The 71,779-nt window shown below is 36.5% G+C and overlaps 2 protein-coding genes across 2 annotated transcripts; both read right to left on the bottom strand.

The window, feature by feature from the left end:
• Positions 1 to 33,531: 33,531 nt before the first annotated feature.
• LOC127555785 (phospholipase A2, membrane associated-like) lies at positions 33,532 to 35,846 on the bottom strand. The gene is given in 6 exon segments (XM_051988392.1): positions 33,532 to 34,041; positions 34,300 to 34,406; positions 34,585 to 34,708; positions 34,711 to 34,728; positions 35,026 to 35,075; positions 35,737 to 35,846. Coding segments are annotated over 5 exon segments (525 nt in total). The 5' UTR covers positions 35,066 to 35,075; positions 35,737 to 35,846; the 3' UTR covers positions 33,532 to 33,805.
• A 4,686-nt stretch (positions 35,847 to 40,532) lies between these two features.
• LOC127555787 (phospholipase A2, membrane associated-like) lies at positions 40,533 to 44,008 on the bottom strand. Its single transcript, XM_051988397.1, has 5 exons — positions 43,955 to 44,008; positions 43,247 to 43,296; positions 42,805 to 42,949; positions 41,393 to 41,499; positions 40,533 to 41,133 (listed from the first exon to the last, which is right to left on the bottom strand). Exons 2-5 carry the CDS (start codon positions 43,284 to 43,286, stop codon positions 40,991 to 40,993), a joined length of 435 nt encoding a protein of 144 aa, XP_051844357.1. The 5' UTR covers positions 43,287 to 43,296; positions 43,955 to 44,008; the 3' UTR covers positions 40,533 to 40,990.
• Positions 44,009 to 71,779: the final 27,771 nt, after the last annotated feature.

Below are 71,779 nucleotides of genomic sequence, written 5' to 3'. Positions count from 1 at the left end.
GAACAGAGAAATTCAGTTCCATTGCTTGTGCCTCAGGAGTCTTAGGTTGTCATCTATCTTAAGCCATAATTCCTCCTATTTTTTTTAAAATAATTCTTGTTGGATGCTCACATTCCCTTGGGGGACAAAAAAATCTGAGGTTGAGAAGTCCACTATCTACTTTTTTATTCCAACTGGTCTCTCTTTCTGAATAAATTTACTTATCTGGGAATACCCTGGACCTCAGACTCTTGTATACATTATGCAATAAAGAAATGAATACTTGACCAGCAGACTTGAGATTTAAGATCTAGTTCTTCCTTTTTTTTAAATAGCATTTTATTTTTTCCAATTACATGCAGAGATAGTTTTCAGTATTTGCATTTATAAGATTTTGAGCCCCATATCTTTTTTTTCCTCTTCCCAAAGATGGCAAGCTATCTGATAGAGATTATACATGTACAATCATATTCAGCATATTTCTATATAAGTCATGTTGTGAAAGAATTGGAACAAAAGGGAAAAATCACAAGAAAGAAAAAACAACAAAAAAGGGAAAAATAGTATGCATTCAGATATATAGTTCTCTCTCTGGATATGTGTTCTTTCTCTTATCATGGGTCTTTTGGAATTGTCTTTTATCATTGCATTGCTGAAGAAAGCTAAATCTGTCAATGTTGATATCACACACTGTTGCTGTTACTGTGGACAATGTTATCCTGGTTCTGCTCAGTTCACTTAGTATTTGTTCATGTATATCTTTCCAGGTTTTGCCTGTTCATCATTTCTTATAGCACAGTAGTGTTTCATTATATTCATTACCACAACTTGTTCAGCCATTCTCCAATTGATGAGCATCCCCTCGATTTCTGATTCTTTGCCAGACGTAGGTTCTGGTTTTAATTGAAACTAACTAGCTCTGTGAACTTAGAAAAATTACATTAACCTTTCAGAGCTTCTGTTTCTTCATGTGTATTATATTAGAGAGTAGTTGACAACTTCTCCAGGATTTTAGGGGTAGCACTGAGGCTTGGAGTCTCTGGTATTATTATTCATGAGCCCCTACCAGTGTGCTTCTCATTGATTATTAGTCAGATTTAAGCTTTCAGAAAGGGTATCTAATAAGCAGGTATAGCAAGAACAGTTGTCATAAAAGCACTGCTCCCCCTTAACCTCCACTCTACCCCAGTCTAGGTAGCACAGGAGCAAGGGCTCATACTTATAAAAATGGTTCTATGATACAGATATAGAGAACACATATGGCAAAAAAAGTTCATAGTTTCTGATTACCGGAAGTCCTTTTTATTGAATGCTAATAAAATTCTCCTTAGATGAAACTATAGAGGGTTTTGAGGTCCTGAAGATGGACCTTCTTCAGTCAGCCTAGTTTGCCTTCATTTTGTTTCTGCTGGAGCCAACTGCTGTCATTAACCACTGCTTCTCCAGTCATGTTGCTGCTAATGAGGGGGGATACTGATATTGAAACTGATGCAGTTAGTAGCAGTGCAGAAAGTTGTGGGGAAATCCCCTTTTGCTCAGAATGTGAAAGAATTCGTGAACCTGAAATATCAGTGGCAAAAAAGGAAGTTTTATTGGCACTGCAGAAGTCAGCTTTGCTAGGAAGACTGACTTCCTCAGTGGCAAAGTCCTGGCAGAGAAATAACAAGAAGTTTTCACTAAGAAGAAGGTCTCTTCAGAGTGGGCAGGAGTCCTGATAGGCAGCTATGCCAAGAGGCAAAGCATACTAATTTTGACTGTTGCAAAAATAGGGAGTTTAGAATGTCCTTTGTAGAGTCTGAGGCTAAAACTTCCAGTTGAAAAGAAAGTCAACGCCCAGGCCTAGATACTTGGCGTTTCAAGCCACTGAGTATCAGACCCAGATCTCCCAATTGAATGAAAATCACTTCCTGAATGGGAATCTAGCTTCCCAAAAGATCAGGGTAGGGGGTGGGGAGGGTGGATTTGCTTTAGAAAAGCCCAGTCTGGGAAATATGCATTCTAGACTTTCTGGAGTCTGGGAGGCCAGAAATCAAAGGGGACACAATTTCAGAGTTATTATTTTACAGATTAAAAGGGACACAGTTTCACCCCTGTCAAAACCAAAGGGATCTCCAGATCTTCTGAGATTCTGAAGTTCACAAAGTCATAATTTGACAGTTCTATGTCTGTATAGTCTATTGTCTTTTTCCAGGTGACCTTCTGTTTGACTATAGCTTGTTTCTCTCCATTCCCAGCTAGAGCATTGCCACCTACTAGCTCAATTCCTCTGGTCAGTGAAGAGGGAAAGGATAAAGGAGATACTCTCTCATCACTTGTCCCTACCAAGGGCCTGAAATCTTTAACTTCCAAATCTGAAGTCTTCTTCCACTTGATTGACAGATTCTGAACTAGCTTACTATTTTTATATGTATCCTAAGAGGAGTGATTTTGTCTTCTCAATCAGTCACAGAATTTTTCTTTATACAATGATCCAAAGTCTTTTGATCTTTTCAGATTGATTAAGGATTTATTCTCATTTAGTTAATACTTTTGATTAACTGATTCAAACAAGGTGTCTACATCTAATATGATTTACATTAATTATAAAATATTAAATGCAAATGATAAAATTAATTAAAAAGCTCTAAGATGGAAAGGCTAGTCTAGGTGGAATGATGGTTTTCTATTTTGCTAATATGAATTGTGGAGTTAGCTATTTATCTCTTTTTCCATAGTATCTGCTTCAAATCATTTGGTCTTCACTTACTACAGGCAAATTCACCATGCTTAGGCAAAGTGTCACTCACCTCCACTTGCTCCTGGAAATGCTATCTTAGCATGAAAATAGAAGTTGGGAACAATTAAGGAAGATCAGACCCAGGGGACTTCTGGGAGAACAATTGAACTACCATATGGACAGTACTCAGGTGCTGAAATTATATGTACAAAGAAATGCCTTCCTCTTTTCAACAATGAAGTGATTCAAGGCAATTGTGATAGAAAGTGTTATCTCTATTTAGAGAGAGAACTAAGGAAACTATGGAGGGGGATAGAACATATACATAAAATAAGTGTGAATACTTTATCCACAACTATGACACAGAAGTGTCATCTTGGTAGGGAGAATGTGACTCTGAATCTGAGTATCTAAGTTTGAGCCCAATCTCCCCAAGGACTAAGTTGAAAGAACTCATCTCTAACTCTTGAAATCCTCTCAGCTGTTGTCACTCTTTATTGATCCCTTTAATTATTAGTGACTGATTTTCCCTTACTTTTCATTGTACTATCTTATCTGTATATATGTTGTACCCCTTCAGTGCAAGTATTATTTCAATGTGTTTGTTTTGCCAGATTCTTGATAAGTTTTTATTGAATCCAGTTTATTGAATTGAAAAGAATACCAGGGCATGGTTTTAACCTCGGTTGTTCTTGTTGGTAAGGAGAGTACTTGGGAAGCAAACTTGCACCTGGGCTAGAATTCATTCCAGTAATTATGGTAATTAGGTTTCTAGCCAATGAGGGGAAAGGGTGAAAACACCCACTAATAATAAAGGAAGTGCCTCTAAGTCCTGGTCTATCCTGTCCCACCTGGCACCACCCTGGGTTAGGTCAGGGCAACTGGCTCCTCTTCATGGTGGGGTCTGCCTCAGGATGGATGATGGGAGGAACAGGAGCAGAGGTGCAAGGACAGAAGATGTAGGAAGTAGAGCTGAAACAGTCCTGGTTATGGAGCCAGAAAAGCACTGTTCAGAGCCTGGCTCTTGTCACCTATCTCTTCCCCTTTATTATTAGTTAGCCCCTTGAGGGCTCAGTTTACTCATTTATGCTATGAAGCAATTGATGATTGACTTCCATGTTCCCTTCCAGATCCAAATCCATGAGGTTATTATTTGTCTTTATCCAATGCTAGGGTCAAAACCCACCAAAAAATCAACCAACATCCTAAGGACTTACCTACTGGATCTGAGGTAGCAGACAAATCTACTTTGCTTGGGCTAAAATAAAAGCCAAATCCAAGTGTCAGGCACTTTGAACTCAATACCACTGTCACATAGACATGGAACCTTTCCTGATCTAGCTGCTAGTGTTTCTCCCATCTCCTCCTTCCATTACTTTGTATTTATTTTCTATATAATGCTACCAGTTTTCTCCAGCTAGACTGTGAGTTCCTTGAGGACAGAAGCTATTTCTTGTTTTTGCATTCCCAGTACCTAATTTAGTGTCTGGCTTATGGATATTTTATAAACATTTGTTGATTTGTCAAGATCCCAGGTAAGGATGATTGATTTCCTTGGCCATTGCTACTTATCTCTTTGGCTGATCTTGTTGCTTTTTTTTTTTTTTTTTTTGAGTTAAAAGCGTGGCACTAACTATGTATGGTTCCCCACTCAAGTTGGAGCCATACTTGCTATTTCTGAGAGTGTCAAACAAGGCATCCCAGATAAAAGAGCCTTGAGATGAGGGGTAATGTAATAGCCTACTCAGTGTTTTATCCCTGCTCCAACAGTATAATATGTGAATGAAAATGCATACATATTAATGAAAAAATGCAAACAGAAGAGGTGAACTTGGAAAAAAGGAAAGCCAAGGTAATAAAATGGCAGAGTTTATGACTTTGACCTTGTCATAAAGTCAAGAGACAGTAAGTATCTTGAGGCAAGAGTTGAACTCAGATCATATTGGAAGATTTGGTTTCTTGAGGTCAAATTTAGCCTCAAATCCTTGCTAGCTATGTGACGCTGGGCAAGTCCACTTCACCTTCTTTGCCCCAGTTTCCTCATCTGTCAAGTGAACTGGAGCAGGATATTGCAGATCATTATCTTTGCCAAGAAAATCCTTGAAGAATTGGACATTACTGAAAGAACTGAACAACTTCCTGACTCAAGGACTGGCACTCTATCCACTGTGCCCCCTAGCTGCCCTTACTGCCCTTACTATTACTTACTGTTAGGTTATATATCAGACTCATATTGAGACAGGATTCAATCTTATCCCCTATTGGCTAGAAGGGTCTTCAGTGCATCAAACAGAAACAGTAGATAAGCAGCAGAGTTTCATGTTCTTAAAACCATACTAAGGACTCTGGCTTATACTTTGGCTAAAAATAAGGGAATACTGGCAGCAATTTGGTAATATATAAGTTTTTTCAAAACCAAAGTAAGTTGAGTTTGGAGCCCTTGACATTGTCTTGAAAAGGTGATCCTGAGTGGTAAATGAAACTATACCAAAAACTGACATGAAGGACTCAAATCACCGAGTCCTCCTAGATGTTACAATGGAGAAGGAGTGAGAGGAAGGCAATAAGTGTTAGGTATTGTTTAAGTAGTGACCACATCTCAGTGAAACTTTTGGCAGAGGGGAGGTCATTGTTAAGGTCAACCAACAGGCCACAGACCTATTGGGGAATTAGGGAGATGGCTGCACCAAGCATGTGAAGCCTTCCCCTGGCAGAATGGGCAGTGAAAACAGTTTGTTGCAATGACCGTGAAGGCGGCTGAAGCTGGCACTGTGGAGTACTCATAGCTTGGTCAGACACTGAAGATCCCAAGTTCATCCCCTGCATCTCAGACCATCACAAGTCCTGCCATTGGACTTCCAAGACTGGAAGAGAGTGAGACTGACAACTTTGTGCAACTCTGCCTCACTTCAGTTCACTTGCAAGTGATCACCTGTGATGTCTGGTCCTTTTGTAAATGAAGGATGAACAGTAATATTAAGTGCCATCTATTATCAAGTTCTAGAAATGAAAAAATAACAAATTCCCTTCTTTCAAAGACCTTTTTTTTTAATCAGGGGAGACAACATGAACATATTTAAACATATATCAAATATATCTATTAACAAACCATTTAATCCCTCTATGCTTAAAACTCTTCATCTGTAAAAGGAAAGGAATAGATGATCTCTAATGTGTTTTCTAAATCTATGATTCTATGAATCACCATTGTTCTAGAAAGAGAGTCCTCTGACTGACTGACAAGAATATTCCAGTCTAGTTGGCAGGGCTATCCTGGTCATGGAGATGGATGTATTAGTTGTTGTGGCCTGATTGCCCTACTCGTAAAGATTATCCACCTTGCTTTACTCTGACTTTCATTAAACTTCATGGAGACCTGGAGAGGTAATGATGGTTGGAGAAAGGTAAATATCTGGTTTTTAAAAAAGAAAAGAAAATGGGAGTTGCTAAGCCTCAGCAAAAACTGTAGGCTAGTGGATTTGACTTTTGTTGCTTGCAAAGCTCTAGAATGTATTATTGAAGGTATGGTTAGCAAACAAATAGAAAACAAAGCAGTGATCATAAGGAGGCAGCATGGCTTGGTTAGATTTGAATTACAACCAGGCAAACTTTATTTGATAGGGATCTATCTGTCAGTCTATCAAATCTGTCTACATCTATCTACATATATATATGGAGATGCATCTACACACACACAGACACACATACACACACATACACACACACACACACACACACACACACACACACACACACACACACACCCCTGGTAACTCAGTGTTCATTGTTAATTGGTTCCAGAAGGCATGAATAGTGAAAACAAGTACCAAACTAATTTTTCCCATAAGGAGTACATCTCCTGTCTGCAGCCTTACCACTTTCCCTCTCTCTAGTTCCCCAAAGGGGTAAGTTGGGTTTCCAGCTGTGGAGAAATAAGCCAGCCCTATTGGGTTCTTCCTTTCTTGACCCAATTCACTTTCTTAGAGAAACCCCGGCCTTTATGCTCTTTCTCCCAACCCACACTGTCCATGCTTCCCTGGGAGGGTTGGAGGGATAGTGCCTGATGTGGAGGCAGAACCTATGGTCTGTAGTCCTAGTTCCTCTGTGGCCACTGCCAACTCTGCATGGGTTCTCGCTTGTGACACTGCCACTGCTTGTGCTGATTTTCTGCTGAGCAGACCAGCCTCTCGTGCCCCTTCCAATACTACCTTTTTGGAAACCAGGAGACTGTCTGCAGCCACAGCATCCTGCAGGAACTGCCCTGAGAACTACCTGCTTGTCGATGCAAACGACCTCAGTATTGTGGATTCCAGACTGACAGTCCTGCACACCTGCAACCTTCTCTGGGAAGGAGCTGTCCACAGCTCGGGTCAGTAGCAGTGGGGCCTGGGGCTGGGTAGTATACCTGGCCAATCCCAGATTCCTACTGTGCAATCAAGACAACAACAAAGTACAACAAATGTTGAGCAACGATATAGTGCTGAAACATTTTATTTCCTGTTGAAATGCATTGAATACTGAGTTTGACAAGTTTTGAAACAGTTGAGTGCTGAGATATATACATATATATAGATAGATAGCTATAGATATAGATTTATAGAGAAGTGCTGTAGATACATTTTGCCTAGCCGTGAGCAAAGTATTTAACAAAATTTTTCATGCTCTTCTTTTGGAAATTATGAAAAGATGTGAGCTTCATTTTGGAAGGCCATATCCAGAATATTATCTTATTAATCTGAAGCATCTCTTAGATCCTGGGTAATGAGGAGCAAAGGACTAGCCATCAAGGAGCTTACATTCTGTTGGGGTGATGTACATGTATGTATATGTATAAGTAAATACAAAATGTATTTTAAATTGTCTTAAGGTAATTATTGAGGGTGGAGGCACTAGTAAATGAGGAAACAGGAAATCAATCCCTCCTATAGGAGGTGGCTCATGTACTGGGCTTTGAAGGAAACTAGGGATTCTAAGAGGTAGAGAAGAATAAGGGCATTTGGAAAATGGTAATGGCAGACAGTCATGGAAAAGGTATGGAGATTAAAGGTTATATAAGAGGAATGTAGAGTTCATGAAAAGGGGTCACTTGTAATAAACCTAGAAAAGGAGTGTGGAGCCACGTTATGAAGGATTTTAGAGTTGTAGGTTATCCTAGAGGCAATAGGAAGTTTCTGGAGTAGGGATATAACAGGATAGGACAGCTAGGTGGTGCAGTGGACCAGGTAGAGCACTAGACGTGGGATCAGCAAGACTTTTCATGAATTCAAATCAGATATTTACTATAAGGAAATGGTAAACTACTACAACATTTTTTTTTTTTTTTTGCCAATGAAACTTCAAAAGGGATTGTAAAGAGTTGGAAACAACTGATGACTCATCAACTATAAGGAGAGACTTGAGGCAGAGAGATCAGTTTGGGGGGCATTGTTGCAGTAGTCCTGGTGAAAGCTGATAGCCTGACCTAGGGTGATGTCTGGGAGTAGAGAGAGAATGACATAAGAGAGAAACAGCAAGGGTTACTAAAACATTGGATATATGGGATAAGTATGAGTGAAGAGACAAGGATGGCACTGAGGTGGTGAACATAAGTGTGGTGGAACCATTGGTAATAGGGAAGTTTTTTTGTAAAAGTGATTTTTGAGGAAAACATAGTAAATTCTATCTTGGGCATGATGAGTTTGAGTTGCCTATGGGACATCCAGTTTGAAATGTCCAATAGGTAGTTTGAGATGCAGATCTAAAGGTTGGAAGGTAATAGTGGTGGATAATTAGATCTGACAATCATCTGCCTAGAAATGATAACTGAACTGGTTAGAAGCTGATCACTCAGATGAGAGTGTAAAGAGAAAGGAGAAGACGGCTCAAGACAGTTTTAAGGGACACTCATGGGGGCATGAGATGTATGACACAAAAGCAAAAGAACTAGGAGTCGTCAAGCAGATAGAAGGAGAACAAGAGACAGCAGTGGTATGAAAACCTAATGAAGAGATATAAGAAGAGAGTGGTCAAGTGCTGATAGAACAGAGAAGCTAAAGCAGTTGAGTACTGTGGGAAAAAATACTATGAGATCTGGCATTTAAGAAATCAATGGTAACTTTGAAGAGAGTGGGTTCTTTTGAATGATGAAATCAAAAGATAAGTTGTCTCAGGTCAGAAGAGAATGAGAATAAAGAAGTAGAGATGCTGAGCTAAAGAGTTGTCGAGCAGTTTGATTTGGTGCAGAATGATGTCAGAGGGGTGTGAGAACTGGGGATGGGGAAAAAGAGGGAGCTTGAGATAAGTGACTTAGATTTACTTGGTAAAGTATAAATTTAGATCCTCATCAGAGAAAAAAGTGAAGGAAAGGGGTGCTGTGGGAGGATTGAGAAAAGAAAAAAAGGTTTGTAACGGCTTAAGTTTGGGAGCACTAGAAAGATTACCCTGATATAGTAAGGGCCTAGTTACCTCTTCTAGGTAGATAGTCCTACTGGGAAGAACATGTACTGGCCAATACGAATTCTGGTCTTGTCAGAACTTTTGTTACTCAGTATAACTCAATCCTTTAGGTTTATCAGTGAAGCAGGGTATCCTGACATGTGACTAAATCATAAAAAGATGTGCACGGGGACAGCTTCGCCAACCTCATTGTATCCTTACCTTGGAGATGGTAAGCTATAGGCAGAAATTTCTTGATGCTGGCCAAAACTGACAACTCTTGAGTAACTTACTTTCCAAGCCTCTACCTCAGCCAAAATGGACCCTGGTAGGGAATAAGAAATACTTTCCCTCTACTACTTTAGTGATTATGGAAGCTTTCTGTTTTCTTTTTGGGTAATCTGTGGGTATTAGGTAAAATGATTGGTCACCACTTATGTTTACCAGCTTATGTGCTTACTGTCTCCTCCCAGAGGTAAGAATCAGTGCCAACACATTCCAAGTGTTTCCTAGTACTTATATTCTCCTGAAGACAGCATGACTAGTACTTTTTTTTGCTACTTTTTCTGGCCTTATTAGCTATGGATAAAGTCATATAACCTCTGTCTGCTTCAGTTTCTTTGCCTGTAAAATGGACAAAATAACAGCACTCATCTTCCAGGATTGTTGTGAGGATCAAATGAGACATTTGTAAAGCACTTAGCACACTGCCTAGCTCTAGTGTCTTCTTGTCTAAAATTGCTTTGTATATGTTAAAAGTGCTGGAAATGTGGGGTGGTGGATGTAGGTAGTGCCTCAGTGAGATTTCAGCAAAATATGAAAGTCTTCAGAGGAAGGACAGAGACATCATAAGGTAAAGATACAAAAATAGACATTTCCAACCCTAAGAAGGATGATTGCTTAAATACTTTAATTCAGAGGCTCCCTACTGTGCTCTGTTGACACCTCAAGACACTACCACAGAGAAGTAGTTCAGTTTTACTATCAGCTCCCTTTCCATTAGATTCCTTTTCATGATACTTTTGAATAGATGAGATAAATTGTACTTTCTGCAGTTACTTGAACTTTCTCATCTTCAAGGTTACATCTTTGCAAAACAGTGTTTTTGGCAGTTATGATAAAACCACACTGATGAAATCAATGTAGAACAAGAAATGAGGTTGTCCAAGGGTTGAGAAGTTGTACAGTGTCCAATAGATGCTCACATTTCCATTAGCAAGTAGTTACTTAAAAATGAAATAAAATTTTTTTCTTTGTCAATTTGTGTGTATTTTTTCAAATGATCACTAAGTTATTAGGTCACAGATATTTATCTAATTATTTGGACTTAACTATAGTGCTTGATAAGCAGAAGAGTATTTCTTTTAATATAGGGTGCTATGAACAAATAAACGACTCTGAAACTACCAGCAAAATTAAGGAATCTCTGTCTTATTTGAATATGAAGAGACCAGAAGAACAATTAATTAGAATTTACAGGATTTAGACTGCATTCACATCTTTGTCCTTAGCCTTTCTATAGAGAAATTCCCAGAGGCTGGGAAATGAAAGAGAACTGAAATGCATTACCCTTGTAAGTGACAGGCAGTATAGAGTGGCTTACTGAGGGAAGGGGCTTTTGAGTAAAGAAAAATCGACAAGGGAGAGGCAAGATTACTACATCTCTTGACTGGAGGGTCATACAATTTCAGAGCTATTGCTTTGAGGGAGGCAAAGGGGAGAACCTCTCAAAAATTCTGATAGTTTCTAAACTTAGGGATATTACCCTAACTGAAAGAGCCATTTTAACATTTTAACTTATATGACATAGCCACCACTGTAGAACTGGGTGTATCCTCCACAACAGTACTTTATTACCATTTTTCTTTGAAGTTTATGTCCAGTCTTCCCCCTGTAATCAACTTTAGGTGTATTTATTATAGAGTGCCCTGGTATTGGGGGAAATGATTGTAATTATTGTTTTTGCTTTGAATATTTGATTAAATGTTGAGATTTAAGTAAATACCTTTGCTGAAGAGCTGAGTTTATTGATTAAAGGGAAGCCTACTTGTGGGGGGGCTTGTGAGCTAGTGTTTGGAGGATATCTACTCATAACGAGCCACAGAAGCTTGGCCCAAGACTTTAAAATAACTTACAACATATAAGTGATCAAAAATTATATTCCTGTGGACAGAGCATCCATAGTATGATCCTTTTTTTAGATCAAAGGACAACAGCAACAGCAACAACCTACCCACAGAATTCACCCTAGAATCCTGGTATCAATACTAGGGGATCCAACCTGCTGGAGTGAGTGATTTTGAGTGAGTCTCAGTGAAATATTACATAGAGATCTTGTATGTACCAGTATATGTACATGTTTTCTCCCTCATTAGAATATGAAGACAAGGATTATTTAATTATTGTCTTGTATCCCCAGTACTTAGTATAATGCCTGGCACATGGTAGACATTTCATAAATGTCTATTGATTGGTTTATGCATGTATGATGCATTAGATCAGGTCCCTGGAGTCTTTTCACATTTGTCTACAGAGTGATTTTCAAAGATTTTATGATATTTAGAACAAATTAGACCTTTTCTTCTCCTGTTGTTGTTCAATCATTCAGTCGTGTCCAATTCTTCATGACCCCATGAACACACCAGGCTCTTCTATCTTCCACCATATCTCAAAATCTGTACAGATTAATGTTCATTGTTTCCATGGTGCACTCTATTCACCTCATCCTCTACCATCCCTTTTCCTTTTGCTTTTAATATTTACCACCCGTAGAGTCTTTTCCAATGAGTCCCATCTTCTCATTATGTGACCAAAGTATTTAAACTTCCACTTCAGTATTTCACCTTCCAGTGAATAGCCCAAGTTAATTTCTTTAAATATTGACTGATTTGATCTCCTTCTTCCAAGGGATTTTCAAATGTCTTCTCCATCACTACAATTCAAAAACATTGCTTCTGAAATACTTGGCTTTTTTTGTAGCCCATTTTCATAACCATACATTGGCTACTGGAAAAACCATAATTTTTAACTATGTGAACTTTTATTGGCTCTGCTTTTTGGTTATTTACCATAGTTTTCTTCCCAAAGGAATGAGTATCTTAATTTCATAGCTGCAGTAGTTGTCTACAGTGACCTTTGGGCCCAAGAATATAAAATCTGAAACTGTTTCTATTTCTTTTCTCTCTATTTTCCAGGAAGTGATGAATTGAGGTCCAAGCATCCTGTAGTAATAAAACAATGCAGCAATGGTTGCCTTGATGAAAATAGAACAAATAGAACAGTAAGGCTGGAAAATTAGTTTCATAACAAACTGACATGTACAGAAGGATGCCATGACTATACATACATACTAACAATTAATTTTTGAATAAGCAAATAATAGCCATTAACTCAGTATCACAGAAATACGAATGATCTTTTACCAATCATGTAACCTTCTACCAGGCATTCTTTTATAATCCTGTAGAGCAGAGTGGACCAATTACAAAGGAGGAAATACCTATGGGGAAAGCAAAAAATAAAGCAAAATAAGAAAGCAGAATTTAAAAATTTCTGAATTGCTGTTATAAAAACATCTGTCTTGTGGAACACAGGGTAGTTTTGTTTTCAAAGGTAGGAAAGCTGTACTAAAGACTTGATGGGTTTGGGGTTCTAGGACAGAAGCTATTGGCATGGCTTCAGATAACCAGCTCCAGGAATTGAGGGTACCTCAGGCCCATGTACTGCTATGGCCAATGCAGAAGTCGAAATTTGTCCCTTTGTAAAATAACTTTTTCATGTCATGGTAAATAGATAGGTCTTTCTTAACCTCTAGATTGTCCATTTAACTTGAATCACTGGACCAGCTTTTTTTCAGTCTGGCCTGGAACAAATAGAAAAAAAAATCTAGTGAACAAAAAAGAAATGTTTCAGAAATAAGCACTTAGAAGAAATAAAAAGGGAAAGGAGAAAAATACTTCTTTCAGAAAATAGTAACAAAAACTAACCTAGCTCAAAACTCAAAATCATCAAGAAAAAATTTTCCAAGTGATTGTTTTTAGTTACTTATTATTGAGTATCTTGCATGCTATATTTTAAAAGGGACTGGAGATATACTGGAGAGTATTGAGAGGAAGGTAGTGAAGATGATAATAAAGAGCTTTGGAACCATGTCATGTCATAAGAGGTTAGACTGAAAGAACTTGGGATATTTAGTTTGAAGAAGAGAAGTGTTTGAAGGAAATTGGAGGGAAAATTAGGCTTATTCTGCCTTAGAAAGCAGAACCAGGAAATATGCTTAAAGATCATTTGGATTTAATGTCCAACTTCAACTATCTTAACATGGAAGGATCTTCCTGAGGAAGTGCTGACCTTTCTTCTCTTTCCCCCAGAATCTTGAAGGAGAGACTGGATGGACATTTGAATATGTAATAGGGGCATTCCTTTGGTGTATGGGTTGGGCAAAATAGCCTCTGTGTCAGATCCTATTGATTGGTCAGCAGTTGAAGATGAGGGTCCTGAGGGATCTCTATCCTTGGTCCTCCCTTTTTTTTCTGGATGCATGGTCCTTGAAATTCAGTCTCTCCTATATCAATTGTACATTCTCCTTTTGGTTACAGGCATCATTCTTGTGCCATCCAGGCCACAGTTATCGAAGGTAATAGCTCTGAATCAATCTGAAAAAAAAAAAAAAAAGAAAAACTAGAAAAAGAAAAAAAGGAAAAAAATCAGAAAATCCAGAATAATCGCAAGTAGCACCTCCCACATAAAGTGGAGTTTGTGTTTTTGTATGTAGCCATGCTGATTGATACTGATCTAGAAGTAATTACAAAAGGTGTACATCCCCTTTAGGCTTAGTTCCATAATTTTTTTTTAAGATTCAAATGCAACCAGTCAGTTGATTAGAAAGCAGTCCTGTAGGGAATGTTAACTGAACTTTTTACCCATCTTTAACTTGTGGATAGCTGGAACTGAACAGACTAAGGTAGAGAGAGGAGAGTCAGGGATCAAGCAAAAGCTTTAACTGCAAAGTTAGTAAAATGCAAGCAGAAGTCCTTTTGAAGGGGAGGGTTTAATATGCTGGGCAATGGCAGTACTTTATATTCATCAGTGAGACATGATCATTCTTAGGTCCTGAGTAGCATTTGCCATGGCAGGCTTGTGTCTCCTGGTGGGATATAGAATCTGTGTTAGTGTGGTGGGAACAGGACTGCAGTACTTAATTCAGTTTACTTGGCTGTTACAAGAGATAGAGATTGTGAGCAAGAAATAGAGATTGCCCCATCACAGTAGGGGCATAAATCCTAAAGGGAACACCTGATATTGGTCAATAAAAACAATTCACTTTGCCAGAGGGTGAAATCGTCCAGAGCACCAAGAATTTTTGTTAAGCCAAGCTCAGGACACGGCTTGCTTCCTAGGTCTAAGCTCTAAGAAATGGAGCGTCTCCAAATATCTTGACAGTATACTCAAAAATTATCAGAAACCTCAGACCTCAAATCTTTGTAAATTTGCTCATGGGCTAAATCCCCAACCTGTCCCCCTTCCTCCCCCCAACTCATAGAATTAGACCTTTCTTTACTTTATATTGATTCTAATACCTTTTAACATTAAGGATTAATGTTCTGTCCGAGAGAGAAAGAAATGAAAAGAACCAAACTTTCTGAAGTCCTTGTGTAGGTTCATTATCCCATACTCTACTCCACTATGTGTGTGGATAAACCTCAATGCTGCTTCCTCCTCCTCCTCCTCTTCTTCCTCCTCTTCCTCTTCTTTTTGCTCCTCCTCCTCCTCTTCCTCCTTCTTCCTCTTTTTCTTCTTCTTTCTTTTCTTCTCCCTCTCTTTCTCTTTCTCTGTCTCTTTCTGTCTCTGTCCATCTGTCTCTCTCTCTTTTGTCATAGAATTAATTGTCATCTCTATGCTTATGACTTGCATCTCCAATTCTTATTTCGCTCTTGAGTTCTCCACTTTATTTTCATCTATTGACCATACTTTTTTACCTTGGTGACCCATAGATAACTCAATTTCAACATGTTTAAAACATGTTCTTTCCCAATAAACCAGCCATTCTTCTTGACTTCTGTCAAGGACACAACCTCTATATTATGACACTGTTCATTCTCCCCCTACCCCACTCTGAGCTGCTTCATTTTCACACTGAAGTCCCCTGGGAACTATAATTTGCTCTAACTCATTCTTCAATAGTTAGCATACTCTACCCCTTCAGACGCATCATTCCAGTGATTCTCAATACCTGGCTCTCCTTCACTGTTCAGTGTCCACCATACTCTTAGGAAAGTCTGTTCCATAATGATGAGACTTGTTTTCACTTTAAATTTTTTCTTTTCTCCTTCCACCTTTTTTTATACTCAATAAGACCTGGCTCTCAACCTTGTTACCTCCTCCTCCTGCCTTCCACCTTACTAGTTGTGGTAGCGATATGTTGCTTGCTTCCCATTGCTGCTTCCAGACTTTACCACCACTATTGAGTAGCCTTTTCTTCTTTGAAGCTCAGTCATATATATTAATGTCAGATATTATATTCTTTCAAGTACTTGGCTCACGGTCTTTTTCCTCAACTCCTTTTATATTAGGGGACATCAGTATTACGATTGACACTTCCTTAAACACCCTAACTAATCAGTTCCTCAATTTGCTCATTTCCCCCCTCTACCTCACCTTGTCTACAGAGATTGTTATTAACCTTTATCTTGCTAACATCTACTGGTGTTCCATTTCCTTGCTCATGAACTTTGAAATTTCTTTATCTGATCATAATCTTATTATTTCTGCTTTCCTTTTGCCTTACCATCTTCAATCCTATTGTTTGTCCCCATCTTGAATTTCAGAGCCCTCATCCCTCAATTTTTTCTCAGGCCATAACTTCTGAATTTAGTTATTCTTTCCTCATTTTGGTCCCTTCCTTAGTGAACCAGTTCAACTCTACCCTGTCCTCTCCATTCAATTTATTATTCTCTCAAGTCATTCCTTTGTCTCTTTATCCTATTACTAATCTTGTCCTACCAGGTCCCAACCTTTTATTTATTCTTACCACCTTTTCCCTTCCCTTATATATTTATGCTAGTGAGTGAAATTTGAGAAAATCCAACTATCATTCAATTGAGATTGTTCTCTCCAAAGTTACCTGTCATTTCTTAATTGCCAAATCCGATAGCCATTTCTTAAACCTTACCCTTCTTGACTTCTTGATCTCTGACACATCAATGCTATTAATGTCTAGTATTTGGGTAGTAGTATTCAACTAATTCCTAATCCTTCTAACTGTACTATCATCTATTTGACATCTTTCCATCTTATCCATAAGTATAGCGTGAACAATTTTGTCAAGTGCTTTGCTGAAATATAAGTGAACTTTGTGTACAACATTCTCCAGATCAACCAGTCTAGTAACTCTGTCAAAAATAGGAAATGAAGTTATTCTGCTTTGACCTGTTTTCTTGCTCTTAAATCATCTCTTTAATAATATGTTGTAGAATTTTGCTGATAATTAAAGGCATTCTCATTGACCGTAGTTGATAAACTACATCCTCTTCTTTTTTTTAAAAACTGATATTTGGTTTTCTCCATTCTTATAAGACTTCTCTGTTCTTTAAAATTTTTTTAAACTAGTAATTTTGAACATGACAAACATCCACGAACTTAAGACATTTCAATGTACAAAAAAGAACATGGAAAGTATTGTATATGAAAATACAAATAAAATTCCATTACAGTTTTTTTTAAAGTACATACTAAATTTGGCAATTAGTTGTAAAAGCTGATCTACTTTGTTTCCTTATAAACCATCTTCTGTTCTGTGCAGTTTAAAAATATTTCAGTTATGGTCTTTCTCTCTCTCTCTCTTTCTCTCTCTCTCTCTCTCTTTCTTTGCTTCTTTCTCTCTCCTTCACTTCCTCCCTCAGTTCCCGCCCCCCCTTCAGTTAAAAAAGCAAATAAACCAAAAATCTCCCTCTTTTGTCAAGTTGGCATACTTATCATACATATTGGAACCACATATTGTCGGACCATGCTTGTGTATATACATATACATGTATATACATACATGTGTATGTCCCATTCTGCATTTCTACTTCACTTTGCTTTGTCAAGAAATAAGGAAGCATATTTATCTTCATATGATTATGATCATATGATTAGATCATATTGATCAGAATTCTTAAGTCTTTCAAAGTTGCTTCTCTTTACAAAATTGTAGTCATTATAAAAATATCCTTCCAGTTCTGTTCACTTCAACCTGCATTAGTTCATATAAGTCTTCTCAGGTTTCTTGGAATCCATCCCTTTCATTATTTCTTAATTGTAGTAACATTCTACTACACTCATTTATCATGGTATGTTTAGCCATTACCCAATTGGACCCTCCCTTAGTTTCCAGTTTTTTCCTACAATAAAGAATGCCATGTATATATTTTTTTACAAATGTATTCTTTCTCTTTTTCTTGACATCTTTGGAAAATATATGGCTATACAGATATAATTATAGTTAGGGCATTGATAAATTGAAGGATATTCAAAATTAAGTGACTTTTGGGGTATTAATTCCAAATTGCTTTTGATAATGGCAATGTAAATTCCAATTTAAGCTCTACCAACAGAATATTAGTGGGCCTGTCCCAGCACTTTTCCTCCAACCATTCTAGTTTTTCTTTTATTGACTTTGTAGATCTGATGGGTATGAAATGAAATGTCAGCTTTGTTTAAATTTATATTTCTTTATCAGTGATTCATAGCATGTTTTCATATGGTTATTGATATTTTGCTTTCCTTCTGTTGAAAACTACCTATTTATATCTGTTGACCATTTATCTAATAGAGGATGACTCTTGTTATTTTCTATTTGAATCAGTTTCTTGTATATATTAGATTTCAGACTCTTTTCAGAGAAACTGATAAAAAATTTTTCCAGTATAGCTAATTTTCTTCTCTTTAACTACATTGATTTTATTTTTTAAAAATTAATTTTATGTAATCAACATTGTCCATTTTATTTCCTGTGGCTCTCTTTGTCCCTTGTTTGGTCAAGATATATCCTCCTATCCATAGTTATGAAAGTTATCTTCTTTCATGATCTTCTAATTTATGATATGACATTTCACTTCTGGTCATGTATCCATGTAGAGCTTATTGTGGTATATAGTGTTAGATACTGGTCTAAAACTAATTTCTTTCAGATTGTTTTTTATTAGCTGTTCATAAATTTTCAAAGATCTCTGATATTGGATCAATAATCACATCTATGAGCTCTTTTAGTTCTCTAGGTTATAGTTCATCCAAGCATGGTATCAAACCCCTTTGAGAGCACTTAGATGCCCCTCACTATCTCATCTTGGGTTCCAACTCTCTTTTAACAATCTTTCCAATTATTCTGGAGAGCAATTTGGAATTATGCTCAAAAAGTTATCAAACTGTGCATATCCTTTGACCCAGTGGTGTTTTTATTGGGCTTATATCCCAAAGAGATCTTAAAGGAGGGAAAGGGACCCATATGTGCCAAAATGTTTGTGGCAGATCTCTTTGCAGCAGTCAGAAACTGGAAACTGAGTGGATGTGCCTTAGCTGGGAAATGGCTAAATAAGTTACGGTATATGAATGTTATGGAATATTATTGTTCTGTAAGAAGTGATCAGCAGGATGATTTTAGAGAGGCCTGGGAAGACTTACATGAACTGATGCTGAGTGAAATGAGCAGAACCAAGAGAACATTATTCATGGCAACCACAAGATTATACAATGATCAATTCTATTGGATGTGGTTCTTTCCAACAATGAGATGATTCAGATTGGTTCAGATCAGATTGCGAAGAAGAAACCATCTATATCCAGAGAGGGGACTGTGGGAATTGAGTGTGGACCACAATATAACATTTCCATTCTTTCTGTTGGTGTTTGCTTGCATTTTGTTTCGTTCTCATTTTTTTCCCCCTTCTTGACCCGATTTTTCTTGTGCAGCAAGATAATTGTATAAATATGTATACATATATTAGATTTAACCTATTTAACATGTATTGTATTGCCTGACATCTAGGGGAGGAGGTGAGGGGAAGGAGGGGAAAATTTGTAACACAAGGTTTTGCAAGGGTTGGTGTTGAAAAATTACCTATGCATATGTTTTGTAAATAAAAAGCTTTAATAAAAAATTAAAAAAAAATCTTTCTTATCGCCTTCCCAGTACAAAAATTATACTTCATATCAAGAAAGCAGAAATAAAAGTCAAATAGGCATTTCTGCATTGTTCATTGTTGTCCTATAAGTATCAAGCAGTACTTCTACCTATTTTGATTTTTATACCTCTTGCCTCCAGCATTTTTTTTTAAAGCTCTTTTTGCTGTGCTTAGCATTTAAGGACATCTAATCAATCCTAGATCCTTGCTACTCCAAACTAATCTCCTGCAGAAGTCATACCAGTTTAAGCCAACCAACTTTTCTAATACTTCTGTGTCCCTCATTCTAGCATCTTGTATATAAATGGGTTTTGCTTCAGACAGTATGTATGAAACTGAAAAAGTATACATTAAAAATTTTTGTTAATCAAATAATAGTTTCCATATAAAGTAGAGTTCTTTCTGCATAGAATTATTTGTAAAATCAAGAATCTTTGTCAAAATTTTTTTTATTTATTTTGTAATTTCCAACTTTTAAAAAGAGCCCTTTTTCTTCAATGAGGACCCACGTGTATGAAAGACCCTTTCCACCTGTGACTTATAAGATGTTTTGAGTATGGAATTTTAAAATTCTGATTTCATGTGTGGAATATATTTTCCCCATCAGATTGAGGACTTCCCTAAGATGGGGAGAGTGTTGGTTTTCCTTTAGCTACCGTATCACATATATAGACATTGAATCCCATAGTCTATCTTCTGTGAGTCAGTGCACTTTGTTGCAATATTGTATGACCCACATACTTAAGAGTTCTAAAGAACTGAAACTTGGAAACTAGGCATTGACCCACACTTAACACTGTACACCAAGATAAGGTCAAAATGGGTTCATGACCTAGGCATAAAGAATGAGATTATAAATAAATTGGAAGAGCATAGGATAGTTTACCTCGCAGACCTGTGAAAGAGGGAGGAATTTATGACCAAAGAAGAACTAGAGATCACTATTGACCACAAAATAGAAAATTTTGATTATATCAAATTGAAAAGTTTTTGTACAAACAAAACAAATGCAGACAAGATTAGAAGGGAAACAATAAACTGGGAAAACATTTTTACAATCAAAGGTTCTGATAAAGGCCTCATTTCCAAAATATATAGAGAATTGACTCTATAAGAAATCAAACCATTCTCCAATTGATAAATGGTCAAAAGATATGAACAGACAATTCTCAGATGAAGAAATTGAAACTATTTATAGACATATGAAAATATGCTCCAAATCACTATTAATCAGAGAAATGCAAATTAAGACAACTCTGAGATACCACTACACACCTGTCAGATTGGCTAGAGTGACAGGGAAAAATAATGCGGAATGTTGGAGGGGATGTGAGAAAACAGGGACACAAATACATTGTTGGTGGAATTGTGAACACATCCAGCCATTCTGGAGAGCAATTTGGAACTATGCTCAAAAAGTTATCAAACTGTGCATACCCTTTGATCCAGCAGTGTTTCTACTAGGCTTATACCCCAAAGAGATACTAAAGAAAGGAAAGGGACCTGTATGTGCCAAAATGTTTGTGGCAGCCCTGTTTGTAGTGGCTAGAAGCTGGAAAATGAAAGGATGCCCATCAATTGGAGAATGATTGAGTAAATTGTGGTATATGAATGTTATGGAATATTATTGTTCTGTAAGGAATGACCAGCAGGATGAATACAGAGAGGACTGGCGAGACTTACATGAACTGATGCTGAGTGAAATGAGCAGAACCAGGAGATCATTATATACCTCAATAACGATACTGTTTGAGGATGTATTCTGATGGAAGTGGATCTCTTCAATAAAGAGAGCTTTAATTGATCAAAGATGGACAGAAGCAGCTACACCCAGAGAAAGAACACTGGGAAATGAATATAAACTGCTTGCATTTTTGTTTTTCTTCCCGGGTTATTTATACCTTCTGAATTCAATTCTCCCTGTGCAACAAGAAAACTGTTCGGTTCTGCACACATATATTGTATCTAGGATATACTGTAACCTATTCAACATGTAAAGGACTGCTTGCCATCTGGGGGAGGGGATGGAGGGAGGGAGGGGAAAAATCGGAACAGAAGTGAATGCAAGGGATAAGGCTGTAAAAAATTACCCTGGCATGTGTTCTATTAATAAAAAGTTATTTAAAAAAAAAAAAAAAGAACTGAAACTTGTCAATTGAAAACTTTAGGCCATTATTCCAATTCAATAAACATTTAGTAAGTGCCTGCTATGTACCACTGAAGATGCAATTATTAAAGAAAAAGATAGTCCCTCCTTGCCCTTGGGGAGCTTACCTCTAATAGAAGTTCTTCCAACTCTTTTCCCCAACAGTCTTTGGAAAGTGGTGACTGTCTCAGATGGCTTAGAATATTCATTCAAACTGGCAAAATCAAGCCTGGGCAAATAATTGACTAGGTATATTCAACTGACAATTGATAGTTCCTCCTTTCCCCTCTTCCATTATAAGAATCTAGGAATAGCCACTGCCAATCTGAAATTCAATCCTCAGAAGCAATGATTACATAAAAGACAATTGAGGATTTACTCCCTATGGTGTGGTGGACCAACAGCTTAATGAGATGGTCTTTGAGTTCGTCCATTAATAGACAAAAAGATTTTTCTAGAAATGGATTCTGTTGTTTTGCAGAAGAAAAAAAGAGACTGTATATCAAAAAATGGAAGAAATTGAAAGAAAAACTCCAGTAAAATAAAAATTGAAAATAAGAAGAAAATTTAATATCTAACAATTTTTCTCAAGTATTGTTGGGTTAAATTTAACTTTAAACTCAAGAGTAAACATTTTATATATACATATATATAATCCTCAATTCCTGGTTGATATGTATATATAAAATGTTTACTCTTGAGTTTATATATATATATATATATACAAATTTGCAAAAATGGCAAATTTAAAATTCATAAAGAATTAAAATTCTTATAATACTGATATATTATTTGCATGCATAAATTATGCAAGAAGTTGCTTTAAAAGAAGTAAAATGAAGAATTAGAAAAGTATTTAAACTTTCAAGTCAAAAAGAAAAAAAAACTGAAATATTAAAGCACAAAAATTCCTGGTTGATATATTCATTTGAACCAGCAGATGTCAGTGTGTAGTGCAGTTTGACTGAAGTGATGCTTTCTCTCAAAACATTGCCTCTTGCTTCCCACTGTATCCACTTTGGGGTTTCCCTTTGATCGCTACCTTTTGCTTCTGTTCCATGGTGGAGGTTTTACCTGAGGTCCCCATCTTGTACAGTAGACTTGGAGCTTAAGGTTTTTACCTAGGGCTTCTGTGGTCCTTTCAGTCTTTGTGTCCCCAATCCTGTGACCCATAGATTTTCTTGACAAAGATACTCAAAGGATTTGCTATTTCCTTCTGCAGCTCATTTTACAAACGAGGAAATTGAGGCAAACAGGGTTAAGGGACTTGCCCAGGGTCATACAGCTATTAAGGGTCTGAAGCTGGATTTGAACTCAAGAAGATAGATGCATCTTCCTGACTGCAGGTCTGATGCTCTATGCACAATACCCCTCCCTTCCCCCATCCCCTAAGGACAGGAGCCTAGAATAGATGCTTGTGGATCACTCACTTTCTAGGACTGGAGATTACTTATGGTGCAGTGAGTCTATGGACACTCACTGTGGATATTAACAGTTTTTAGCCTAGGGATCATGGTCCTTAGTTCCATGGGAATCCCTTTCTTGTGCTTTTGAGAGTCTAAGAATTAAGGTTTTCAGTAACCCTACACATAAGATGAACTCCCTAACATTTGGCCAGAGATGTAGATCTTTGACCATTTAAATTGTATGTATTCAGACTAGCCACTTTTGCCCCTCTCTATTTGTATTCTGTGCAGTTAAAGACATTTGTGACTCAACAAAATTAAGATTGATCTTATTTTTAACCTAGAAATAGATTAAAGACTGCAAATACCCAATTGAAATAGAACCCACAGAATATTATAACAAGCTCTGGTTTCTGACAAAGGCAGAAGGAGAAAAGAGAAGAGAATTTCTTCATTAGGTACTGGAAGAAAGTTTGCCATTGATATGATACTCTCTATTCATTACTGTCTTGACCACCTTCAGTACAGGAATGTGTTGTTTGTGCTGGTGGAGGCTAGACACACTCAACATCACTTTTTCCCCACCTTTGCTATTCTCTCATTGTGCAGTGACACAATGAGTCTAAAACCCTGCTGGGGCAGAAACTGTGCCCTCCAGTTGAAAGTCTGGGATAAGTCCCAGTTTTCCAGTACTACAAATAGTGGGTGCCCTAGTATTAATTTAGAAACTTATTTCCTCCACTTGTGTGTTTTATCATTTCAAATTTCCTGTTATGGGCAGATAAAGTAATGTGCTATATAAAAAATAACATATGTTTGCAGACAGGTATTGATGAGATTTAGGTTTTGGGGTTCCCTTTGGTCAGGGAACCAAATGATGAGGTCTAGATTTAGGGAATCAAAATGAGATTAGGGTTCCTGGTGGTCAGGGAGTTAAATGATGAGGTTTAATGTCAGGTTAGGGGTTTAAGGAACCAAATAGAGAGGTTTGTCTCCCCTATGCCCCCTTGGGATTCGACACATGGAGGAGTAGTTTGGGGAACCCCCTTCTGGTGGCACAGAGATCCTTTGTAAAGGAATTTACAAACCCAAAAAGGCTAGACTGATGAAAGAGGTTTATTATTGGCATTGGGAAGTCAGCCAAAGTAAAGTTTCTAGTAGAAAAATCCTGACAGGGAGTCATAAAGTATTGTTAGGGAAAAAGCTGAGGAAAAACAGAGGGTAACACTGGAACAGAATATTATTCCAGTAGGCAGAAGTTTCCTTGGCATAGCATGGCATAGCATAGCATGGCATGGCATGTTAGGACCTCTTCAAAGAGAGGGTTTTAGATTGGCTCTTTTATAAACCTTGGCTACAATTTGGGGGTTGCTCTTGATCGGGCTAGTGGGTGGAGTTCCAAGTTGGCTCTTTTTATCTACAAGCTAGATTTCAACTTGAGCTGGAATAGAGAAAATCTTAGAATTGAATGGGTGTTTCTCCATTTCAATGGGATTGATGTCTCCAGCTCAAAACTCAACTAGCCCCATCTAGGTTACAGAATGAAGCTGTTTGTCCTTGGGCAGGGTCCCCACAGTGGCAGGGTTCAAGGAGAATTTGTCCTTTAAGAAGTCTTAGAGTTTCCAGGTCCCATCAGTATGACTCAAATCTGCACTTCCTCCTACCTGGGACACAGAGACTGGCTAATCTCTTGGGATGGAGAGTTCTGAGCTGCAGTGGGCTAAGCTGATTGGGAGCTTGTCCTATTTGGCTCATTATATTGTGTATAATGCTTATTATCATGTGATCCCTTAGAGCAAGGGACCACCAGGACATCTAAAAAGAAAGAGTGATGAAATGACTTAAGTTGAAAAAAGAATAGGTTAACTCAACCTTTCTAGAAAGCCATTTGGAACTATGTCCAAAAGTCAATTAAATAGTTCATAACTTTTGATTCAACAGTACCACTACTAGGTCTGTATTCCAAAGAGATCATGAAAAAGGGAAAAATATTTATTTTACAAAATATTTATGTACAAAAATACAAAATATTTATAAAATATAAAAAAATCTCTTTTTTGTGGTAGCTAAGAATTGGGGAATAGCTAAACAAATTGTGTTATATCAATCTAATGGAATATTATTGTGCTTTAAGAAATGATCAGGTGGATTTCAGAAAAACCTGGAAAGACTAATACAAATGGATGCTGAATGAAGTGAACAGATCTAGGAGAACATTGTATATAATAATAGCAACATTGTGAGATGATCAATTTTGATAGACTTAGCTCTCATCAATAATGCAGTGATCCAAGGCAATAACATGGTATCATGATAGAAAATTCCACCTATATCCTGAGAAAAAACTATAGAGTCTGAATGCAGACCAAAGCATGCTATTTTCATTTTTTGTTTTGATGTGTTTTGTGGTTTTTCTCTGTTGTTCTGAGACTTCTTTCACAACATGACTAATTGTGAAAATATATTTAATATAATTGTACATATTAAAAAAAAGACCTAACATTATTCTTTCTAGAAAAAAAAATGGAGAAGGTTAGAGGTCTTAAAGTGGGAGCAGGTCTATGATAGCACTTCTAGCCTAGATGAGCTAGAGATCCAGTCTTTAGAAAAAGAAAAGAAAACAAAAACATGTAGTTGGAAAATGCTGGGAAGGCATTTAAATGCTGGATAGCTCATTAGGCCTGGAGTCAGAAAAACGTGACTCCAAATGTGGGCTCAGACATTTCTAGGCTATGTGGGTTAACCTCTGTCTATTTTAGTTTATTCAACAGTAAGGTGGGGATCATCACACAGGATTCCTATGAGGATCAAATGAGATCATATTTCCATTTTAAAAATCTTCAATAGGATTACTTTTATATTTTTAATTTGGGATTATTCTTTTTTTGATTAAAGCTATTTACAAAACATATGCGAAGATAATTTTTTCTTTTAAAAAATAATAGCTTTTTATTTTTCATAATACATTCAAAGATTGTTTTCTTTTTTTTTAAATTATTATAGCTTTTTATTTACAAAACATATGCATGGGTAATTTTTTTCAGCATTGACCCTTGCAAAACCATCTGTTCCAAATTTTCCCCTCCTTCCCCCCACCTCCTCACCTATATAGCAGGTAGTCCAATACATGTTAAACATGTTAAAATGTATGTTAAATCCAATATAAGTATACATATTTATAAAGTTATCTTGCTGCCCAAGAAAAATCAGATCTAGAAAGAAAAAAACTGAGAAGGAAAACAAAAATGCAAGGAAACAATAAAAGAAAGAGTGAAAATGATATGTTGTAGTACACACTCACTTCCCATAGTCCTCTTTCTGGGTATAGATGCCTCTCTTCATTACTGAACAATTGGAACTGGTTTGAATCATCTCATTGTTGAAGAGAGCCACGTTCATCAGAATTGATCACTTATAGTCTTGCCGTGTATAATGACCTCCTGGCTCTGCTCATTTCAGCTAGCATCAGTCCACGTAAGTCTCTCCAGGCCTCTCTGAAATCATCCTGTAGGTCATTTCTTACCGAACAATAATATTCCATAACATTCATATACCATAATTTATTCAGCCATTCTCCAATTGATGAGCATCCATTCAGTTTCTAATTTCTAGCCACTACAAAAAGGACCGCCACAAACATTTTTGCACATGTGAATCCCTTTTCTTCCTTTAAGATCTCTTTGGGATATAAGCCCAGTAGTAGCACTGCTGGGTCAAAGGGTATGCACAGTTTGATAACTTTTTGAGAATAGTTCCAAATTGTTCTCCAGAATGGTTGTATTCATTCACAACTCCACCAACAATGTGTCAATGTCCCACTTTTCCCACATCCCTTTCAATATTCATCATTATCTTTTCCTTTCATCTTAGCCAATCTAAGAGGTGTGTAGTAGTATCTGAGAGTTGTCTTAATTTGCATTTCTTTGATCAACAGTGATTTGGAGCACCTTTTCATATGACTAGAAATAGATTCAATTTCTTCATCTGAAAATTGTTCATATGCTTTGACCATTTATCAATTGGAGAATAGCTTGAATTCTTATAAATTTGAATCAATTCTCTATATATTTTAGAAATGAGGCCTTTATCAGAACCTTTGAATGTAAAAATGTTTTCTCAGTTTATTGCTTCCCTTCTAATCTTATCTGTACTAGTTTTGTTTGTACAAAAAAAAACTTTTTAACTTAACATAATCAAAATTATCTATTTTGTGATCAATAATGATCTCTAGTTCTTCTTTGGTTAAAATTCCTTCCCCCTTCACAAGTCTGAGAGGTAAACTATCCTATGTTCTTCTAATTTATTTATAATTTCCTTCTTTATGTCTAGATCATGAACCTATTTTGATCTTATCTTGGTGTACGGTGTTAAGTGTGGGTCAATGCCTAGTTTCTGCTATACTAGTTTTCAATTTTCCCAGCAGTTTTTGTCAAATAGTGAATTCTTATCCCAAAAGCTGGGATCTTTGGATTTGTCAAACACTAGATTGCTATAGTTATTAACTATTTTGTCCAGTGAACCTAATCTGTGAACCACTGATCAATTAGTCTATTTCTTAGCCAGTTCCAAATGGTTTTCATGACCGCTGCTTGATAATATAGTTTTAGATCTGGTACAGCTAGGTCACCTTCATTTGATTTTTTTTTTCATTAGTTCCCTTGAAATTCTTGACCTTTTGTTCTTCCAGATGAATTTTGTTGTTATTTTTTCTAGGTGCAAAGATAATTTTCTTTCTTTCTTAAATAACTTTTTATTGATAGAACTCATGCCAGGGTAATTTTTTACAATATTATCCCTTGCATTCACTTCTGTTCCGATTTTTCCCCTCCCTCCCTCCACCACCTCCCCCAGACGGCAAGCAATCCTTGCAAAGATAATTTTCAACATTAACATCTATAAAACCTTGTGTTTCAATTTTTTTTCTTCCTTTCCTTTACCCCCTCTTCTAGATGGCAAATAATCCAATATGTTAAACACATGCAGTTCTTCTCTACATTTTCCCACAATTATCATGGTGCACAAGATCAAATCAAAAAGGGGAAAAAATGAGAAAGAAAACAAAAGCAAGCAAACAACAATAAAAAAGATGAAAATACTATGTTATGATCTACACTCAATCCCCACAGTCCTCTCTGCAGATGGTTCTCTCCATCATAAGATCATTAAAACTGGGCTGAATCATCTCACTGTTGAAAAGAGCCACGTCCATCAGAATTGATCATAATATAATCTTGCTGTTGCCATGTATAATGATCTCCTGGTTTTACTCACTTCACTTAGCATCAGTTCATGTAAGTCTCTCCAGGCCTCTCAATTATCCTGCTGATCGTTTCTTATAGAACACTCATATTCCATAAAATTCATGTACTATAACTTATTCAGCCATTCTCCAACTGATGGGCATCCACTCAGTTTCCAATTTCTGGCTACTACAAAAAGGGCTGCCACAAACATTTTTGCACATATGGGTCCCTTTCCCTTCTCTTTAGGATCCAAACAAGCCCAGTAGAAACACTGCTGGGTCAAAGTGTATGCACAGTTTGATAGCTCTTTGAGCATAGTTCCAAATTGCTCTCCAGAATAGTTGAATCAGTTCACAACTTCACCAAGATGTATTAGTGTCCCAGTTTTCTCACATTACTTCCAATATTCATCATTTATTCCTGTTATCTTAGTCAATCTGAGAGGTGTGTAATAGTACTTCAGATTGTCTTAATTTTCATTTCTCTGATCAATAATAATTTAGAACATTTTTTTCATATAATTTCTTCATCTGAAAATTGTCTATTCATGTCCTTTGACCATTTATTATTGGAAAATGGCTTGAATTCTTAAAAATTTGGTGTCAATTGAGTTCATATTTCTAAAGCACTTATCACAGAATTAGGAGCTTTTGATAAATGCTTGTTACTTTCCCCTCTTGTTATTAGGAAACTCTGTAACATTGATGGTGCTTAGTAAATGGTTGCCAAATTAAACTGATTTAGGAAAGAAGTTGGAGAGAGCTTAAAGAAAAATTCAGGTGTCTTGCATAGTCAGAAGGAAATAAGCCTGGAAGAGTTAGACTCACTTGTTTTGGCAGAGAAACAGAAGACCAAGAAAATTTCAAGATGCATCCTAAATGGAGTAGAGTGACTGTACCTGTTCACTATACTATTAGCTTCCAACATTTTAATAGCTTGGCTCCTGATCAATACTTGCTTTATAGATAAAGTAGCTTTGTTGGGGTAGGTGCCCTACCACAGAAATTTGAGTATAGAAGGAAGGTTAGACCCACTACTTAGTAAGGATCTTGCAAGCCTCAATCAGGTAACGGAACCAGAATTGACAAAGGAAGAGAAATAGGGGAAAGGAGAAGAAAAAAGGAGAAAGGAGGAAAGCATGAATACTTAACTGCTTGCAGTTAAGACGAGGACTATTATGCATTTTGTCCATCTCATGGTCCATTCTTTTGTAGGAATTACTTTTTTGAAATAAAAACCAGCTCATATTTCTCCAGAGACAAAAACCAGTATAAAAGCATAGATCACAAATGAAGATTTTGCTTCCCCCACCCCTCAGCTCTCCAAAGAGAGATGGGTGTTGTCAAGGGTAAGTGATGTCAATTCTCTGGGTAATAATGAGACAAGAGAGGAAGAGATGTGGAGAGGGGATAAATCGATCAGGTCCTAGTAGTGATGACAGAGAGGGAAACAGCACAACTCAGCAGGAGCATATCAGATTACTCAAGATGGGTCATCAAGCCAGACAAGAGTTCGCTTTGTGATTGTTTAGTCACAGTCCTAGCACTCTGCACTTGGAATTGGCTGGCTGCTGAGGCTGTGCCCTTTACTCTCTGTATAGCTCTAAAGTCTCTGTATTCCTTCCCTCTATCCAATATAGCTTTTATCTCTTATCATCATTCAGGTCCTCTTTCCCATTAGACAATTATACTTCTCAGCAGTTCATTGTTGATAAGGACCTGTGGAAAAGCCATTTTCTGATACCATCCACTGACTTTCTTCCTAATCTCTCCCCACCAAAAGACACACACACACACACACATACACACACACACACACACACACACACACCACACTCCTCTCTCTCTCTCTTTCTCTCTCTCTCTCTCTGTCTCTGTCTATCTCTCTCTCTCAACTATTTTTGCTTGATGAAAATATTCCTAGTTATGGCCTCACTAATTGTACAGCCCTTGGGGGACAAACTCAAATATCACCCAAGAAGAATGATAAGATTGTTGACTTGGAACTAGATAATAACTGAAAGATCCATATTGATTCAAATATAATTGAAAAATGTTTTACAAAATAAGTAAATATATAGCAAAACTAATGTTAATTGGTGGTTTTCTATGTCATTGTCCTACTGTGGGAACCCTTTTGTGGTTGTGTTTGACACCACTGATCTAGTCCAATGTACCCATTTTATAACCTAAGAAGGTGAGTGACTTGTACATTGTCATATAGCTAGTTTGTAGAATTGAGATGGAATAGAATAGAATATATAATATTGATATAGATATGATATATAATATAGCCTTCATCAGCCTTAATTTGGTGTTCAGAAAGTGTTTCACAAGAGAACCTGATCTTTTCTCCAATCCATGTGCGGTGTCCACCCTTCTTGATGTTCATCACCTCCTATCTGGGAAACTTCACTAACAAGAGAAATCAGAATTGTACAACTCAATGCCTGTCACAAAAGGTGACTGATGTTTATATCTCTTTTTTGAAGAGGGTCTGTTGATGTCTTGACTTGTGCATGAGCTGGATTGAAGTGAGACATAGTTATACAGTCACCAGCCTCACTCTCTCTTCCAGAGTCATCAGTCTGGTGACAGGACAAAAATCAAGATGACCCGCCTTTTATTTCTCCTTTACCTGATGTCAGTGTTATCTTCCTCATTCCTTGATTTGCTCATGTTGATCTTTTGTTAAAGAAAATCTCTAGGTTTTCTCAGTTCAGATGTTCATCCCAGGCATTCAGGATCTTTCACAATCTACCATCATCTTACTTTGTCAATCTTATCTCTTGTGAATCCCTTCTAGACTCCAGCAACACTGGACATCTCACTAGCCTCTAAAAAGTCTTGTACTTTTCCATGTCCACTCCTTTACTCATGTCATTCTCTCTGCCTATAATAGCCTTCCTTCTCTTTACTTGTTGAATACCTCTCTGATATATGGGTGGAGGAATCATCCTTTGAAACAGAACTTAAATAGTGCCTTAAAAGGTGATTAATAGAAACATGTTTGGTATGTGTATGTTGGCAGCAGATTAACACCAGTTGATGAGAGGCATCAAAAGCACAGAATTTGGAGTCAGAGAAACCGAGTTTAAATCTCATTTTTGCTACTATTTTGCTGTTACTACTGGTACTATCACTGCTGCTACTGTTACACTTCCACCACCACCACCATCACTACTACCTCCTTTTCCTCTTTTCTTCCTTTTCCTACTGCTTCTACTATGAATACAGCTATTACTACCACCACTATTCCTATTACTACCATAACCACCACTACCACTGCTCACTATTTCCTTCTCCTACTGCTCTTACTATTTCTACAATTACTGCCACTACCACTACCACTACTAGTACTACTACTACTACCACTACTATTACTACTTGTACCATTACTACTTCCAGCACCACCTCCATTACTATAATTACTGCCATTGCTGTTGTTGCTGCGGCTGTTATTACTACTACTATACTACTATTACTACTTGTACCATCACTATTATTACTATTATTACTTCCAGCACCAGCACCACCACTATTATTATTGCTATTGCTGGTGCTGCTGCTGCTACTGCTACTTTTATTACTATTACTGCTGCTGCTGCTGCTACTATTGCTACTGCTTCTTTTATTACTATTACTGCTGCTGCTGCTGCTACTATTGCTACTGCTTATCATTGCTGCTGCTGCTACTGCTGCTATTGCTACTATTACTGTTGCTGCTGCTGCTACTATTATTGCTACAGTTTATCATTGCTGCTGTTGCTGCTACTGTTAAAATCACTGCTGCTGCTACTACTACTGTTGCTGCTGCTGCTGCTGTTACTACTGCTATTGCTAGTGCTGTTACTATAACTACTACTGCTACTATTGCTAATATATTATTGCTATTGCTGCTGCTGCTGTTACTTCTACTACTTTTGTTACACTGTTGCTGCTTCTACTACTACTGTTGCTACTGCTACTATTACTACTACTGCTGCTAGTGCTACTACTACTACTACTACTACTACTATTAGTACTCATTGGGAGAGATATACTATCATTATCCTTATTTTATAGATGTGGAAAGTAAGGTAAAAAGAAATCAAATGACTTGTCCAGAGTCGCACGAGTAGTAAAGTGTCTTGAGGTCAGAATGGAACTCAGGTCTCCCTGATTCTAAGTGCAGTGTTCTCTCCACTGTGTTGGCAAACACACAGCTATTGCCTGTGAAACCTTAATCAAGTCATTGTCACTCCTTATTCTGAGTTTCCTGACTTCTAAGATGAAGGATCACAATGAGAGCTCGAAGGAACTTAGAGGTTATCCAGCCCAGCACTCTTAATTGGCAGGTGAGAAGCCTGTAGTCCAGAGAGGACCGGGGCTTTTTCTTCACCTACCCAAAGATTTGAAATCAAATCCTTGTACTCCAGACCCAGAGTTCCTTTCATACCCAGCACTGTACAGACTCTTTAGACCAGACTAAATGTCACATGTTTGTGTTCTTTTCCCTCTCTACCACTGGCATAATTTGTGTTTGGTGTTTTTGTTGTTCACCATTAGAATGTAAACTTCTTGAGTGTAGATTTTTTTTTCTTTTTTGTATCCATAGTGCCAAGTATAATACTTGGCATAAAGTAGGTGCTTAATTAGTGTTTATTAAACTGAATCAAGTACGTAGAGGAGAAGCAGAAGTAGACTTGGGTATCCATAATCCCTTATTATTATATTTAGAATTTTGTAATATTCTATCATAGTAGATAGAGCTCTGGACCTCAAATCCAGGAACATCTGGATTCAAATCTTGTCTTTGCTGCTAATCACTTGACTTCCTGGCCATTTCCCCTCCCTTTAAGTTCTAGATAGAATTAATGTTGTACTTTCTCTCATCAATGATATCACTGTATCTGGAATGCACTACATAAACATTTGGTAGAAAAGACTTGGCCTTTAAAAGGTGTTCAATTCTGGCTGATATGAGCACGTACGTGCTTTCCCTTTGAAGTAAGTAGCTTAGAGATGTGTGGAGATTAAGGTGCTCTTGATAAAGGGGGTCCTGGAGACCATTTACAGAGGTGAGTCAGCCTAGTTGGAAGCAGGGGGAGAGGGTCAAGGAAAGATCTCTGGCCTGTTCCCAAACCTCCCTAGTTAGCAAGCAATTGCATTATTAGATTCAGCACTAATTATATATCTACTGTGAGGAATGCAGAAGTAGCTTTGAGATTACAGATTATTCTCCTGAAGACTTAGATAGCTTCTAGTAGCAGAACCTACTTTTAACTCTGGGATTCTGTGTTTCTGAACCTTTCAGAGGAATAGTGACAAGTCAGAGGAGCTGGGTCTGCGGGTAGGAGAGGGCAGAACCACATTTCTTTCTCCTGTTTTCCTTTTCTCCCTCTCCTCCATCCTGTTTTACCCATATTGAGCAAATTTCCTTATGCCAAAAACACAAGATTGATTTTTAAAAAATGAAACGAAACAAAAAACAGGCCCAACCTTTTATTGATACTTCCCCCTCCCTATATCACTGTCACTTCCTAATAACCACTCCCTTCCTCATAACAATGAGGAACAGTTAAAGAAACCAAACCAAAAGTCCCAACAGCAGCAAACTACAGGTATGGATTCCATCATCAGGCCTTTGGAATTGAGGTTGGTAATTTATATTAGAATGCCTAGCTCAGAGTAAGCAATTAATAAAGGTTTGTTGATTGATTGCATTAATTAATCTGAATTCTAATGGCAAAGCAATACTATTCAGAAAAGGTTGGGATGGGTCAGATTAATGGCTTTGGAATTGGAGTTCTGAGGTTTCTTGTCAATTCTTATTGAAAAAAGAGAAAATAGGCTTCCGCATTGGGGTTCATTCCCTTTACACAGAAAATTGGGGAAATAGCGATATTTCACGTTATAACTCCACAGGGTTTTCTTCATACAGTAGGCAGCAGCTTTATCACAGGCACAAATGGCCCTCTGACAACTGGTCCCAGACCCTGTAAATTCAGAGAAATGAAGTGCTGGAAGGGGTGGTAATTTTCTATTTACACCTTTCTCCCTCCCCTGCCAAGCTGAACCCCTTTATTGGGTACCTTGATGGAGAGAACCCCTTCCCCAGAGGAAGCCCCTAGTCTGAGGGGAGAGTACAACCCTAGTTTCTAGGGAGTCTAGGAGCACTGCCCTTCCAGTCATCATGTGAGGCTTCTGCACATCTGGAGTGCTCAGTGGTGCCTCATTATAATGTGTTATCTTACCGCAGATAATGGACCCAGACTGGTACTTGTAGTTGTAGTTCTGTGTTTTGGGTTTGCAGCCTTTCTTCTCCAGCTTAAAATAGCAGCAATCATGGGTGGAACAGCACCTAAAGGGAGGTGCTCTAGTGAATGCTGGAGAAGGATATTCTTTTAGACTTTTGAAATCTCTTTGGAGCTCTTGCCTTTGTCTTTTCCATTAATTTGCATCTCCTGTCAGTGATCCTTCTAGTGATTCCCTGGAAGTTAAGTTTACTACCCTGGCAGGGCTGGGGAACAGCTGCTTACCTGTCAGTAGCATCCTTGGGGGTTCCTTTGCCTCCCAAGCCACAGTGGCAGCCATAGAAGCCATAGTCAAAAATTGCATTCTTTCCCGTGAGCTTCCCAATCATGTTTTGGAATTGTAGCAAGTCCCTTGTACCTCAAATAAGCCTGCAAGAGAGATCAGTGGTCCCCAATCAGACATGACCACTCTTCGGTCTTCACTTTCCACCATTGCTTCAGTCTAACCCTTCCCACTCTTCATCTGAGGGGAGAATCTTGCCCTATTTTCCTTCCAGTTTCTAAGAAGAGACAGTGAAGAATTAATTGGGATTGGCAAGGCTCAAGAAATGGAGAGGACTAGGGAGCCCAAAAGGTGCTGGGGAGAGGAGCTTTTTATACAACCCAGGACTTGTCCTTCCTGGGGCTGATTCATGGGAAGAGGTCAGTTATGTGGTCACTTCTTACCACAGGCCATTAGTACAGCTAGCAGCAAGACTATCTTCATTTTGATGTCTCTGTGGGAGAAAATACAAACCTTATGTCTAGCTGCTCAAGTGAGATCCCCACACTCCTGCTTCACCCCTGGGGTGGCCAACTGCCATCTGAGAGATGGGACTAGGTCCTTAATCTTATTGTAAGGGATTGTAGGAACCATCTACTGCAATCTATCTCTGATCAAAAAACCCCTGTATGAAGTTTGTATTGTCACAGAAACATATTACCCAGACACTGCATCCCTTTCCTCAGTCCCCAACACTCTTTTGTTACACAGATGTACAGTTCATATTCTCTAGACATACAAACCTTGTAATTCAATACAAACAGACCACCTCAATTCATACTCTTATTACAATACTTAGGACTACAGAAATTCAGAGACAAATCAATACATAAAGAACATTACTGGCACAGAGAATTGCACTCAGATCTTCTAAACAAACGATTCTTAATCTTTTTTACATCCCAGTCCTCTTTAGCATTCTATTAATCCATTCTCAGAATCATGTTTTTGGATGCACAAAAAAAAAAAATGGGATTAAAAAGAAAAGCAAATTATATTTTTAGTAGTTATTGAAATATTTAAAAAATTCAAGTTCACACACACACTAGATAAAGAACTCCTTCATGTTCTAAATATACCTACTAATATAGAATCCCACAAACACAGACACATACTCGCTGACTTGGACAAATGTCTTCTGGTCTTTTGGATTCCAGATGCTGTTAGCTGTTTCTTGGTTAAATTGTCCACTGAAGGGCTCTTGAGTCTAATTGGTCCTCAAGGCAGAGAAGCTCCATATATAGATCCAGGAGGACTCTGTTTCCAGTAACACCTCTTGGGGTAAAAGTTCCCAGAAATCTGCCCAACACCAAGAGTCCACGTTGCAGGAAGAAGGGGTGGGGCCAAAATCTGCTTTGGAAATCCAGAAGGAGCTCTTTTGGGTTTCCTAAGAGGTATTCTCCTAGATGGGGAAGACAGTCTCTTTTGAATGAATTCTAAGTGACAGGCTGACCTTTGACAGTCCTTTGGGTTAGATTCAGGGACTTTGTGTCTCAAGGATGGTTAGAGGACATACTCAACTTTCCAACTCATATTCTCCATCCTTCCTCAGACTTTGGACTGTGGCTTTTGACAACTCTGTAAACATTTGCCAGACTTCTTACTCATAGAAAAGACTCAACCACTCATTCAGCACTCCAACAAAGTGGCCACTCTGTACAGAACCCTATATAAGATGTGTTGATTATGATTGGGTGGGAGCAGAGAGAGGAGGAGAGAAAGAAGCTAAAAGAAAAGACAAAAAAATAGAGGTTTGAAAAAGGATGAGATAGAGCTTACATATTTGACTTACTAGGGAGTCGCTAAAATTGATCAAGTAGGGAAATAGAATGATTTTGATAACATGGGATATGTGGGATTAAACATTGTGAAGAGGCCAAAATAATGCCAGTTTGGGGACTAGAAAGGTATTTATATGCTCAGAGGAAATTAGGAAAATCAGAGGGGAGAGGTACTTTGTACATGTTGAGTTTGAGATGCCTTTGGGAAATCCTGTTAGAAGCAGGCATTTTTAAAAATTAAAATTTTTTATTTTCAAAAAAAAATATATATATATATATGGATTGTATATATAGATAATTTTCAACATTTCAAGAGAAAAAGGCAGGCCCTTGATAGCAGGGAATAACACTATCTAGAGAAAGCCTGAATTTTACTGACCAAGGTCCCAGAGACAGGCAGGGAGGGGCACTGATGATCTTTGTCTTTTGATCTTAATTGGGTCTTTTGTACCCCTAAGTGTATCTTTATTATAGCACCACACTATCCAAATGTGGAAACATCATTGATAGCAAATAGTGACGTTCTGAATGCTGTGGATAGATTCACTTACTTTGGCAATATACTTTCCAGGGATGTCCACATTGATAATGAGTTTGACACACACACATTGCCAGAGCCAGCACAGTGTTTGGGAGGCTTTTCCAGGAAAGTGTGGGAGAGAAGAGGTATTAGAATGACTACCAAACTGAAGATCTTCAGAGCTGTTGTGCTGATCTAATTATTGTTTGCCTGTGAAACGACAGTAAATCAGTTCTGTGTGGGTCAGAAACCGTTTAATAAAAAAAGACTGGAGAGATCTCTAGAAGCAAAGCAAAGTTTATTATATGTTCTCTCAAAAATCGTGCGTCCCACCATCGAAGTGACAATCGAAGGGAGGAAGCACTGTAGGGGGCAGGGTCAACGCTTTTAATCCCTAACACAAATTCCCCCTCCCACCACTGACCCTCAAACTTATTGGCTGAGGATCTTACATTCTAAACGAGGGAACTACCCAAGAAATTGAACTTGACCAATAAGTACATAGTTGCCCATATTTGGTTGAAATAGGGAAGATAACAAGACGGGGATTTAAGTATGTCCTTAGGGGGATAACAGGGAGGTGACTTTAAGTATGCCCTTAGGAGGATGGCAGGAAGGAGACACTTTAAATATGCCCTTGACTTAAAGCTTAAAGTCTTTCAGGCCTACTCAAACTTTGAAATAGATGAAGCCTTACTGATTTTCACAACTGTCTTGAAAGATCTCACCTTTTCTCATTCAGTTCCATGTTAGGAAACTGAATTGCTTCCATTTGAATTGTTTTACAAAAATTCTGAAGTTCACCTGGTAGAATAAGATACTAGACATTGAGGTCCTTTTTTGAACTAAACTCAGCATAACTTGGGTTACTCCATTGTTTGAATGCCAAATGTACAATTGGCCAAAAAATTATTTTGTGGAGAACTCACACAGAGCAAGTGTTCACAAAGTGGTCAGAAAAAGAAATACAAGGATACTCCGAATGTTGTACCACAGTTCTCTTAATTGTCCTGACTCCGATTCTAAATTCTCTAAATTGTCCTGACTGGGTTTCCCTAATTGTCCTGACTCTGTTTCCCTAAATTGGTTCTGCCTCAGTTTTCCTAATTGTTCTGCCTCAGTTTCCCTAATTGGTCCTGCCTCAGTTTCCTTAATTATTCTGCCTTAATCCCCTTAGTTGCAAACCTCCTCTCTGATTCATTAAGACTGGTATAACTCAGAGCTTATAAATTGCCAATGTGTAAACTCAGGGGGACTCTAGACATTCTGTCTCTAGCCAGACACTTTCTTAACTCCCAGTTTGTTAGAATTTATGGTTCTATCCCACAAGCTGTCAGAACAGAATTAATGGTTCCAGCCTGGAGATTCCAGATCACCAGAGTTTGGTCTCCACTTACCTGCCTCTGTTTAGCTACTGTGTATAAATATATCATAGAAAACTCACTTTGGCTACTGGATGCTGGCTGGATGCTGGATTCTTAGAGACAATAGTCTCATTCACCCCTGAGACCAAACCGTGGATCCATTTGGTCCCAGTATATCTCTCCCTTTCCAATAAAATATTAAAAAACTCTCTAATCTCTATCTTGCCTCAGTTTCTCTGGCATTACACGAAGGTCTCTCTTAGGAACTTTTTTTTTGGGAGGATTCTGGAAAGATGATAGTGTCAGTAAAATTCAAGCTCTCCAGATTTCCTCCCTAGACAGAATAGATTTGTGCTCCAGGGTAAACAGAGTGGTGAAAAATCAAGAAGACTTAAGGCAGAACTGTGGTCCTCCTGGTACAACCCAAGAAGATCAGAAGAAAGCCCTCTAGACCAGGAATTAATCCATATGAAATGCAAATACTTCTAGGCTAGTTCTAAAACAACCAGTGGGGACCCCTGGGGCTAGCTGGATTTGTCTGGAACCTCAGCAGGAACACAGAAACTTTCACCTCCTGTACTGTGTGTGGAATCCAGAGTCTGAATCCTGGAAGACTGGATGAATCTCAGCTGATTAGGAATGCCAGGCCCAGCTGTGCTATAGAGATGGGGCCCTGGGCCAGAAGGAGCTAGCTCCTGTGAGTGCAGAGGTTGTGGGGCAGGGATGCTGCTGGCTACAAGCACTTGTAGGAGCATGGATGTCTTGGTTTGGTGTTCCAGGTCAAAGAGGAAAGATGAAATGAAGCTACAGTTACCATTTCCCCATCCTACAATTGGAGGTGCTTAAATAATACTTCTCATTAAAAAAAAAAAAATGAACCAGCAAAGAAAAAAGACCCCAACCATAGAAACTTACTATGGGAATAGAGAAGACTGGGGTTCATCTTCAGAGGAATACACTGAAATAAAGTCTCTTCTTTCCCAAAGAGTAACACTAAATGACTCTCTGCCCAGAGAGAATTTATAGAACTCAAAAAAGAATTTAAAAATCTAATGAGAGGAGCAGCTAGGTGGTGCAGTGGGTAAAGCACTCGCTCTGAGGTCAGGAGGACCTGAGTTCAAATCTGGCCTCAGATACTTAACAATTCCTGGTTATGTGGCCCTGGGCAAGTCAATTAACTCCAATTGCCTCAAAAAAAAAATATGACAGACATTGAGAAAAAAATAAAAACCATCCAAGAAAATCAAGAACTACAGCTCCCAAAACCTTTTGAAGAGAAAAAGGTAAACTTTGCTCCTGTTCAACCAGGATATTGAGTATATTTGAAATCCTGGAAACCCAGAAAGGAGAACACTAGCCATCTAGTCTCCTGAAAGGGACCCTACCAAATCACACTCACTACTCAGTGGCATTAAAACTCAATGTCCTTAGTTGGACTCATAACTCTAGAATTACACCAGGTCATTGTTTGTCTTTCCACCAGATACCCCAGGATACTCCTATGAATGTGTAGAGGGCCTCAAATTTCTGTTTAGGAGGAACCCTGTGCCCTTTGACAGGTAGATGAAAAGAGGTGAAATTTGTCATTATGGAGGATCCCTGCTGGGGATCTACTTTTGACCAGCAGAATAAATCCCTTCATGTGAGAGGATGACAACAATATAAGGAGACTGAGAGACAGTTGCATTCTCTGACCTCTCTCCTCTTCTCTCTTGCCTCTGATTTATTTCATTCCCAATTCACAAGTGACATCTGCAGCTGATTTGCTATTCCTTCAAATGGGGGCTTTCAGAGAATTGACCTGCCCCTTCACACTTAAGCATGGTCCTTAACAATTTGTTCTCTCCAGAAAGCAATTGCAAACAAATATTGCAAACAAAGTTCCCTGTGCTAACGATGACAGCATTACTCCTCATCCTTCTCTCTGATGCCTTAAGCTTTGGAACCCACAAATGTGAAGATAATTCCTTAATCAAAGTCAATAGGTGGAGGGGAGGAGAGTCACCCATACCCACAGAGTAACCATCTTTGGTCAAATGCAGTATTTTCAAGAATCCCTCTCCCTAATGTTACCTCTTCAAAACTCTTTGAAGTGGTAAAATAGGTACCTGGAGTGGTAATATGAAATACATTCAGGAGAGTGATAGATTTGAGAGAGCATAATTATAAAACAATGTTATAGAAATAGCATATTATAGATTCAGTGCATGACAAAAAGATGTTATATCAAAGGCATCCATCACAGCTTACAAATGTTTTGCCATTTTATTATGTGAATAGCTTACAGTAGTTAGCAAGGAAAAGGGTTTTAACAATTAAGGGGAAAGACAATTCTTTAGTGGAACTCAGTTAACCAGGAGGAAAAAGATATTGAAGGGAAGACACTATGAAGTTAGACAGAGTGCTGAAAAGGAGTTACACCATGAACAGATCTTTTATAGAGGAAGTTCAATCTCGGGAGTTTGAAATCATAACTTGGGTTTCTGATTGGATAAGTAAAGGTGGGATTTGTAGAGACCTCCACCTGGGATGGAACTGTAATTGTTAAGTCCACTTGAACAGAAGATCTACTTCACAATACCTCATCATTTCCCTTTTTTAATTTGCTAAAGAAATTTAGACAAAAGTGAATGGGTCATCCCTAAATAATAGGGGGTCTAGGAGGCTCCTTGTCAATTCTTGTTGAGGAAGGGGAAAAGAAGCTTCAGCATTGGGGTTTACTCCCTTTACACAGAAAATTGGGGAAGTTGCGATATTTCACATTATAACTCCTCAGGTTTTTCTTCATACAATAGGCAGCAGCTTTATCACAGGCACAAATGGCCTTCTGACAACTGGACCCAGACCCTGTAAATTCAGAGAAATGAAGTGCTGGGAGGGGTAGCAATTTTCTATTTACACCTCTCCCCCTCCCCTGCCAAGCTGAACCCCTTTATTGGGGTTCCTTGATGGAGAGAACCCCTTCCCCAGAGGAAGCCCTTAGTCTGAGGGGAGAGTACAACCCTAGTTTCTAGGGAGTCTAGGAGCACTGCCCTTCTAGATACCATGTGAGGCTTCTGTACATCTAGAGTGCTCAGTGGTGCCTTATTGTAATATATTATCTCACCACAGGTAATGGATCCAGACTGGTATTTGTAGTTGTAGTTCTGTGTTTTGGGTTTGCAGCCTTTCTTCTCCAGCTTAAAATAACAGCAATCATGGGTGGAACAGCATCTAAAGGGAAGAACCCTAGTGAATGCTCTCCTTCTGTCCTATTGGGAAGCAGGTGGTCAGCAAATAGGACACCCAGAGAGGCCATGCAAGGAGGCAACCTGTGGTGGAAGGATCTGGTCTGGGAGTCAAAACACCTAAGTTTAGGATCATATTCTTCTCATCTGTAAATCAAGGGGTTGGACCATCTGTTCTCTATGGTCCTTTTCAGTTCCAAACCCTGTATTTACTGGAGAGTCTCTGATTCTGAAAACTTCTCTATTTTCCTTCTAGAGGATCTCTGGAGGAGATCGTACAGAAAGACTCAGTGGTCCTCAAAGTGTGATCTAGAGATTCCTGGAGATCTCTGAAACTCTTTCAGAGAGTCTTCAAATTTAAAGTTAGTTTTTATTTCTAATGTGGTAAATGTCTATAAATATTATTTGCATTAAAAAATAACTCTCTGAACAGATCCTCAATAATTTTTAATAGTATAAAGATTATGAGAACAAAAGTTTGAGAACCACTGCTCCAAGGAATGCTGGTGAAGGATACTCTTTTAGATTTTTGCTGTTGAAATGCATCTCTGGTGCCCTTTCCTTGTACCCTTTCTATGATGTGGCTAGTGTATAGCCAGATGATGGTGGGTACCAAATGTTGGGGTCTGGTTATGTGAAGAATACACAATAGCCACTCCTTTTGATAAAAGTTAAGCTCATTTAAGGGAAGAGTTTACAGACAAAATGATGGGATTCAATAGACACCAGGAATTGTAAATATGAAATGAGAGTTGGGAGAACATATAAGAGATAAGTTCCTTAGTACAACTCCCAGTTATCAGTAGAAAGGAAGCACTCAGTGAGGTTGGGGCATGCCCTTAGTTGACAGGTTAAATTCTGAAAGGGATTTAGCACCATTAAGAGATAGCTACAAAGAGGAAAAGTGGGGTTGAGAAGCATGGTGGAGTTAGGAGAGATATCATGTCATGGGGGAGGAGTAAGGGCAAAGACACTGGCAGAGCGCCAGTGGCAGATTGACACTGGCAGCAGTGACTCCATGAGCCCTAAATTGTTTTATAGGGGAAATTTAGTCTCAGGGATCTGACATAACTTGGATTTCTGACTGGATAACCTCCAGAAAGTGGGACCACAGAACTAAACTGATGTCCATTGTCAGGAGTCTTCTTTCTGCCTGCTCCCAGGGAATAATTTTTATCAGTTCTTCAGTTTTTCTCTCTGCCAACCACACCCACCATTTAGGACCTCATCATAGTGAATTCTAAAGAAGTTAAGGTAACAGTCCTGGCAGGGGTGGGGAACAGCAGCTTACCTGTCAGTAGCATCCTTGGGAGTTCCTTTGCCTCCCAAGCCACAGTGGCAGCCATAGAAGCCATAGTCAGTCAATGCATTCTTTCCTGTGAGCTTCCCAATCATGTTTTGGAATTGTAGCAAGTCCCCTTGTACCTCAAATAAGCCTGCAAGAGAGATCAGTGGTCCCCAATAAGACATGACCACTCTTCGGTCTTCACTTTCCACCACTGCTTTAGCCTGTCCTTTCTCACCCTTCATCTAAGGGGAGAATCTTGCCCTATTTTCCTTCTAGCTTTTAAGAAGAATCAGTGAAAAATTAATTGGGATTGGCAAGGTTCAAGGATTGGAGAGAACTAGGGAGCCCAAAAGATGCTGGGAAGAGGAGCTTTTTACATCACCCAGGAGTTGTCCCTCCTGGGACTAATTCACGGGAAGAGGTCAGTTATGTGGTCACTTCTTACCACAGGCCATTAGTACAGCTAGCAGCAAGACTATCTTCATTTTGAAGTCCCTGTGGGAGAAAATATAAACCTTATGTCTAACTCCTCAGATGAGATCCCCACTTTCCTGCTTTATCCCTGCGGTGGCCAACTGCCATCTGTGGGGTGAGACTAGGTCTTTAATCTTATTATAAGGGATTGCAGGAACCATCTACACCAACCTATATCTGATCAAAAAATCCCTGCATGAAGTTTGTATTGTCACAGAAACATATTACCCAGATACTGCACCCCTTCCCTCAGTCCCAAACACTGTATGTACAATTCATATTCTCTAGACACACAAACATTGTAATTCAGGTACAGAAACAAACACTCAAGACTATCTCAATTCATATACTTCTTACTTTTCTGGTACAAAGAGCTGTGCTCAGACCTTATTCAGATCCATAACCTTTTTAACATTCCAGTCCTCTTTGGCAGTCTGATGAAATCTTTGAACCCGTTCTCAAAATCATGTTTTTAGATCATAAAATATATATAGGACAATAAAGTAAACCAAATTATATTGAAAGTAGTTATTGAAATATTTTAAAAAATACAAGTTCACAGATACCAAATAAAGAACTCCTTCATTCTTTAAATATATAAAATAATATAGAATCACACAAACACAGATGTGTACTCTGCCTTGGACAAATGTCTTCTGGTCTTTTGGGCTCCAGATACCTTCAGCTGTTTCTTGGTTAAATCTATCCACTGCAGGGCTCTTGAGTATAATTGATCCTCAACACAAAGAAGCTCTATATATAGGTCCAATGGAACTCTATCTCCAACAACTTTTGAGGGTGGCTGAGAGTTCCCACCTTCTGGGTGTGATAATTCCCAGAAACCTGCCAGTACCCTAGAGTCCACCTTGCAGAAGGGGTGGAGCCACAGTCTGCTTTGGGAGTCCACAAGGAAGCTCCTGTGTCTCTTAGGAGCCATTTGCCCAGAAGGGAAAGGCAGTCTCTTGATGGAATTATAGGTGACAGGCATATTAGAGAGAGACAGAGATAGACAAATAGTGAGAGAGACAGAGATATGAGAATCGTATATATAGAACTATGAGCCATTTTCATGAAGAGGAGAATTAAAGCCCTGGTGAAGTGATAAAAGTTTTTTTTTTTTTTTTTTTTTTTTTTTTTTTTTTTTTAACAAGGAAAGGGGATACAAATAGGGCTTTTCTTGTGGAGTAGAGGGTTGGCATGATATCCTGGCTTTCACATTGAATATGGTGATTGCGGAGTTATAAAGGTTTTATAAATACAAGAAATTCAACTAACAATTCAATCAGAAGCCTCCTCCTGGGGACTTTAATAAAGTTCCACTTAATAAACAAAAGATCCAATTAAGATTAAAAGGTCAAGGTGAAGTGGAAAAAAAATCCTAGAAAATTGTCCTGGAGTTATAGAACATAAGGGGAAAGTAGAAATAGAAAAAAAATCCACCGATCATCAACTCAAAGAGATACTTTGTGGAAAACACATAGGAACATTATTGCCCAATTTTGATACTCCCTATCTCAAAGAGAAAATTTTGCAAGAAACAAGAAAAAAAAACAACAATTCAAATACACTGGAGCTACCATTAGAATTGTATAAGACTTATTAGTAGCTACAATAAAAGACTGCAAGTCTTGGAATCATATCTACAGACAAGCAAAAGAACTATGCCTTTGGCCAAAAATATCATATCTAGCAAAATTATCTATAATTTTGAATGAGAAAAAATGGACATTCAACGAACTTGCAGATTCAGGACTTTTTATCAACCAAACTTGAACCTGACAGAAAATTTAACATATAAGAGCCAACATCAAAGAGGAATTGTAAGGAACTCAACATGGACAAATTGTTTAAAAATGGGTAAATTGTTTATTTTTCTTTAACATGGGAAATGTATATTTTATATTTAAGATTTACATCAACAATAGGGTAAGCTCAAAAAAAAGATTGACAAAGATTGGTAAAAATAGTAATCATGTTATACAAATAAAGGGCAGAGGAAAAATAGACAGAGACATTAGTGGGGGAGGAGGGATCATAGTTCTGAAAACTTAATCACATCAGAAATGGTTCAATAGGCAACACTATGTATATACCATGAAGGGTATAGCACCCTCCAAAATCTATTAAAAAAAAGTGGGGAGGGATAGGTGGATGGGGAAACAAAGAATGAGGGAAGAAAACAAGGGAGGGATACATGGGTTGGGGGAGAGGTTAATAGTAAATCAAATTATGGAACAGAATTGAATGAAAGCGTCATCAGTGATAGAATAGACATGTGTGTATCTGGTGTGTGTAAGAGACATATATATATATATATATATACCTACATATATATGCATAAATATATCTTTTCTTAACTGTAGCCTGTTTAGAGGTAGTGGGTGAGGAAAGGGGAAAAAATAAAGTAAAAAAGGTGCACAACAGAGAACAAAAGAACAATTTGCAAGGGAGTAAAGAAAAGACAGACATGAATATAATTTCTTCTATTATTATACATACTTTCTTAAATTGGTTTTTGTTATATATTTTGAATCTTCCTTGATGCTCTGCTGTACACATGATAATGTTCTCTTTTCTTTTGATTTATTTTGTTTTGTATTGCTTTTCTGTTTTTCTTTTTTCTTATTTTTTTTCTTCAAATAAAATAAACTTGGAAAAAAGTAAAAAATATATATATCAAAAAAAGAAAAGGAAAATAATCTTTTTATTTGATAAAAACTGCTTGGAAAATAAGCTATATGGCAGAAATGAGGTTTAGACCCACCCCTTACACCATTTTCCACAATACATTTCAAATGGATATATGACCTTAATATTAAAGATCATACTACTTAAAAATTAGAAGAGAAGCAGATCATCTACAACTATGGCTAGATGTGAGTTTTTTCCTCCATCTTCTGAAAGAGAATGTCTTATTGTGGCATAGAGTGTAGCAAATTTTCATACACCCTTTTTTCCTCCAACATCCTCACAACCTATATCTTTTTTTTTTTTTTTAAATAACTTTTTATTGATAAAACCTATGCCAGGGTAATTTTTTACAGCATTATCCCTTGCATTCACTTCTGTTCCAATTTTCCCCTTCTTCCCTCCACTCCCTCCCCCAGATGGCAAGCAGTCCTTTACATGCACAACCTATATCTTATAGCACAACAGTAGGCTCTGTTCTTTAAGGAAGTCTCCTTACTTCATCTTTTCCCCTACCTCCACACCCTTTTAAATTTCTGTAGAATGAAGGTGAACAGTACAAGATAAGAAGATCAATTGGAACTATATTTTCTTTCCCCCTCCCCCAACTCACCTCTCTTTCAAACTTGCCTGTTTTCATGGAAGGAAATACTGTACTTCAAGTATCCCATTATCTTATAATGCCAGAGAAACTGAGGCAAGAGATTGGTTTACAATCTTTTAATGTGGAGAGTTTTTTAAAGCTAACTGACTGAAAGGAACTCATGTTAAAAAATCTTTTGGCCTTGAAGAACTGAGGCAGGGAACTTTTATAGCTAACTAGGATTTGCAAACAGAATAACCTGAGTATACAATCTTATAGGGGAAACAAAGGCAGATAAGGAGGGGTGAGAATACTGGGTGAGCGGACAAGCCATAATTCCAGGAAAGGATCATAACTACTCCTGACAGGATAAGGCTCAAGATAAGAAGGTCAAGGGCAGGAGAGAGTAAGGCAAGGAGCAGTTCTCAAAAGGAAAGGGAATATGACTGTTAGGACATGTATGCTTATATTGTATTTAACATGTACTGGTCAACCTGCCATCGGGGGGACAGGATGGGGGAAGGAAGGGAAAAATTGGAACAAAAGGTTTGGCAATTGTCAATGCTGTAAAATTACCCATGCATATAACTTGTAAATAAAAAGCTATAATAATAATAATAAAATCTAAATTGGTTAATAAATTCCCTATACATCCAAAAAAAAAAAAAAAAAGGATCCTAGCAAGAATCATCGAGATAATGCACCTGGATTTTATTACACAATGGAATGTAAAGTGCCAGAGCTCCAAAGTTTTTCCTGACTCAATTCTTCCAGTCCTAATGGCAAGGAAAAAAAGGGAGCAGGATGCTGTAATAATTTTATTCAGGTCATGACAATTCAGGGCATAACAATCTCAGCTTCTTCCTTGTCCTTAAATAATGACTTAATTAAAACTTGTCTCTTTAAGGAAATGATTTCTTAATTGACAAGTTTGTTATTCTTTTCTCAAACTTAGTCTTTTCTGACTTCTTTGCAGCATTTGATATTGTTGGAGAGAGGAGGTGTTGGACTCCAAAAGTATATTGAGATTATGGACTGGTGTCTTGGGGTACCTCTAAAGAATTTATAGATTTAGATCATCTCCAAATCAAGGGGCAAAATTTTTATTTTATTTCATTTTTTAATTGAACTTTTTTATTTTCAAAACATATACAAGGACAATTTTTCAACATTGACCCTTATGAATGGGACTGAGTGGAGATTTCTTAATCTATGAGACTAGGCCTAAATTACATGCTCCATATTCCCAGAGCAGAAAGGTCAGACTAAGTCAGTGAAGTTACAGGAAGTGAGGTGACCCATAGGAAGCAGACAACATTGGTGACCATTGGTCAAGGATGGTTAAGTCCAATGAAAAGGCTTAGGTCTTTTGCTATTTAAATCCTGACAAGTTGGAAGCTTGTCAGGGTCCATGAGCACACATGATGGGAGCTGGAAAGCCTCCTGGGTGTGCTGGGCCTCTCTCTGCAGGGACTAAATAAATGCTTTCTCTTTGTACCTAAAGATGTCTCTGATTAGTTAATTTAGGGAAGGGGGTCTAGCACTTGTCCCACATACTTGTGAAATCTTGTGTTCCAATTTCCTTTCTCTTCCCCCCTTCCCCTTCCGTAGATGGCAAATAATTTAAGATGTATTAAACCTGGTAAAATATATATGTAAATCTAATATAGACATACATATTTATACAGTTATCTTGCTGCACAAGAAAAAAATGTGATCAAAAAGGAAGAAAAATGAGAAATAAAGTAAAATTCAAGCAAACAACAACAAAAGAAGTAAAAATGCTATGTTGTAATCCACCCTCAGTTCCTCAGGGTATAGATGGCTCTCTTCATCACAAGATCATTGGAATTGGCCTAGATCATCTCATTGTTGGGAAGAGCCATGTCCATCAGAATTGATCCTCATATAATATTGATGTTGCTGTGTACAATTGATGAGAGCAAAACTCTGATCTGAGACAGTCCTGTAAAGTTATGTAAAATCACCAACAAAAAGTTATACAAACTCAAATAATCTCACATCCTTTCGAGACAGGAAGATGAGTCTTTAGAGAATGTTTCCTTTCATATACAAACTCAAATGGTCTTGTATACAGAATGTCAATTCTTAGATTCCTGTGTAAAATAGGTCTTCAGAAAATGTCTCTTTGCAAATCACTTCTCTCTCTTGAGAATGATATTGCCCACCAAGGAAGCTTTCTCTTGGTGTTTCTTTAACAATAAAAGCCTTTTTTATCACAGACTTTGAGTTAGTGAATTTTCTTTGCTGCAAACCATGCCTTGGAGAACAAGGAAACTCTCCAGCATTTCTGACACATTTCTTTTTTGATACCCTGCTCTCATCACAATGATCTCCTAGTTCTGCTCATTTCACTCAGCATCAGTCCATGTAAGTCTCTTCAGGCCTCTTGGAAATCATCCTGCTCATCATTTCTTTTCTTTTCTTTTCTTTTTTTCTTTCTTTTTTTAAATAGCTTTTTATTTACAAGATATATACATGGGTAATTTTTCAGCATTGACAATTGCCAAACCTTTTGTTCCAATTTTTCCCCTCCTTTCCCCCACCCCCTCCCCTAGATGTCAGGTTGACCAATACATGTTAAATATGTTAAAGTATAAATTAAATACAATATAAGTATACATGTCCAAACAGTAATTTTGCTATACAAAAAGAATTGGACTTTGAAATAGTGTACTATTAGCCTGTGAAGGAAATAAAAAATGCTGATGGACAAAGGTAGAGGGATTGGGAATTCTATGTAATGGTTCTTAGTCATCTCCCAGAGTTCTTTCACTGGGTGTAGCTGGTTCAGTTCATTCCTGCTCCATTGGAATGATTTGGTTCGTCTCATTGCTGAAGATGGCCAGGTCCATCAGAATTGATCATCATAGAATATTGTTGTTGAAGTAAATAATGATCTCTTCCTGCTCATTTCACTCAGCATCAGTTCATGTCAGTTCTCCAGGCCTTTCTAAAACCATCCTGCTGGTCATTTCTTACCGAACAATAATATTACATAATATTAATATACCATAATTTATTCAGCCATTCTCCAATTGATGGGCATCCACTCAGTTTCCGGTTTCTGGCCACTACAAACAGGGCTACCACAAATATTCTTGCACATACGGATCCCTTTCTCTTCTTTAAGATCTCTTTGGGATATAAGCCCAGTAGTAACACTGCTGGATCAAAGGGTATGCACAGTTTGATAACTTTTTGCTGCTCATCATTTCTTACAGAACAATAATATTCCATAACATTCATACACCATAACTTATTCAGCCATTCTCCAACTAATGAACATCCACTCAGTTTGCAGTTTCTAAGCAAAATTTTTATTACCCTGAAGCAACAGCCTAATTCTATAAGGGTTTTTACAAGGAAAGGAGGTAGGGTGCAAATAAAATTTTTATAAATGAAAAATAACCTGGGAAAGGAAGTTTGGCATCATATTCTGGCTTTCTAATTGGATACAGTAACTATGGAATTATGATGGATTTGTCAATGCAAAGAATTCAGCTAAGAATTCTATGGGAAACCTCCTCCTGGGGTGGGGTTATAATAAAAGTCCACTTAAAGAAAAAATGATCCAATTAAGATAAAAATCTTAAGATAATAAGTGCTCTTTCCTCTTGCCTCTGGGAACTTGGGCTGTAAAATTCAGGCTTTTTCTGGATAGTGCCACTCCCTCCTATCAAAGACTTGCCCAAATCAAGGATGTGGGGGAGTCTTTTCTCTTCCACCCATATCAATACATTCTCCTTCCTCTCTACCTTTTTTTTTTTTTAATTATAGCTTTTTATTGACAGAACATACGCATGAGTAATTTTTTGCAACATTTTCCCTTGCACTCACTTCTGTTCTGACTTTTCCCTTCTCTCCCTCCTCCCCCTCCCCTAGATGGCAAGTGGTCCTATACATGTTAAATATGTCACAGTATATCCTAGATATATGTGTGCAGATCTATACAGTTCTCTTGTTGCACAAGAAGAATTGGATTCAGAAGGTAAAAATAACCTGGGAAGAAAAACAAAACTGCAAGTAGTCCACATTCATTTCCCAGTGTTGCTTCTCTGAGTGTAGCTGATTCTATCCATCATTGCTCAATTGGAACTGAGTTAGATCTTCTCTTTGTCAAAGAAATCCACTTCCATCAGAATACATCCTCATACAGTATTGTTGTTGAAGTGTATAATTGATAAGGTCTAGATTTAGGGAACCAAAATGAGATTAGGGTTTCTGGTGTTCAGGGAGTTAAATGATAAGATCTAGTGGCAGGTTCAGGATTCAGGGAACCAAATGGAGAGGTTTGGCTCTCCTATAACCTCTTGGAATTTGGTGCAAGAATAGGGAGTTTTGGGAACTCCATTCTGGCAGTGCAGAGGTTCTCTGTAAAAGAATTTACAGACCTGAAAACCCTAGATTTATAAAAGAGGTTTATTATGGGGATTGGGAGTAAGGTTAGAAATCCTGACAGAGAGGTATAAAGTCTGGTTAGGGAAATAGGTTAGGGTAAAGAGAGGGTGGCACTGGAAAGAGTATTCCAGTGGACAGAGGCTCCTTGGCATCCCAAGTATGGCATAGCTGGCATGTTTGGAATTTCTGCAAAGAGGGTTTTAGTTTGGCTCTTTTATAATGGAAGCTTTAGCTGAAGGGAATTTGTGGGTGGAGTCCCAAGTTGGCTCTTCCTTGGGGTTCAGCTTAACCTGGAACTTGAATTGAATTCAATGAATTTCAGGACTGAGCTGACCCCACCTAGATAACAAGGAGTTTGTCCTTCAGTGTGAGGTCCCTCACTGAGACAGAGTTGAAGGAGATTTTCTCCCTTAAGGATTTTTAGTGTTTTGGGGTCCCCTCTTCATAATGATCTCCTGGTTCTGCTGATTTCATTCAGTGTCAGTTCATGTAAGTTTCTCCAGGCCTCTCATCCTGCTGGTCAATTCTTACAGAACAATAATATTCCATAACATTCATATACCACAGTTTACCCAAACATTCTCCAATTGATGGGCATCCATTCATTTTCCAGTTTCTAGACACTACAAAAAGGGCTGACACAAACATTTTGGCACATGCAGGTCCCTTTCCCTTCTTTAATATCTCTTTGGGATATAAGACCAGTAGTAACACTGCTGGATCAAACCTCCTTTCTATTTGAGAAGGGCAGAAGCTGATTCCAAAGTTTACTATCCTGAAAAATTGCTTATCAAATTTCTTTTAAAATAGTTCTTCGTTGCCTAGATCAAACCAGTTGTTTCAGCTCCTGTGCTATCTTCCTGTATCTCTGTGTTGACTTAATTGTGAACACAGGGAGCTGTACTAGAGAAAAATGGTATTCAGGAACTGGTATATGGAAAGCACCAGAATTTTTGCCCTCACCCCCAGGTTTTCTTCTGCCAGGGAGCTTGTTTTGATTTGCCAGTAATTTAAAAAGTAAATTTCTTAAAAGGCAGAGCTAAATTGAAACTGAAGTTTTCCTTCTTTGTCCAGACTAAAAAACAAGTTACTGTCTTTGACAAGATTAGACTATTGGGACTCCTTTTTTTACTTCCATTATACCTAAAATAATCTCTATAGAGGGGTCTTAGAGTGGTGACCTAGACACTCAATAAGACTTCAGTAATAACATAAACTTGGAGTGGCAACCTTCTAGTGAGAAAAAAAAAAGGTGTGGCTAAGAGTTCCTGGAAATATTCTTATTCCAAAGGTGGAGCCAGAAGAGAAAGCGAGTTCTTTCCCACTTTTAGCTTTATACCTTACCTCAAGGCATGGAAAACTAAATCAAACTCTATAGTTTTATATATATATATAAATCTCCTGTCTTTCCTTTTGTCTTCCCTAGCCTTATTGTTCCTAAATAGCTTTGTTTTCTTCTTGACCTCAGTGCTCTCTCAATCCATTATTATTGTGTTCACAGCATTTTCCTTTAAGTAAACAATGATCTTGTAATGAAGAGAACCATCTACACCCAGAGAGAGGATTGTGGGAACTGAATATGGATCACAACATAGCATTTTCACTCTTTTTTTTTGTTGTTGTTTGCTTGCATTTTGTTTTCTTTCTCATTTTTTCTTTTTTGATCTGATTTTTCTTGTGCAATCATTGAATTCAATTCAAATTCCAGCTCAAGCTGAGCCCCAAGGAATAATTTCTTGTGCAAATTGTATAAATATGTATACATATATTGGATTTAACATTTTTTTTTGCCATGTTTGAATTACAATATTGGATTACTTGCCATCTAAAGGAGGGGATTGTAATGCTGAAGAAACTTAGGCAAGATAAGGATTAGAGAGTTTTAATATTTTATTTGAATTTCTGAGAGGGAGAGATTTTCTGGGACCAAAGGATCCATTTTGGTCCCAGAGTTCATGTCTCAAAACATTCAGCAGCAGCTTCAGCATCAGCATCAGCATCAAATGTGAGATTCCAATGAAATATATATATATATATATATATATGTATGTATATATATATGTGTGTGTGTGTGTGTGTGTGTGTGTGTGTGTGTGTGTCTCCAAGATCAGTATAGCAAGGCATGGGGTGGAGTCCAAGAATTGGTAAATGGTGGGAATTTCCAGGGACTGACCATAAATCTGGTTCTGACAGGGGGGGAGGTGAGGACCATAAATTATTACAAATTGGGAGTAAAGGAGATAGTCAAACTAGAGACAAGAAGTCTAGATAGATAGAGATAGAGGATGTTAATTAAGTATCTGAGATAGGGCATCTAGAGTCTTATCTTTTGGAATGTCAGAGTGGCCAGCTACAGCCCTAATTATCTCAGTCCTAATGGTCAGGAGGGGAGTTGCAACCAGGGGGACTGAGGCAGAATGATTCAAGGAACTGAGGCAGGACAATTTAGGGAAACTGAGGCAGGACAATAAAAGGGAACTGTGGCACAACAGGATGAGGGGAAAGGGGCAAAATTAGGAACACAAGACTTTGCAAGGGTCAATGTTGAAAAATTATCCATGCATATGTTTTGAAAATAAAAAGTTTTAATTAAAAAACCTCACACTTTGTAATGGCTCTACCATCTGTGTGGTAGACAGGATGCATGTCTTATCCTTTGTTTTTCTAATAAGATTTTATTCTTTAGCAATCATTCTCCAGCTTCTACTCTAACCTTTTCTGAATTAAGTCAGAGATATATAAATTCCACCAATTTTTGTCTTATCAGTCCTTTTTAGAGATTTGTTCCTGAGAAGAAGCAAACTATATAATCAGACTGGAGAGATATTTCTTGGCACCCTTGTCCATATGGGAGTTTCTGTTTTGGATGATGGATTGTGATGATCACTATCACTTTCTTTCTGAGGTAAAAGTCCATATCCTCTTATTTAGAAATAGCAAATTTTGTTGATTTATTCTCCATGTGGCTATCCAGAACTACGATGGAAAAAGCCTTCCACTTCTTGTATTTGGAGACCGACACATATGTCATATGTGGGCTTGAAATGGAATCATTGGTTGGGGAGAAGGTAAATTTTCTTCACAGAAAATTGGCCACTCATTCCTGCAAGTAGTGATCCTTGTTGATATTGCTATCTTAGATTCTTCTCTTCTTAGGGAAGATACCACAAAGGGTTTTTAACAAAGGGAAGAGGAGCAACTCATTGTAGCATGTCCTGCAGGTCAACATGTGTCTGATGTTGATGGAGCTCATATCACTGCATCAGAGTATGGAAGTTGAGATCCAGTGGAGAATTCTGTTGAATAAGGCTATCACTTTAGGACTAGTGGAACTGGACTAGAGGCTACTGATTTCTATTTATCCTATATATCCTTCAGGAAATATTTCTAACCTTGTAACCTTAATTCTTTTTCACATCATTATTTTCAGTTGATCAGCTGATCCATCATGCCTTCACTTTGGAACTGATTACATTTACTTATTCCTATTTCTCATAATAATATGAGAAAAATTATTTTCTCAATAAATATCTGAGGTTCAGTAAAATCCTTTATTATCCCCTTTTCTGGGGGTAAAGCAATAATGAGTCTGGGAAACTATTCTCTTAGCAATTACAAAAATAAATCTGAAGTCAATCCTGGGTGTTTGGTCTCTGACCAGGTATGTTCTTCATATTAGCTGGAAATATCAGTACCACTCGTCACTCTTCACTCCCTATCCTCTCCCTAAATGGACAAGATTAAGAATTAATTTGCAAGATGTAGAAGAGTTCATCCAAGAAATGGCTATTCAGGATTACAGATTGGGATCATATTTCTTTGCAATGGTGAATGCAACAACTGGGAGGCTTTGGGGATAAAAAAGTATAAGGCAGGGCAGCTAGGTAGTACAGTGGATAGAGCACCAGCCCCAAAGTCAGGAGGACCTGACTTCAAATCTGGTCTCAGACACTTAACATTTCCTAGATGTTCCTAGATGGGAAAGTCACTTAATCCCAATTACCTCAGAAAAAAAAAAGTGTAAGGATCATAAGGTTATTCTCACATCTCCTAAGTAAAGCTGATATTTATATAAAACTTGAAGAGGTGAAATGTACTTTTTATACATGACCTTAATGGATATGCTAAGTATTACAGGCATTATCATCCTCATTTTATAGATGAACAAAACAAAAATGGGAAATGTTAGGTGGCTCATGGTCTCACAGCTACTAAATGTTGGAGGTAAAGTTTGAATCCCTATTTTACCAAACTCCAATTTTACCATCATTTTACCAGGAGACTTCTTATCTAATTTGTGCCAACTCAGACTCTAAGCAGAGTCCATTCTCAGGTTAATAACTGCCTTAAGGTACATTCATATAGACTTTTCCAATTCAAAAAAATATTTTATGTATATTGTCTCATTTGATCCCAACAACCTTGTGAAATAAGCAGCACAAAGATTTTTCTGCTTCATTTTATGGATAAGGAGATTGAGGCTAAGAAAAGTCACAATACTAGTTAGGTCACAAAGTTAGTGAGAGATAGAGTTAGAGTTTAAACCTGGATTCTCTGCATCCAGCCCAGTCTCATATCATTTTTGTCTTATATTAGCAAAACAGTGAACCCTTCTTTATGCTTTTTAAAAAAATTTTATTTTTCAATATGTTTTTTAAAATTATCATTACCTCCTTCCTATCAACAAAAAATAGCCTATGATATCACAGATTCATCCATTCAACATTTATTAAGTGTCTACTGCATGCAAAGCATTATTTTTGCTAGTTCCTAGGAATGAAAATGTTTGACAATATGCTTATATATGATTGTAGCAGGATACTTTGACCACTGTGTGAACTCACTAATGTGAGTTCTCCATAAATTAGTCTTTTAGGCAAGTATACATTTGGCATCTGAACAATATGACCAGACATTTGAGTTGCACTATTTGCAGTAGAGTTTGAATGCTTGGCAGTTTAGTTCAAAGAAAGGACCTTAGTGTTTAATATCTCATCCTCCCAGGTGATCTTCAGAATTTTTCTAAAACAATTCAAATGGAAACGATTCAGTTTCCTGGCATGGCACTGGTATACTCTCTGGATTTCAAACTCATACAACAATGAGGTCAGCACAGTGGCTTTGTAGATCTTTGGTTGGTAGTCAGTCTAATATTTCTTCTCTCTCACACTTTCCTTTGGAATCTTGCAAACACTGAGCTAGCTCTGGCAATGAATGTGTCAGTCTCATCATCAATATGTACATCCTTGGAATGGATACTACCAAAGTAAGTGAGCTTATCCATATTATTCAAAACTTCTCCATTTATTGTAACTGATGGTTCTACATATGGGTGGTATGGTGCTGCCTGGTAAAGCAGAAAAAATAAAACAATGTGAAATATATTATTGGAAAAACAACTGACCTGGAAAATGAATCTAAGAGAGATAATTTAAAAATTATTCATTTACTTGAAAACTATGATTAAAAAACATCCTGGACATCATCTTTCAAAAAATTATCAAGGAAAATTGTCCTGATATCATAGAATCAGAGGATAAAAAAGAATTTGAAAGAATCCACTTTACCTTTTGCTAAAAGGCACATACATGTATCAAAGAGTATAGCATCTAAATTCTTAGAATAATGATAGTTGGGGCAGCTAAGTGGCACAGTGAATAGAGCACCAGTCCTGAAGTCAGGAGGATCTGAATTCAAATATGGCCTCAGACTCTTAATACTTCCTAGCTGTGTGACCCAGGGCAAGTCACTTAACCTCAAAGGTCTCAGCAAAAAAAAAAAAAAAAAAAAAAAAAAAGAAAAAAAAAAGGAATAATGATAGTAAATAAGCAAATTATAGAAACAACAATTTCATTAAATATGACAATTTACTAAGATTGTGGAATATGACCAAAAGCAGTATTTAGAGGAATATTTGTATATTTAAACTCTTTCATCAATAAAAAAGAGAAAGATCAGAATAATAAATTCAGAAAAGAATTTAAAAATCAAAACCCAATCCTTGAAAAACCATTGACAACCTCCCTTCACTCCAGTTTAACACCAAATTAGAAATCCTGAAAATCAAAGGAGAGATCAACAAAATTGAAAGTTAAAAAAAAAACCCCAATAAAAACAAACCTCACTAAATTAAACAGGGAGCTATTATATTTTTAAAGAAATAGATAAGAAGCAGAGCCAAAAAGGTAGAATGAAGGTAGGACCTCTCCTGAGGTCTCCCCCAATCTGCTCCAAATACATTTAAATAATGACTCTAAACAAAAAGATGAAGTGAAACAATTTTCCAGATGAAGACAATTTGGGAGATCAACAGGAAAGGTTTGTCTCACTAAAATGAGAGGGCCTTGGAAAATCAATAAACCAGGGCATAGTGGAGGTGGTGGTGGTGGTGGTGGGACTGTGGCAGCAGCTTGCAGAGTCTCAGCCTATAGACTATAAGGGAGTGGAACTGGTTAGAAGAAAAGTTATTATGGTGACAAGGAAACATACTCAGAAGCTAATAAAATCAAAGCTCCTATATCCAAAGTCTTCAAAAACTGAGAATTGGTCTCAGGCCATGGAAGAACACAAAAGGGATTTTGAAAATCAAGTAAGAAAAGTAGAGAAAAAAGTGAAAGAGAAACGAGAATTTTTCAATGAAAAAGGAAATAAAAAAAAGCCAATGAAAATACCTTAAATAACAAAATTGGCCAACTGGGAAAGGAGGTACAAAAACTCACTGAGGACAATAATTACTTAAAAATTAGAATTGAGCAAATGGAAACTAATGACTTTATGAGAAACCAAGATACAATAAAACAAAACCAAAAGAATGAAAAAAATAAAACAATGTGAAATATATTATTGGAAAAACAACTGACCTGGAAAATGAATCTAAGAGAGATAATTTAAAAATTATTCATTTACTTGAAAACTATGATTAAAAAACGTCCTGGACATCATCTTTCAAAAAATTATCAAGGAAAATTGTCCTGATATCATAGAATCAGAGGATAAAAAAGAATTTGAAAGAATCCACTCATTGATTCTTGAATCACCTTGAAAGAGATCGGAAGATGAAAACTCAGGAATATTATAGCCAAATTCCAGAAGTCCCAAGTCAAGGAGAAGATATTGCAAGAAAATATTGCAGAAAACACAATTCAAATATAGAGGAGCCACAGTCAAGATAACACAAGATTTAGCAGCTTCTACTTTAAAAGACTGTAGGCTTTGGACTCTGATATTCTGGAGAGCAATGTACAACTAAGAATTACCTACCCAGCAAAACTGAGTGTAGTCCTTCCATGAGAAAGGTGGATAGGATATTCCATGAAACAGAGGACTTTCAAGCATTTGTGATGAAAAGATCAGAGCTGAATAGAAAATTGAGGACTCAGGAAAAGCATAAAGAAGTAATCAGAGACTTAAGAATTATTTGCTTACATTCCTACATGGAAGGATGATACTTGCAACTCAAGATTTTTCTCATTATTGTGGCAATTAGAAGGAGACAGAGGGCACAGGTATGAATTGAATATAAAGGTGATAATATCTAATATATCTAATATAATATCTAAATATCTAAAAATAAAATAAAATAAAGGCACAAGAGGAATGTACTGGGGAAACAGAAAAAGGAGTGATGGAATTATCTGCCATAAAAGAAGCAAAAAAAAAAAAAAAACTTTTACAATGAAAGGGAACAGAGGGAAGGAAGGAGAAGTGAGTGAACCTTATTCTCTTTTTTTTTTTTAATTTAATTTTATTTAATAATAACTTTGTATTGACAGAATCCATGCCAGGATAATTTTTACACAACATTATCCCTTGCAATCACTTATATTTCGTTTTTTCCCTTCCCTCCCTCCTCCCCCCCCCCCCCCCAAGATGGCAAGCAGTCCTATATATGTTAAATATGTTGCAGTATATCCTAGATATAATACATATTTGCAGAACCAAACAGGATGAACCTTATTCTCATCAGAACTGACTCAAAGAGGAAATAACATACAAGGTCATTATGGGTATAGAAATCTATCTTGCCCTGAAGAAAAGTAGGAAAGAAAGGGAATATGAGAAGTGGGGAAGGTGATGAAACATTGGGCATATTGGGGGAGGGGATGGTCTTAAGCAAAACATTTTTGAGGAGGGACAAAGTGAAAGGAGAGAGAATAGAATAAACAAAGGGGGAATACAATTAACAATAGTAGTTGTGAGAACAATTTTGAAGGAAGTTTCTGTGATGAAATTTTCTCAAATGAATAGGGAACTAAGTCAAATTTATAAAAGTGACAGCTATTCCCCAATTAATAAACAATCAAAGGATATGAACTGGGCTCTAAGGACTATAAAATCATTCATATCCTTTGATCTAACAATATCACTATTAGGCATAAATCTCCAAAGAGATTAATCATAATAATAACAAAAAGGAAAAAACCCTAAATGTACAAAAATATAGCAGTTCTTTACTCAGGGCAAAAAATTGGAAATTGAGGGGATGCCCATTAATTGGGGAATGGCTAAGTAAATTATGGTATGTGATTACGATGAAATATTATTGTTCTGTAAGAAATGATCAGGAAAATGTTCTTATAAACAAAAGCAGAAAGTCTTTCATGAACTCAAAGTGAAATGTACTGTGTACAAAATAATAGTAATGTTGTAGAATGATCAGCTGTGAATGACTTTGCTATTTTCAACAAGACTACTTTGAAGGATTTATGGTGAAAAATGCTTTGCCCAGAGAAAGAACTAATTGTGTCTGAATACAGATTGAATCATAGTTTTTAATTTTTTTGAAGGTTTTTTTTTGGGGGGGGGGAATGGGGAAGTGAGATCTATGTTTGTTTTTGTAACATGACTTGTATGGAAATGTTTTGTATTACGTCCCATGTGTCTTTTTAATGTGGGTGGGGATGGGGAGAAAGGGAGGGAATCTGGAACTCAAAAGTTTTAAAAACAGATGTAAAAAAATTGTTTTACATGTACTAAGGAAAATAAAAATATTAAAATTAAATTAAAAAAGAAATGGATAGGCAAATAGGTAATTCAGTTGAGAAAATGAAAACCAAATTATCAGTATTAATAATAAAAAATATAAATTCACAGTGATGAAGAAATAAAAACAAGGAGCTATTTCACCCTACTATATTCTAATAGAAGTGATCATCTAAATTAAATAGATCAATATTTACAAATATATAAATGTCTCAGATTAACAGAACAAGAAATAGAATAACCCCATCTTTTAGAAAGAAATTGAATAAGCCATAAATGAACTACAAAAGGAAGGAAAATACCCAGGGCTGAATGCATTTGTAAGTAAATTTTGTGAAACATTTAAACTACAATTAATTCCAATACTACATAAACTGTTTGAAAAAAACGAGTAAGGAAAATATCTTACCAAATCCCTTTTATTACACACATAGTTTTGATACCTAAATCAAGGAGAGTCAAAATGGAGAAGGAAAATTATAGACCAATTTGTCAAATGAATACTGATGGAAACATTTTAATTAAAATATTAAAATAACATAATGCAAACATCATACATTGTAACCAGACTAGATTTATACCAGGAATAAAGGGCTATTTCATAATTTACTGCATCAATAACAAAGCCAACAAAAATCATATTGTTTCAATAGATACAGAAAAACTTGACAAAATACAAAACCCCTTCCTGTTAAAAACACAAAAGCATAGAATGGAGATTCTCTTTAAATGATAAGTAGTATCTATTTGAAATCAAGAGTAAGATCAGAAGTGAAACAAGATTGTCTATTATCACCATTAGTAATCAATATTATAGTAGAAATAAAAATAACACTAAATTAAGAAAAAAATGGAAAGATATAAGTATAGGTAAAGAGAAAACAAAACTATCATTTTTTTGCAGATAACAGGTTAAAAAAACTAAATGAGAAATGAAAACTTTTGGCAAATTTACAAGATATAAAGATGTTTCCAGTTTAGTTCCTAACCAGAAGCTAAACGGATAGAACATGGGAAAAATATAATCCCTAGTCCTGACCTTCAGTTGAAATTGTGATACAAATTATCAGCATTTCTCTATATTTACTATATTTCTCTATATTTACTTATAAAACCCAATAGGAAAAGATATAGGAATTCTATTTCAAATAACTATGGATAGTATAGATATACACAAGAACTATATAAACACAATTACAAAACGCTTCACACAAATAAATACAGATGTATATACTTAGAATATTAGTTGCTCATGAGTAAGCTGACCCAATATAATAACAATGACAATTCTGTCTAAATTAATTTACTTATTCAGTGCCATACCAGTCTAACTACTACTTCTTTTACTGTGTAGAGGTTTAAAAATAATAAAATTCATTTTATGGAACAAAAAATAAAAATATCAAGGGAATTGAGAAAAAATGGCAAGGAAAAGGGAATTAGCAAGTAGCAAGATCTCAAACTATACTATAAAGCTGTAACTTCTAAACAATTTGGCACCAAGTAAAAAATAGATAAATCACTAATATAGATTACACATGTGAAATATTGAAGCAAATAAATATAGTAACCTAGTGTTTGATAAACCCAAATATACTAGTTATGGTGGCAAGAGTTCATTATTCAACAAAAGCTTTTGGGAAAACTGGAAAATAGTCTTGCAGAAACTTGATATAGTCCAGGATCTCATACTGTAGCAGATAACTTCAAAATGATTTAGATATAGAGAGTGACATCATAAGCAATTAAGGGGAATATGGAAGAAATTTCCTTTTTTTTTTTTTTTTTTTAACCATACTACCCTATCTTAAGGGTGTGAGATGAGACCTTTATCAAAGAAATTTGTTGCAATAATTTTTCTCAGTCTCCTGCTTTTTTTTTTCTTTTTTAAAGAAAATTTAGCTGTATTGGTTTTATCTGTACAAAATTTTGCTTTTAATTTTATGAAAGTAATACATGAACTGAAGCTAAGTGAAGTGAATAGAACCAAGAGAAAATTGTTCACAATAAGAAGATTATGTGGTGACTAAGTGTGAAGGATGTGGCTCTTTTGAACAATGAGGTGATTCAGGCCACTTGCAATAGACCTGATGGAGAGAGTCATCTGCATCCATGGGAGATAGACCATGGAAGAAGACCAGAGAGAAGACCATGGGAACTGATTTTCTTTGATAAAGGTCTCATTTCTAAGATATATGTATATATGGAACTGAGTCAAATTTACAATAATAAGAGACATTCCCCAATTGATAAATGATGAAAAAATATTAATAGGTAATTTTCAAAGGAAGAAATAAGAGCTCACAATATCTATATGAAAATATGTTCTAAAATCCCTAATAATTAGAGAAATTCAATTAAAACAACTTTATGTTACATCCATAAAGATTCTCTTATGGTAAAAAAGTATGGTAAAAAAGGAAAATGACAAATATTGGAAGAATTATAGAAAAATATATACATTAAGGTACTATTTTTTTTAAATTTAATTTTATTTAATAATAACTTTGTATTGACAGAATCCATGCCAGGATAATTTTTACACAACATTATCCCTTGCAATCACTTATATTTCGTTTTTTTCCCTTCCTCCCTCCTCCCCCCCCCCCAAGATGGCAAGCAGTCCTATATATGTTAAATATGTTGCAGTATATCCTAGATATAATACATATTTGCAGAACCAAACAGGATGAACCTTATTCTCATCAGAACTGACTCAAAGAGGAAATAACATACAAGGTCATTATGGGTATAGAAATCTATCTTGCCCTGAAGAAAAGTAGGAAAGAAAGGGAATATGAGAAGTGGGGAAGGTGATGAAACATTGGGCATATTGGGGGAGGGGATGGTCTTAAGCAAAACATTTTTGAGGAGGGACAAAGTGAAAGGAGAGAGAATAGAATAAACAAAGGGGGAATACAATTAACAATAGTAGTTGTGAGAACAATTTTGAAGGAAGTTTCTGTGATGAAATTTTCTCAAATGAATAGGGAACTAAGTCAAATTTATAAAAGTGACAGCTATTCCCCAATTAATAAACAATCAAAGGATATGAACTGGGCTCTAAGGACTATAAAATCATTCATATCCTTTGATCTAACAATATCACTATTAGGCATAAATCTCCAAAGAGATTAATCATAATAATAACAAAAAGGAAAAAACCCTAAATGTACAAAAATATAGCAGTTCTTTTCTCAGGGCAAAAAATTGGAAATTGAGGGGATGCCCATTAATTGGGGAATGGCTAAGTAAATTATGGTATGTGATTATGATGAAATATTATTGTTCTGTAAGAAATGATCAGGAAAATGTTCTTATAAACAAAAGCAGAAAGTCTTTCATGAACTCAAAGTGAAATGTACTGTGTACAAAGTAATAGTAATGTTGTAGAATGATCAGCTGTGAATGACTTTGCTATTTTCAACAAGATTACTTTGAAGGATTTATGGTGAAAAATGCTTCGCCCAGAGAAAGAACTAATTGTGTCTGAATACAGATTGAATCATAGTTTTTAATTTTTTTTGAAGGTTTTTTTTTTGGGGGGGGGGAATGGGGAAGTGAGATCTATGTTTGTTTTTGTAACATGACTTGTATGGAAATGTTTTGTATTACGTCCCATGTGTCTTTTTAATGTGGGTGGGGATGGGGAGAAAGGGAGGGAATCTGGAACTCAAAAGTTTTAAAAACAGATGTAAAAAAATTGTTTTACATGTACTAAGGAAAATAAATATTAAAATTAAATTAAAAAAGAAATGGATAGGCAAATAGGTAATTCAGTTGAGAAAATGAAAACCAAATTATCAGTATTAATAATAAAAATATAAATTCACAGTGATGAAGAAATAAAAACAAGGAGCTATTTCACCCTACTATATTCTAATAGAAGTGATCATCTAAATTAAATAGATCAATATTTACAAATATATAAATGTCTCAGATTAACAGAACAAGAAATAGAATAACCCCATCTTTTAGAAAGAAATTGAATAAGCCATAAATGAACTACAAAAGGAAGGAAAATACCCAGGGCTGAATGCATTTGTAAGTAAATTTTGTGAAACATTTAAACTACAATTAATTCCAATACTACATAAACTGTTTGAAAAAAACGAGTAAGGAAAATATCTTACCAAATCCCTTTTATTACACACATAGTTTTGATACCTAAATCAAGGAGAGTCAAAATGGAGAAGGAAAATTATAGACCAATTTGTCAAATGAATACTGATGGAAACATTTTAATTAAAATATTAAAATAACATAATGCAAACATCATACATTGTAACCAGACTAGATTTATACCAGGAATAAAGGGCTATTTCATAATTTACTGCATCAATAACAAAGCCAACAAAAATCATATTGTTTCAATAGATACAGAAAAACTTGACAAAATACAAAACCCCTTCCTGTTAAAAACACAAAAGCATAGAATGGAGATTCTCTTTAAATGATAAGTAGTATCTATTTGAAATCAAGAGTAAGATCAGAAGTGAAACAAGATTGTCTATTATCACCATTAGTAATCAATATTATAGTAGAAATAAAAATAACACTAAATTAAGAAAAAAATGGAAAGATATAAGTATAGGTAAAGAGAAAACAAAACTATCATTTTTTTGCAGATAACAGGTTAAAAAAACTAAATGAGAAATGAAAACTTTTGGCAAATTTACAAGATATAAAGATGTTTCCAGTTTAGTTCCTAACCAGAAGCTAAACGGATAGAACATGGGAAAAATATAATCCCTAGTCCTGACCTTCAGTTGAAATTGTGATACAAATTATCAGCATTTCTCTATATTTACTATATTTCTCTATATTTACTTATAAAACCCAATAGGAAAAGATATAGGAATTCTATTTCAAATAACTATGGATAGTATAGATATACACAAGAACTATATAAACACAATTACAAAACGCTTCACACAAATAAATACAGATGTATATACTTAGAATATTAGTTGCTCATGAGTAAGCTGACCCAATATAATAACAATGACAATTCTGTCTAAATTAATTTACTTATTCAGTGCCATACCAGTCTAACTACTACTTCTTTTACTGTGTAGAGGTTTAAAAATAATAAAATTCATTTTATGGAACAAAAAATAAAAATATCAAGGAATTGAGAAAAAATGGCAAGGAAAAGGGAATTAGCAAGTAGCAAGATCTCAAACTATACTATAAAGCTGTAACTTCTAAACAATTTGGCACCAAGTAAAAAATAGATAAATCACTAATATAGATTACACATGTGAAATATTGAAGCAAATAAATATAGTAACCTAGTGTTTGATAAACCCAAATATACTAGTTATGGTGGCAAGAGTTCATTATTCAACAAAAGCTTTTGGGAAAACTGGAAAATAGTCTTGCAGAAACTTGATATAGTCCAGGATCTCATACTGTAGCAGATAACTTCAAAATGATTTAGATATAGAGAGTGACATCATAAGCAATTAAGGGGAATATGGAAGAAATTTCCTTTTTTTTTTTTTTTTTTTTAACCATACTACCCTATCTTAAGGGTGTGAGATGAGACCTTTATCAAAGAAATTTGTTGCAATAATTTTTCTCAGTCTCCTGCTTTTTTTTTTCTTTTTTAAAGAAAATTTAGCTGTGTTGGTTTTATCTGTACAAAATTTTGCTTTTAATTTTATGAAAGTAATACATGAACTGAAGCTAAGTGAAGTGAATAGAACCAAGAGAAAATTGTTCACAATAAGAAGATTATGTGGTGACTAAGTGTGAAGGATGTGGCTCTTTTGAACAATGAGGTGATTCAGGCCACTTGCAATAGACCTGATGGAGAGAGTCATCTGCATCCATGGGAGATAGACCATGGAAGAAGACCAGAGAGAAGACCATGGGAACTGATTTTCTTTGATAAAGGTCTCATTTCTAAGATATATGTATATATGGAACTGAGTCAAATTTACAATAATAAGAGACATTCCCTAATTGATAAATGATGAAAAAATATTAATAGGTAATTTTCAAAGGAAGAAATAAGAGCTCACAATATCTATATGAAAATATGTTCTAAAATCCCTAATAATTAGAGAAATTCAATTAAAACAACTTTATGTTACATCCATAAGATAGAGTAGTATGGTAAAAAAGGAAAATGACAAATATTGGAAGAATTATAGAAAAATATATGCATTAAGGTACTATTACTGGAGCTATGAATTAGTCCAACCATTCTGAAAAGTAATTTGGAACTATGATCCCAAAGCTATTAAATTGTGCCCTTTGACCCAGTGATATCACTACTAGGTCTATATCCCAAAGAGATCAAAGAAAGCTCAGTCCACTTTGCATCTGTTGTCCTGCTTGGTTTCAGTTCTATAGAACATGATGCCCCTCCCAGTTATACCACTACTAGGTCTATACCCCAAAGACATCAAAGAAAGCTCACTTCCCTTTGCATCTGTTGCTCTGCCTGCTTTCAACTTTATGAAATATGATGCCCCTTTTAAGATAAGCTCAGCACATCTAAACTCACCGCCATGCTGCTAACTCAAGCCCTGATTGACATTACTTTTCTTAGTTTCCTCTCCCCTTGAATTAGAGAACTGAAGGCTGACCTGCCAAACTTCTCTCAATGCCTTCCTTTATAGAGGGCAAAAACTGGACTTTTTGTCCACTCTGCATCTACTGCTCTGCCTGATTTCAACTCCATAGAACATATTTCTCTTACACCTCATTTTACTCCCTATCCCTCCTTCCCTTTCCTTCTTCATGTAGTTTGTCTCTCCCTTTAGATAGAAAGTTTTTTAAGGGGAGGAATTATTTTTCTTTTTTAAAAAAAATTTATTAATTGTATCCTCAGGATGTAGCACAATGCCTGTCACATAATACCTATGTATTGGCTTGGATGGGAAAGAGGAAAGAATTCATATGTACAGAAATATTTATAGCAGCTATTTTTGTGATGGCAAAGAATTGGGAACCAAGGGATGCTTATCAATTGGGGAATGACTGAACACATAATGGTATATGAATGCTATAAGAAGTGATGAAGTGAATGATTTCAAAAAAACTTGGGAAAACTTATTGAATGGATGAAAACTGAAGTGAGGTGGAAAATTTCTATAATATCAGCAATATTGTAAAGAGAATAGAATTCAAAAGACTCAGTAACTGCTTAATAGTATTTAAAATTTTAAATTACATACAAAGATAATTTTCAACATTCACTTTTTTTAGAATGAATTATTTTTTTTATTATAACTTTTTATTGACAGAACATATGCCTGGGTAATTTTTTTACAACATTATCCCTTGCACTCACTTCTGTTCCGACTTTTCCCTTCCCTCCCTCCACCCCCACCCCTAGATGGCAAGCAGTCTTATACATGCTAAATATGTTATAGTATATCCTAGATACAATATATGTGTGCAGAACTGAACAGTTCTCTTGTTGCATAGGAAGAATTGGATTCAGAAGGTAAAAATAACTTGGGAAGAAAAACAAAAATGCAAACAGTTTACATTTATTTCCCAGTGTTCCTTCTCTGTGTGTAGCTGCTTCTGTCCATCATTGATCAATTGGAACTGAATTAGATCTTCTCTTTGTCGAAGATATCCACTTCCATCAGAATACATCCTCATACAGTATTGTTGTTGAAGTGTATAATGATCTCCTGGTTCTGCTCATTTGACTTAGCATCAGTTCATGAAAGTCTCTCCAAGCCTCTCTGTATTCATCCTGCCAATATTCCCTTTTATAATATTTTGAATTCTAAATTTTTCTCCCTTCCCTCCAAGAAGCAAGCAATCTGAAATAGATTATACATATACAATCATATTATTCATATTTCCATATTAGTCATGTTGTGAAAGAAGATTCAGAATAGAAGGGGAAAACCATGAGAAAGAAAAACAAACAACTTCTCTCCTCTCAAAAGCCCTTGAAAATAGTATGCTTCAATGTGCATTCAGACTCCATAGTTTTTTCTCTGGGTGAGTCTTTTGGAATTGCCTTAGAGCATTGTATTGTTGAGAAGAGATAAATTTATCAAAGCTGGTCATTGCACAATATTGCTGTAACATTGTACAATGTTCTGGTTCTGCTCACTTCATTCAGCACCAGGTCATGTAGAGACTTAGTAACTCTGATCAACACAATGACCAACCACAATTCTAAAGGACTCATCATGAAATAGACTATCCACTTCCAGATAGAGAGTTGATGAAATCATCATGCAAATTTAGGCATGTTTTCTTCCTTTTATTTTTTTTTAAAGACTTGGCTAATGAGGAAATTTTATTGTATTTTAATAACTTTTTATTTTTCAGAATACATGCAAAGATAGTTTTCAACATTCACCCTTGCAAAATCTTGTGTTCCATATTTTTTCCCTCCTTTTCCCTATTCCTTCGTTTAGATAGCAAGTAATACAAGTTAAACATGTGCAATTCATTCCCTGTTAATCATACTACACAAGAAAAATCAGAACATGTGGAGAAAGAAGGAATTTATGACCAAAGAAGAACTGGACTTATTATTGAACACAAAATAGATGACTTTGATTATATTAAATTAAAAAAGGTTTTATACAAACAAAACTAATGCAGACAAGATCAGAATGGAAACAATAAATTGGGAAAACATTTTTACATTCAAGAGTTCTGATAAAGGCCTCATTTCTAAAATACGTAGAGAATTGACTCAAATTTATAAGAATTCAAGCCATTCTCCAATTGATAAATGGTCAAAGACAATTTTCAGATGAAGAAATTAAAACCATTTCTAGTCATATGAAAGGTGCTCTAAATTACTATTGGTCAGAGAAATGCAAATTAAGACAACTCTGAGATACCACTATATACCTTTCAGATTGGCTAAGATGACAGGAAAAGATAATGAAGAATGTTGGAAGGGATGTGGGAAAACTGGGACATTAATACACTATTGGTGGAATTGTGAACTGATCCAACCATTCTGGAGAGCAATTTAGAATTATGCTCAAAGGAGTACAAGCTGTGCATACCTTTTAATCCAGCAGTGTTTCTACTGGTTTTATATCCCAAAGAGATCTTAAAGGAGGGAAAGGGACCCACATATGCAAAAATGTTTGTGGCAGCCCTCTTTGTAGTGACAAGGAACTGGAAACTGAGTGGATGGCCATTATTGGAAAATGACTGAATAAATTATAGTATATGAATGTTATGGAATATTATTATTCTATAAGAAACGATCAGCAGGATGATTTTAGAGAAGTCTGGATAGACTTACATGAACTGATGCTAAGTGAAATGAGCAAAACCAGGAGATCAATTCTGATGGATGTGGCTCTTCTCAATAATGAAGTGATTCAGGCCAGTTTCAATGATCTTGTGATGATGAGAGCCTTCTACACCCAGAGAGAGGACTGTGGGAACTGAGTGTGAATCACAACATATCATTTTCACTTCTTTTGTTGTTATTTGCTTGAATTTTATTTTCTTTCTCATTTTTTTCCTTTTTTATCTGATTTTTCTTGTGTGGCAAGATAATTGTATAAATATGTATGCCTATAATAGATATAATGTATATATATGTATATATGCATACATATATATGTATATATATATATATATATATGTAATTTTACCATGTTTAACATATATTGGATTACTTGTCATTCAGGGGAGAGGTGGGAGGAAGGAAGAGGAAATTGGAATACAAGGTTTTGCAAGGGTGACTGTTGAAGAATTATCCTAGTATATGGTTTAAAAATAAAAAGTAAAAAAAAAAAAATCAGATGAAAAAGGGGAAAAATGAGAAAGAAAAAAAGCAAGCAAATAACAAAAATGGTGAAAATACTATATTGTGATTCACATTCAGTCCTCACAGTCTTCTTTCTGGATGCAAATGGTTCTCTCCATCACAAATCTATAGGAATTGGCTTGAATCACCTCATTGTTGAAAAGAGCCAACTCCATCAGAATTGATCATCACATAATCTTGTTGTTGCTGTGTACAAAGCTTTCTTGATTCTACTCACTTCACTTAGTATCAGTTCATATAAGTCTCTCCAGGTCTTTCTGAAATCATACTACTGATCATTTCTTATAGAACAATAGTATTCCATAACATTCATATACCAACCTATTCAGCCATTCTCCACCTGGTGGGCATCCAGTCAGTTTCTAGTTCCTTGCCACCACAAAAAGGACTGCTACAAATATATTTTGCATATGAAATCACCTCATTGTTGAAAAGAAGCAAGTCTATCACTGTTGATCATAATGAGGAAATATAAAAAATAAAACTTTGTTTTTTCTTGCCTTCTCAATGGGCAGAGGAGAAGATGGAGAGAGAAATAATTCAACACTGAAAATAAAATAAATATATATGACCCAAAATAATTATATGATTGTTATAGCCAAAATAGAATGGATGTGAACATGGAGATTGAGGAGTCCTTTGAATGAAGTATTGATTTTACTGAGGTATATTTTGAAGGAAGTTAGGGATTCTAAGAGGTCGAGGAGAGGAGGGCATACAAAAGGCCCCAACAGAGAAACTTAATCTTTTCTTTCTGTGGATGGTTCTTGAGTGAGGAAGAGGAAGAACTCTTATGGCTTCTGGATGGGAAAGGAGCTTCTACCTGGTTTTAGGTGGCTTGGAATTGCTTTTTTTTTTTTTTTTTTTCTATTGTGTTCAATTGTTCCCTATTCAAAGGTTTTTAATTTTGGAAGCAGACTGGGATAGACTATCATGTTATAATATTTGCAAGATCAAAAGAGCTCCGGTCCAGTAAGTGAGTTCCTTAGCAAAGTTTGTAGGTTGCCTAGCCCTAGTGAGGAACCAGTTGTCCATAAAGGAATTGTCCTGACTTCCAAGACACTGGCCCAGCAAGCAAGCAGGCCATTGGTTTCTCCTCAAGAAAGGCCATCTATGAAAGATGCTTCCACTTTCTCTCCTCTCATTTTCTTAATCTTTTGCAACCAGGCTTCCTACCTTATCATTCCAGCAAAACAGATCTCTTCAAAGTCACAATAGCTTTTTTCCAATCTTCTTTCTTCTTCATATTTCTGTAGCATTTGATACTACTGGTCACTCTCTCTTCCTTGATACTCTCTTCTCTAGGTTTTCAGATCATGGCTCTGTCCTGGTTTTCTTCCTATCTCTCTGACCTCTCTTTCTCTGTCTCTTTTGCTGAATCCTCCTCCAACTATATGCCCTCTAATCATAGGTACTCTTCAGGGTTTGGTTCTGAGTCCTCTTCTCTTCTTCTTCTGTATTTCTTCATTTGGTGATCTTATCAGCTTCCTTGGATTTAATGACCGTCTTTCAAATTTACCTTTCCTGCCCCATTCTCTCTACTGACCTCCAATCTCAAATTTCTACCAGCTTTATAGACATTTCTAGACTGAATGTCTAGTAGATATCTTAAAGTCAACATATCCAAAATTGAATTAATCATCTTTCCTCCTATACCTTCTCCCATTTCCTACCTTTACTGTAGCAGACAACACCGATATTCTAATCTCTCAAACTCACAATCTAGGAGACATCCTGGATTCCTCATTCTCTTTTCATATATATCCAAACTGTTCCAAAACCTGTTGATTTTGCCTTTTCAAAATTTCTTTAATATGCATTTTCTTCTCTGACAGTCTCACCACTGTAGTGTCAGTCTTAATTATCTAACGCTTGATTATTGCAATAATCTGTTGATAGGTCTGCCTGCCTCAAATCTCTTCCCACGCCAAACCATCCTCCATTCAGCTACTAATTTGATTTTTTTTTTTTAAGTTCAATCATGTTGTCCTTTTATTCATTAAACTCTGGTGACTTCCTAAGGCCTTTAACAACAAATGCAA

This window comes from Antechinus flavipes, chromosome 3 (genome assembly GCF_016432865.1).
Source record: "Antechinus flavipes isolate AdamAnt ecotype Samford, QLD, Australia chromosome 3, AdamAnt_v2, whole genome shotgun sequence".
NCBI classification, from domain to species: domain Eukaryota; kingdom Metazoa; phylum Chordata; class Mammalia; order Dasyuromorphia; family Dasyuridae; genus Antechinus; species Antechinus flavipes.
The sequence above is the reverse complement of the archived record's forward strand: the minus strand, read 5'-3'. Positions and strand labels throughout refer to the sequence as shown.

What these genes read in the sequence shown, in the direction of transcription:
- LOC127555787 (XM_051988397.1), bottom strand. Translation starts at nt 43,286, where the DNA reads ATGAAGATAGTCTTGCTGCTAGCTGTACTAATGGCCTGTG. An exon ending in AGCTGTACTAATGGCCTGTG is followed by an intron (nt 42,950 to 43,246) that starts GTAAGAAGTGAC and finishes TCTCTCTTGCAG; the next exon opens with GCTTATTTGAGGTACAAGGG. An exon ending in CCCAAGGATGCTACTGACAG is followed by an intron (nt 41,500 to 42,804) that starts GTAAGCTGCTGT and finishes TCTTCCCTTTAG; the next exon opens with ATGCTGTTCCACCCATGATT.